The 60,948-nt window shown below is 27.8% G+C and overlaps 1 protein-coding gene across 1 annotated transcript; it reads left to right on the top strand.

Moving 5' to 3' along the window:
• Nucleotides 1-2,890: 2,890 nt before the first annotated feature.
• LOC107443374 (uncharacterized) lies at nt 2,891-40,972 on the top strand. The gene is made up of 8 exons (XM_016057226.4): nt 2,891-4,281; nt 23,977-24,078; nt 26,229-26,296; nt 28,256-28,318; nt 29,342-29,472; nt 34,523-34,574; nt 37,406-37,474; nt 39,943-40,972. Exons 1-8 carry the CDS (start codon nt 3,183-3,185, stop codon nt 40,096-40,098), a joined length of 1,740 nt encoding a protein of 579 aa, XP_015912712.1. The 5' UTR covers nt 2,891-3,182; the 3' UTR covers nt 40,099-40,972.
• The last annotated feature ends 19,976 nt before the right edge of the window (nt 40,973-60,948 follow it).

The following is a 60,948-nucleotide window of genomic DNA, read 5'->3' as shown; positions in this document are numbered from 1 at the left end:
TTTCTGCACATAAATATTTTAAATAAAATTCTCTTCGCGCGAATATTTTATTGCATACCATAATTAGGTTTGCAATAAGGTAAAATGAACGAGAGAAGGCCCCACATTTTAAAGGAACCGCAACGCATAGGACTCCTAAACCCAAATTCGAGATGGAAAAAAAATATGTAACAAAATATTGAAGAGTCAATTTTAAACTCCAGATTCAAATTTTATTTATTATTTTAATGAGATTGTTCGAATGAAAAGTTTCTAAAAAAGAACTATTACTTATACTTGTGTCGAGAAACCTTTCGAAGAAAGTTTTCGTATTGTACTTTCGCAGACTTTAAAAAAACAATCCAAAATCATGGTCTTATGCTCGTTTATTTGCTTTCCTTTAAATGAGGCCCTTTGCAAAATATTTTCTTATTATTTATTAATATTTTCGCTGAAAAGGTTAATATTTGCTTTATTTCGTTTCCTTTGAAAAAGGTTTTCGCTTAATATTTCTGCTAATCTAATCATGACAGCAAACAAAAATGCAAAAAATAAGGTTTATAATTTGCTTGTTTTTTAACCTAAATAACAATATTTTTAAAAAAAAGATTTAAAAATCATTTAGTTTTCCTTTAAGGAGGAAAGGTTGGAAATTGCAATATTTTTGCGTCATTGAAAAAAGGTTTTTACCGCAAACCTTTTCGTAACAATGAAAGTAAAGTTAAAACTCAAGGTTGTCGTAAGGTTACATGCTTTCTGGGATTACGCATTAGGTCAAAGAAAGAGTGGACAGCATGAAATTGCAATTAAACAGTGAGTGACGGCGCTTCATTCTTTATAGCAGGAATAATGCATTTCATAAAAATTTAGCGACCCCCAAAAAACTTCTATCGACCCCCACAGGGGTCTCGACCCCTAGTTTGCGCACCACTGCTCTATGCCACCTGTAGCCCATTTCAATCGCCATTAGTAGAAATAGTGCTTGATAATCCTTAAAGCTTTTAAGAATTTTATCTCAAAAGTTTAAAGTTATAAAAGTAGGCAGTACAGTGGAGCATCGTTTATACGACGATCACTTATACGACGTTTACATTTATACGACGTTTTATTGTGGTCCCAAATCATTCCTATTCATTTTAATGTAAAAATACATCGTTTATACGACGCGCAGAATCGGTTATACGTCGATTTTTAGATTTTGTTCTTTATTAATTTTTTTATTTTTTCTTGTGTATTTTAAAAAAGGGCGGAATTTGCCAACATGAATGATACAGAAAAGGGTGTCAACAAGAATGCTTGGATGACGACCGTAATTTTTACTAGATGACTGAAAAAACTAGACAATGTTATGAAGAGGAAAAAACGAAAAATTTTGCTATTCATCGACCAATGTCCAGCGCACCCATCGATACTAATTATTTTGGAAAATGTAAAAGCTCTCTTTTTTCCTGCAAATTGCACAAGTGCGCTTCAGCCATTAGATTTGGCCGTGATTAGAAATTTAAAATTGCATCATAGAAAGCAGTAACTTCAACTCGCTATTCAAAGCATTGTAGAGAATAATAGCAAGAAAATATAATTACAGGTAACATACATTCAAATGGCTCACTGCAATTTTTCTCCTTTGGTTATTTGTTTGTTTTGCTTTGTCTCATTTAGAAATTTATGTAAATCAACATGTTAAACATTAAAATTAACTGAAAACAGAGTTAGTTTCAGTTTTAGAAGTAAAAATCGATTATACGACGTTATCGTTTATACGACGTTTTTCGGTGGTCCCTTCGGCGTCGTATAAACGATGCTCCACTGTATATGGTTTTTAGTAAAGTAAGAGTAATTTAAAATTGCACATAAGTCAGTTTTTTGTACATATTTAAATTTTAATGTTTGTACAGCTTAAACTAATTTGGAAGATGCTGAAAAAAGTTTTTAAAGTTAATAATAATAATTAAAAAAAGATGTTTATAAGAAATCCAAAAACAGACAAATGTATACTTCTTTACAACCTTTTAAAGACTGGTATATTGCAGAACTTTATAGGTATATTTTTTATCAGAAAAAATTAAAAGAAAATCTGAAATACCAAACGCTTTAAATCTTATTTTACATGCATCGACTTATACACGTATCTAAAGATATTGCCGAAGAGAGTAAATTGTCTACCATATCAGTTTATTTGTTAAAATTAATAAAGGAGATAAAAAGCATATTTAGAATTCTCTCTCTCCGGCTCCACCCCCTTTAACAGTTCAATTAAGTTCGATCGAGAAGGATTGTTTATTTATTCTTTTTATTTATTTATTGCTCATTTTTTTAAGAAAAGATATTAATTTATTTCGGAAATTTAAAACTTTTTACAAGGCAAAAAATAATTATAGTTGCAGAATTCTGCATCATTTTTGTTTTATTTTCTATTATTATTATTATTATTATTTTAATTCTCTTTAGATCTTTTCCTTTTTTATTAATTTTACGAATTTTAATTTTTGCCTCTTTGCAAAACGCTATTTATGTGGAAATAACTAAAAAATTATTGGCAATGAATATGCTTTACGAAATAGAATTTTGATTTTCGCTGAGGTAACTTCGTAACATTAATTTCAAGAATTTAAACTTAATTACTTTTAAATTTTTATCAGTTAAAATTGATATTTTGTTATTTAATTTATAATATTTTTTTTAAACTTTTATTTTAGGTCATTCAATTTCTCAGTGTATAAAATTTTTTTTTCTAAGTTTCTAGAAATTCTAAAGTTTAATTTGAATCTTCTGATCAATTTAAAAATAATTTGATGAATAAATGAAATTTCCTAACTTAATGAAATACAAATATAGTTTTGATACATTTGCACTAGATGGCGTCAGTAGGTGATAAAATCTTCTTGAAATACTTTCTTTTCACAATAACTTTTCTACGTACTCAATAGATGGCAATAGTGACTAACTTGAAGAGAACATGTCAATGTTTTGTTTTGATGTTTGAACGAGTGCAATTTGTAAACTGAAATTGAAGAATAAAAATCAAATGGAGAACTTCTATCCGACAGTGATTTAATATAAATATATAAGAAAAAACTCCTGGTAAATAGTTCAATTGTTTGTCCTTAAAAATGTCTTGATGACGTTAATTTTTACTTCTATTCCTTTCCAAAAAATCTTCAATACATTTTGACATTAAGTATCCACGTGCTGTTTATTTAAGTATGGCTGAAAACCCTGACGTTCATCAAAGTATATACTCAAACATTCCTTCTAAATTGGTTAATAATCCTTTATCTCCAAGTGCAGAAGATCCAACTGGGACATACGGTAAAATTCAAGCAAAAAGCAACACTACATCAGTACAGGGGAACAGTTTCGCTTATTGCTGCGGTGAAACAAATAAACATGCTCATGCTGATATTAACTTTCCCTGGAATGGAGGCCAAATACCGTCATCATATAATTTTACAGATTTGAAAGAATCTTTGCCTGTAACTCGTACTGTAGCAGGTGTAACTCCAGTCCCTTTCAACACTGTCTATAAAAACGAAACTCAATATGCTACAATCGTTCCAAGTAAAAGTGAAATTTCTAGTGATGTTATAAGTAATGTTGAAGATTCAAACCCCGTTTATGAAAATATTCAGGATGTACAAGGAACTGAAAGTAGACCAATAAGTGCAAGTGCTAAATCTGATTGCCATTCATATCCTGAGCCAGCTGTGGCTGCCAAAGATTATAATTCTATACTTATGCCCGCTTCGTGCGTTGTAGTTAACAGTCCTATTTATGCAAATCTTCATGAAGTTAAAAACACCCCTATTGTTAATCCGTCAAATCAAAATAATCCTGTCTTAAATAAAATGTCGGAGAATGTCTCGCATCAAATGAGTTCTCCTATGCACTCAAAAGTTGCGTACAACACTTCAGGAAATCATTTTATTGGATTTCACGTGTCCGACAGCACACCAGTTTCGGGGTATTCCGGTAATGGATCCTCCGCACAGCCTGAAGCAGTTTCGGAGAAATTAACTTGCGTTTCAGTTGGTAAAGAAAGAAAAAAAGTTTCATTTTCAAACATAGATGATGAAGAAAGTGAGGAAGAAGATGAGGATTTATCTAATGAACCAGAAAATATAAGAACTGTTACTTTTTACAAAGAGGATCATAAACCTAATACATTAAATTCAAAAACATTTTTACCTTATAATGTTACACCTCCGAGACAAAAGGGACCAACAGAAGCTGAGAAAAAAATTGAAGCGTTGATGAGAGAAATAGAAGATGAAATGGAAAATAATCCAGGAAATGATTTCTTTGGTAAGTTTAAATTAATATTTATAATGTTGAGTTTATATTTTTCCATTTATTTACTGAAAATTTTTGTGTTTGAGTCCGGATAAATTTCATGTGGGCCCCATTCTCACAAGCAGTGTTGCTATCCCATGAACATTTTTCGTGATTAATTCACTCCTCTATATACATTTTTAGGAGTGAAATAGAATATTGAAGAGTCCGGGACATATCTAAGGAGGGTGTGGTTGGGAGATATTTCTCTATCGTGATCTGCACCAGCTACAATCGCCAAGGTGCAAAATGGATTTTAAACTTGCAATTCCTTGGATAAAACTGTAGAGGTTTGGCTGGGGGTAGCTACAAATTATACTCTTTGAACTGGTCCTCTTTTGTGATGTTTTTTTTTTATAGATCTAGCTGGCTGCTGCTTTGAGGTTGTCTAAACTTGATGATTATGCTGCAGATAGCAATACGGAAATCTTACTGGTGACAAGAGTGCCAAACTGTACAAAAAAAAAAATTCTTATATTTCTGGAATTATGTAGGATAGCTGACAAAGGGCAAAATGAAAAATCAATAAATTTTCACAGGAAATTTTTTTACAGCTTTGAAAACTTCCCACTTCTACTCCCGAAAATCTTTGAGACATGAACTGTGAGGAGTCAACTTTAAAACTTTGATCAAATTAGTAAATAACATCATTTTAAACAGTGTGTTTTAGATCTGACATATTCCTCCACTCTAAAATCATTAATTGAATATTTAATCTGAAACTCAAAGATTATTCCATATTTGTTTTTAATTTTTACATTGCATATTAGTTATTTAGACTAAAGTTTCTTAAAAAAAAAAAATAATGCTTATGAAACATAGTGCAATTAATTTCATGCACTTTTTTTCACAAATTTACAGTAAAGTCCCAATTATCTGAGTTAATGTGGACCACAATTGACTTGGATAACCGAAAAACTCGACGAGTTTAAAAGAGGAAAGAACTACTAGGTATAAATGTAATATATTCAACAAATACAAAATTGATAAAAGTACACCACATACAATTCATATTATAATTAAAAAGCTTACTTAAAAACACTTATAAGCTTGCTTTGCGAGAAATAAAGAGTTTTTACTTTAAAAAGTCCTTAATTGTATTTTGTTTTACATTACTTTGGCGCTTTTCTGCAGCAATGGTTCGCCATCTTTATTGGGATAACAGATGGTGTCCTCTGATCTTGTTGTTCTATATATTCAATAGCACTTTCGATAGCTTTTACTGTATGAGATATTTTTATATTTTGATTTTTATCGTCATGGTCTTCATCATCATTGCTAGATTCATTTTTGACGATATTAACGATCATTTCATCAGTAAACTCGTGTTGTCCATCAGCTTGTTTTTCTGAATTTTTGGAAGATAAAATTTAGAATTAATTTTGGAGGTAGTTTTAAAAATTAACTAGAACAAAAAATAAATCCTTGAAGTATTTGATAGTTCCGTTAAAGCGGAAACTGTGATAATCAAGACTCTACTGTGTTTCCAAAATTTGTGTAAAATTAAAATCTTCGTAGTTTGCGTAAAAGGGGACGTTCCATCCCAAAATAATCACCATCTCTACATTCATCACTGAAATATTTAACCTATAGAAATTTATACTTTTCATCCATTTATGATGATTAAGTCAATCTTCTGGTTTTCAAAGAGGCTCTTTTTCCAGAAGCATAAAAAAAAGTAATAGTTGTAACAAAAAACTTACTAAGAGTAGAAGGTAATATACTGGTAAAAATTTTAAGGAATTGAGCTTAAATCTGATGCATGTTGGTCAACTATGCTCATGCTCACAGGGCTTAGAATCTTCCTAGGTACCTGGAGAAAAAAAAGAAGAAAAAAAACCGAATGTGGATTAAGAAAAACTATTCTCACTTTGAAAAACTTGCCTATTTGATAAAAGAAAATCCTACTTATGAGTATTAAAGTGTGGTTTGGAAAATTTCTTGAATAAATTAAGACTTGTTAAAAAAGAACTATAGGCTTAGGCAAATTCAATTTTTTGAATTATCATTAAAATATAATTTTCAGAACTCACAAACTCACAATAATGAGGATGATAAAATAATCTAATGTGTTTTTCTTTTTTTCTTTCTTTTTTTTTTTTTTTTTTAAAAAAACAAGATTGCTACATAAATTAAATATTTTTCAATGAAATTATAATTGAAGAATTATGTTTATTATTTAGTTATAATTTAGGAAACCGAAACTAAATTTTTGGTGACTTATGAATTTTGTTGAGAGAGCTTTGCAAAATCCAGTGCTATTAACATATTTTTTTAATGAGTTATCATTAAAATTTAATTGTTAGACAACCACAATAATGAGGATAATTAATAGATCTCATATATTTTATAATAAACCAGCTTACTTCATAGATAAGTTATTATTCAATAAAATTATGATTAAAATATGATATTTATTTAAAAGGCCTAAATAAAACTTTCTATGACTGGTAAATTTTACAGATAAAGCTTAGCAAAATCCAGTACTATTCTTACATCTTTTTTTATTATTTATTGCTCATTTTTTTTTATTATAAATTCTTTAAAACTTGTACAAATATTAAAGCTGATTTATTTTTACAAATTACTAATGCATTGTTGGCCATCAGATTTTTCTTTGGTAAAAAAAAAAAATAATAATAGTTTGCAATTCTTTTTTATTAATTAAAATAAAGCATTAAACTGTGTGTAAGGAGTTTTAATTAAGTCCTTAGTTATCCCTGGGCCCCTATTGTCTTGTTTTCCTCATTGTGCATGGCCTTGTTTGTGTGTTTTGGTACTAAAAGAATGATTTAATAAACTTGGCACATATTGTGGATATTTTGTTTTAATTGTAGATATTCCAATTTATAATAGTTTAAAAGTAAAATGTGTTAGGTGAATATTTTATAAACAAAATTTGGTTTTTTTTTCTCTCTCTCTAATGGGCCTAATTAGGCCAAAGTCTTTAAAAATTTTATCGGAGATTGTACTAGCTTGAAAAAGTTCTATTAAATAATATAAATTATTGGATCTAAAAATAACCACTGATCACATGGCGGGTGAACAAAAAAAAGTGGAGACTTAAATAAACAAATAGTCCCTTTTTTTTAATGGTTTAATAATAAAAGTACATCAATGCAGAAAGACTCTGTAAAACAAAATTTTCCATAAAATGTCCAATGTCTCCATTCGAAACTTTGGTCTTTTAAAATCCATCAATTTTTGATGGAAAGATTCAAGTGGAAGAAGAGTTCTTTAACTATTCACATATTAAAAAAATTATATTGTATACATGAAATTGTTTTTAAATAGAGTCAGTATGTTTAATTATATTTTGTAGCATATTATTATTTTTATTGTTAAATTAACTTTTTATAGCCGTAGATTATATCTAATATGAATTTTTTTTTTTTTTTTTAAATATATTCCAAGCAAAAAAAGGTTATCAAAAAGTGACTATTTAAACCTGGACTTTTTTTTTTCTTGTGTTCAGAAAATGAGATTTTTTTTCATTGAGTTGAAATACTCCTTGACTTTTTTTGGAGAGTGAGATTTACTTCAGAGGCTTGAAAAATAATTACATTTTAAATTACAGAGATAGAGTTCAAAAAAGAAAAAATAATAATAATAAAATTAGCATATTTGAAATTTTTTGTGCCAAAAATAAAATATCTCAATTTGATTAATAATTCAATAATTTTTTTTTTTCACTTGGCAGCATCTGAACAAAATAAAAAAAATTACTTCATTTCTTTTTTTTTTTTTTTTGAAAAGGGGGAAATTTGAAATTAAGTTATTGACGCCCCCAGCCTGATAATTTAGTTTTTCATTCACCTTTTTTATTTATTCATGTGTGTGTATATATATATATATATATTTATTCATACTTTTAAAAATCTCACTAGTTTTTTTTTTCGTAGGCATTATTACGATACACGAGTTTCGAATTTTAATTGTCAGTTTTGACGCTCTTTACGTGTGCTGATTTCATTGTATTTCCATGCAGTTCCTAAAATCGAGATTTTTTAACACTAAACGTACCAACACTTTACTATACCATAAACAGTAAACAGGTCTTTCGATCGGTTATGGTATGTTTAGTGTTAAATACGTTTTAACGTCTTCTAAATTTTGAATAAAACTCGTTTTGACGTCCTAAATTTGCACTAACTTCATATCGAATCCAAATTACTTTTGATCCTTTTTTTCCGCAGTTATTGCTATGCATTTCCACGTAGCCTTTAAAATTTCAATATTTTTAGCCCGATATTATTAAGAATCGCTCATTTAGATAACAAATTTAGACATGGTCTATTTGTGCCGATTTTATCGCCGATCCAGGTTATTTTTCAATCGTTATTTAGACAATTATTGCTACTCATTTCTACATGGTTTTGAAAGTGACGCTTGAATTTAGAATCCCGCATTTAAATAATCAATTTTTGACGTGCTTTATTTGTGCCGATTTCATCGTAAATACTAAGTGATTTTTCATAGTTTTTTCGGCAGTTATTACTACACTTTTCCACGGGATTTAAATGACTACCTCATATTTTTAAGCCTCATATTTTAAATATTATCTTATTACGACACGCAAGTTTTATATTTTCCATTATAATAATCACTTTTTGATGTGCTGTATGTCCATTTGTGCCGATTTTATCATAAATATGAGAGAAAAACGGTTTTTGGCAGTTGCTGCATTTTTCCTTGTGATTTTTGAAAATCCTGGTATTTTAACACAATATTTTAATTCACAAATTCGATTTTTTTTTTATTTCCAGAAGTTTTTTCTTTTAAATATATTTAAGATTTGTAAAACCTATAGTAAAACCTATAAACTTTCTTTAAATTAAAGTATTTAACTTGCATTTATTTTACTCACTAGAATATTTTTAAGAAAATTTAATTTAATTCTACTAGCGTTAAACTTTCTTATTGTTAAAATGGATTTTTGTACTATGTAATATGATAAAGATAACCATGACTTTTCCTATTGTTTTTTATTTATTTCCATTTATCTAATTTTTTTTTCTGGTACAGGAATGTTTTTTTACGTAATCAGTTTTGCATTTCTTAATTTCAAACATTTAAAAGTATTTAATTTTTTGAAACGTATAACTAAGTTAACTGATCGAAATAATTTAGTGCCTAGAACAATGATGTTTATATAACAATTACTACCTATAATTGCTGTCAACAGGGCCTGATTATTGCCTAGGGCCCACAATTTCTGGGGGACTGTAAAATTAGTAAGGAGTTCTCAATATTACTGTGTGTTTAAAAAAAAAAAAATAGTGAAATAAAGTTTTTCTCACAAAATGCATTTTTTTACCTAAAATTTTCTTCAAATCTTAGCATACATGCTGAACTTATTGTTCAATCTAAGGAAAGGTGGGCTAGCTTTGTGTTGGCTTAAGTACTAAATAAAATTACAGCTTACAGTAAAAAATAATTCAGCTAATCAGTGGCTTTTATAGCAAAAATCACTGATTTCAATTGTTTGTGGTCACCAAACTATTTTTATTTTGACTTAACACTGTTTTGTTGTTTTATATTTTGCTTTGATGCGTAATATAGATTCATGTGTTTAATAGATGCGTAAACTTTATCTTAGAAAAATAATCTTCAATTGCCTACTTTCAAAATTTCTTAGAATGTTTCTCTTGAATCATGCAGTTAAATAGATTGAATCTTTTTTATTCTTAGGACTTCTCTTAAGTAATTTAGTTAAAAAATATTTTGTAAGTGGCCCGGAAAATTTGGTGGGCCTGAATTAGTCTTGATCGGTTTCTGGCTGTCAACATGTCTGTCTAAATACTTGGGCATGCGGCCCTTCATTGGTCAATCTGCCGTGCACCTTGCCCTTCACTCAAAAAGTTCGTACATCAATATTTTACAGCATTATCAAATTTGAAATCACAGTTATTTCTTTTTTGTCATTTAAACTTAGGTCCATGCTTTGGTATCGAAGTTATTTTTTCTAACTGTTCATCAATCAATTTCAATTTTTAGCCTGTTTAAGATTAAAAATCCTCTTTTACATTCAGTTGTTTACGAGGGTATTGCTTTATCTGAGTTTAAATTTAATGAGAAACAGAAGAAAAAAGAATGAACAACCCAAGTAACTTTTGATCTAATGATCGGATCTTCACTTTCTATGACTCAATCTTAATGGTTCAAGCGGATGACCTCAAATATGCTAATTAATTAGGGCAAACGATATTTTAAGCAACGAAATCAAACATAGAATCGTATTTTCTCTGAAGAAACAAATTTAGAACAATTTAGCAAATAATGATTTCCGACCCCCAAAATATAGCGGGTAGCTGCATCGGGGAAAAATAGTCGACGTAATTTTTACTCCTTTTGTATCTCGAGAACTTTTTCAGCGAATTGAAAATATTTGCGCACAATAATTAAATTATTTAATCCAGAGATATAATTCCATTCAAAAAATAATTTTAAATGTTTTTTTTTTTATTCTATTTAATAATCGAAAAAATTTGAATTGTAAGGCATACAAAATTTTTCATAATTTTAAATAGTGTAATTTTATAACATTTTAACAAAATTGGTCGGATTTGGAGAAATTGAATTTTAAAAAAGTCAGGCATTTAAAATTGGATTCCTTTGGAACTATTTTACCGACTTATTCAAATTTTGTATTTTGCCATATAAAATTACGTTCTTTAAAATGATAAAATTCATACACCTTACAGTTTAAAATTTTTTTCGACAATGATTAAATAAAATTAAAAATTACTGTTATTAAAATTATCTTTGGATTAACGAATTTTATAATAGTGTGCAAAAATATCTCAATCCGCTTAAAAAGTTCTCGAGATATGGCGAAAAACAAAAAAAGAAAAATTAACATTAAAGGATCCAAACTTTCAATCCCTCAACCTATGGGAACCATATTTCCCAGGTTGCGACTACCCCTTATATTTTGAGGTTCAGAAATTGGAATCCATCAAAAAGGTATGTTTCTTCAGAGAAAATACGATTTTGTGTCTGATTTCGTTACTTAAAATATCGTCTGCAATAATTAATTAGCATATTTGAGGTCACCCCTTCGAACCATTAAGATTGGGTTCCAGAACTTGAAGATTCGATCAAAAGTTATTAAGAGTGATCCGTTTTTTATTTTGTACATATTTGTACGTACGGATAGTCTTTTCTTCCCTGCTCAGCCAATAACATCTCTCTAAATCTAATCTTGTATTTCAACTGTGCTTCAGCCTGATTATATGTCACTAAGATCGTGTTAAACGTGATTGCTCTGAAAGAAGGGGTATTGCTTTTTTCTAGTTCAGATTTATTTAAACTGATTGCGTTAAAAAATTAATTCCATCTGTAAACTATATTTCAATTTATGCAATTTATCCAATCCGTTAATTTGTTAAATTATTGAAAATAAAAATAGAAAAAAATCAGCTTAAGAAAAAATTGAAGAAAAAAAAACACTAAATAATCATCCTATTCGTTATATTTAAAATTAATTTTCATTAATTTTAACTCTTCCTTTCCTGAAGCATATGCGATTAGAAAAGAAAAAAAAAAGTAAAAGAAAAAAAAATTGATGCATTCTTTATTCCATATTCATTTTTCAGTTTTGTATGAAAATGAAAGTATTGTGCATTATTTAGTAATCTACTAAATTTCTCCAATGTCAAAAAATAAACTTGCTTCTGGCTTTTGACAGATTTCGACAGTTTTTTAAACCCAATCCTGTTGTAATTTCCTAATTAAACTTAAATTTTCTAGAATGCGACATATTTTGATAGTCGAAAACCTAAATTTTTGTATATTTAAAGAAAACTTTTTATGTCTGATTCCATAATTCAATCAATAATTAGCATTTATTAATTAGTATAATGGTTGTATTTCGTCTAAAAGAAATCTAATTCTTCCAGGATTCTGAAAAAAAACCGTGGAACTAGATGACTATTTCAAATTATACATTAAATTCATTTGCATTATCTTTTAATTAACTTGCAAATTAGCCAAATAAATTTTGTTTCTGAATTTGTGAGGAAAAAGATAATTTATTTATTAGTCGAAAATTATGATACATTTTAATTTTTGCGTCTTTTGCCCTATCGAATTTTTAAGCGAAGCGAAGATATTTTGGTGCACCATTATAAAATGCGTTTGTTTAAAGATATATTTTTTTATTATTTTATTTAGAAATAGTTGAAAAAATTTTGATCTGTGAGCTTATTAAAATTTTTACATCCCTTTAAAGAATGTCATTGTAAATGGCAAAATATAAAATTTGAACAAAATCTATTAAATAGTTCTTAACACGTTGAATGCCACGCTAATTTTACATGGCTTGCCCGTCTGGCCAAAATGATTTTCTCAGTATGTATTGCATTAATTTCTTCAAACCATTTTAGTTACGATAATAATATAAAGAAATTAAAAGCATTAAGAATTTACTCGAATTGTGTGTTTCTAATAATCTTGGCTTCACCGGTCACTGGTGACCCCCGTGGCGCTACGAACAAACTTAGTGCCGGTCACCAGTGACCCCCTTGGCATTCAACGCTTTAAGAAATAAAATTTAAAATGTCTTAATTTTTTAAAATTTGTTATCTTAAATACTAATTGACCGATTTCGTTCAAATTTTGTATTTTGCATTTAAAAAATACATTCTTTAAAATGATTTAAACATTTGTATGCCTTACAATTCTAATTTTTTTTGTCTATAAATAAATAAAATAATTATAAAAATTATTTTTACATAGAATTATCTTTGGAAGTTTTAAATTCGTTTCAAAAAGTTTTCGAGATATGGTGAAGTTTGCAAAAAGTGAAATTAATTTTAAAAAGTTCAAAATTTCGTCCGCTCTCCTGACTAAACTATTCTGGCTCCAGTTTGCAGCCTGACTACATTCATAAACTACATAATTTATATTTAAACGACATTTAATACATGAATTTTATTTTTTAAACGACATTTCATATATTTTTTATAAACGTTAATTTCCATTATAATTCATAAGTCATTAAGTAATTTTCAATAATTTGAAGGCATGGCAAGTATTTATCACAACAGATATAATAAAAGGTATTAAAATGGGGAAAATTGCAAATTATTATTGTTTCATTCGGGGACGATAAAAAGACTTGCAAAGTGGATGGTTATTTAAAAAAAGGTTGGGAATCTATGATAATTACTTAGCAATGTTATATTTAGACCGCATCTTAGTTCTGGGAAATCCATTTACTAAATAAAAAAAGTTATTAAGGTTTTCTGTATTCTCTTCTATTTCCTCTTTAATTTAATGAAACATATTTTTGCTGTATCACATAATAGCTTGTTTGCCTTATTTCAGTTATTGTTGTTTAAAGTACGTTTCTTAAATTATAAAAGAGAAAATTTAAGGAAAAAGTTTTTAAGTTGCAAATGAACCAGTTTTCTTGTTTTTTACTTCGCTCTCGAATTTTTTAGATTTTTCTTTCTTTTAATCTATGAACATTCAAAAGTACATTTTACGCTTTTTGTAAAAATAAAAAGAAATAAAAAAAATCTATATTTCTAAGGGATTTTTTTTGTTTTTTGTTTAGCAATTGATACAGAAACAAATGCAAGCAGTATTTGAAGTTCAATATTTTTGAAGCTGATTTAAAGTTCAATATTTTGAATGATTTGATGGAAAAACAAAACATAAATTAATGAGCTGTAGTGTATCTTTTTTTTTTCAATTAAAAATACGTTTTTAGCGTTTTTATTTTTTTTTTCTCAAACTTTCTATCTTACCCAGAGGATTTTCTTTTAATTTGACGATAATTGCTTAGTACAGAAATGAATGCAAGCAGTTTTACCAGCAACAAATACATAAGTATCGCTTTCTAAGTTTAATACTTTGCAAAAACAAGACATGGAATAAATAAATAATCATACTATTTTCTCATTTTGTTCCTCATTTCTTTTTATTAGTAATTCCCGAAGGTTTTTATTATTTTATTTTTTTTTTACATCCGAAACTTGATACAGAAATGAGTGCTAACAGTTTTACGAACAGCAGCTGTTTGAATATTGGTTTGAATTTCAGTATTTTGAATGCTTTGATGAAAATTTGAAAAAACAAAGCATTTAATTAATGTGTAGTTATCTCTCTCTTTTTTTTTCTTCTTTTTTTTTCACTGAGAAATAAGTTTTAACCGTTTTCTAACTCACATTTACTATATTCCTGGAAGATGTTTTACTTATTTATTTGTTTTTCCTTTCATTATTGTCCACTGTTTGATACAGAAATGAATACTTGCAGATTTATAAGTAACAGCTGCGTTAATATTGGTTTAAAGTCTAACCTTCGTTTTTAGTACAGTATTTTGCCTGTTTTGATAATGAAAAAAAAATCAAATCATTATATTATGAGGAAATTGTAATTAACTTTTTTCATAAGAAAATGTGATTTTCGCATTTTGTACCTAAATTTGACGGCCAGTGTATTATGATGCAGAAACGAGTGCAAATAGATTTACTATTTACAGATACGTAAAACTTTGCTTTTAAGTTTAATATGTTGCATTCTTTAAAAGAAAAATTGAACGGGAAAAAAATAAATATTAAATTAATGAGCAATAATATATATCTTTTTTCGTTAGAAAATGCGATTTTCTATTCTCCCATGGGAGAATTTCTTTTTAATTTGACGACCAGTGCTTGATACAGTAATAATAAATGCAAGTAGTATTACTAGCTACGAATACGTAAAAGTTGCTTTTAACACTAGAAGGGCTGAAACTTAGTATATACTTATATTGCCCAAAAGCAGTCAAAATGACTAGATCGTGAAAGAATGACTAATGTGTAAATAAATTTGTTTAAAATTAATTTTTAATACTTTTTATATTATTTACAGTTATATAACTAGTTATTAGTAAATATAAAAAATTATGTTGTTCAAAAAATAACAAAATTCTAAGAAAGTGTGACATTGTATAACATCATTGTTTTTCTAATTGAAATTAAAAAGCATTCAAAATGACTTCCTTGGGTAATCTAGTGTTAAGTACATTTGCATGCTTTTAAAGAAAAATTGAAAAAACAAAGTATTGAATTGATAAACATACGATTTCCTTGTTTTGTACCTCAATTTTTTTTATAATCCTGGGAGAATTTTCTTCTTTTTAATTTGTCTAAGCTTGGAATGTTGAAAAGACATTCGCCGCTTTTCTTCTTCCTATCCCATTAGACTGCTGTTTTGCCCTAAAAATAGGTTCCCTACGGCATACATGATATTCTTACGGAAGTTCATGGACAATCCTCGTCGTTCTTCTCTTTTATTTTATTATATACAAAATATATAAGAAACGATTATAAATTCTATCAGTTATGCACATTGAATGTTTTCCTTCGTTAGTTCTGGTTTCGATTTGAGTTCTTCCTAGACCGTTCATCTTGCTTCTGCAGCCATGTTTTGGCAACATGCCTTTTTCATCACACGCTAATGTATAGGAACTTATTTCATTTGATGACTGTAATAGCCATTTTTGATAATGAGAATGGAAAGTAAGTTTTCTTTTTTGGAACATATTTATGTATGCTTTTGGAATTTGATATATCTCTTTTGAGAGTTTGATATTATTATTAAATCAATAAGCCGCTTTCGGAACATATTTATGTAAACTAGATTTTTAAAACGTGACTGTTTGATAGTTCGATAAGAATTTGTTTGCTATAAATATTTAATCGTTTCGTCGCGTTTGAAACATATTTATATCCTCTTTAGAACATACTTATATATAATGTAATTGGCATTTAATATGACTATGATTGTTTAATAATTATCGTAATAAGCCGCTTTCAGAAAATATTTATGTAAACTAGATTTTTAAAACGTGACTGTTTGATAGTTCGATAAAAATTTGTTTCCATAAATATTTAATCGTTTCATCGCGTTGGAAACATATTTATCTCCTCTTTGGAACATATTTATGTATAATGTTATGGGCATTTAATAATTATCGTAACAAGCCGCTTTCAGAACATATTTATGTAAACTAGATTTTTAAAACGTGACTGTTTGATAATTTGATTAATATTCAATCGTTTCGTCGCGTTAGAAAAATATTTATCTCCTCTTTAGAACATATTTATATATTAATGTTATTGGCATTTAATAATTATCGTTTGATATTACTATTTAATCAATACGCCACTGTTAGATCATATTTATGTAGGTTAGTGGATATTGAAAATGTGAATGTGTTTGATAATTAGATTAAAAGAAATTACGTTTGTTATGAATTTTTTTAAATCTATTCGTCATGTTTAAAACATGTTTTTCTCGTTTTTAGAACTTATTTATGTGTTCAAAATTTTAAAATATGACTGTGTTTGTTAGATAATTAGCGTTAGATATTGTTATTAAATCAATACTCCGCTTCTAGAACTTATGGCTGTATTTGATGGCTAGATAAAAATTTACTTATGCTATTATTTAATCGATTCGCCGCGTTTAGAATGTATCGCCTCTTACGAATGTATTTCCTTAGAGCGTATTTATGTAAATTATTGGAATTAGAAAATATGACTGAGTTAAATAAAAATTGATATTGTTATTCAATAAATTTTTTTTAAATCTACAACTTAATTTTTTTTTCGTATTTTGATTTGTATAGTGTTTAGATTAGTTACTCTTCATTGCAAAAATTTGAAATACGTCGGGTAAACTAACCAGTGAAGGAACACTTAAGCTTCGCTTGTTTTTTAAAAAATCATATTAATTTCAAAATTCGTAATTTTAGTTAAATGACAGTGTCAACATATTTGTTACTAATTGCAAATTATGTAAAAAAAATTTAGAGAACTTACATAATATTGTTTTAAAGTTTTGGAGGTTCAAATAGCAAGTAGTAAGAAGACCAAGTGAAGGAACAGCTCTTACCAATGAATGAACACCCAGTAAAGGAACACTTAATTTTGGTTGTTTTTAATGCTCTTTATGAATTTATAAGCCATACAAATATTTAAAAACAAGCCTATTCTTGAAATTACAACATATAAATACTTGGAAAATTTTAACTCTTTGTTTGTAATCGTGAATTGAAAATTAAAGTGTCAACTTATTAACACATACTGTTCATTCACTGGGAAATCTATGCCCAGTAAAGGAACATGCCTATTCCCTTACTGGTTAGAAGTTGTTTTTCGTATTTTAAAATATTTTTGATGCGGAACATCATTAAAGGTACAAGAAAATTAAAGTTTATCTTTTATTTTCATTAACTTAGAAAAAAAATCTGTAAAGGAACACTTATTCCTTCACTGGTTTTTCATCGTTTGGTGATCCAGTGAATCAATACCCCCTTATCTCAGTACTTTATTATGCTATGATGCCTTAAATATATAAAACGTAACTTCAATAACTATATTTTGAATTCTCTTTTTCACAGTGATGAAAATAAAACTATTACATGCAATTAATTCCACTTCAAACATATAAATACAAACACTCACCTTATAATATTTCAAAGAAACAAGATGTTGCAGAGATAATAACAAGTTCAAAAATTTTCCCAGAAAAGTCTTATTTGACCAGGTAATCCAAAACATTGCTAGATGACTTCCTATTTATTGTTTGCCAGTAAGCTATTGTTACTAATCAATCTAAAGAATAACTTTCAAATTCTTATTTTTAATCAATATTTACGAAATGTTCCTTTACTGGTTGGTTTACCCTACTTGTTGCTTGTACAATTTTTCTAAAAACGATTAAAATCTTTCATATTTCTTTCCATATTTTTCATAAGACAATACTGTATGCAATAAAGGTAATACAGTCTGGGCTATACGCAGTGAATATTACCGACATTGCATGCATTAACGATTCTTAATTATCCTATATTTATATGGCTCATATTTTCATGAGACCGAGCTACTAATATTAGATAAAATTTGGTATATTGAACAACATTACTAAAAAAATAAAGAAAATCAAAAAATATTTAAAGTTTTTATTTTTTTTTCTGTCTGTATTCCTTAGCTTATAGTGATTGTCTTAGGAAAAATATAATTGCATTTAGTCTTATTGATCGGAGTTTTTAATTACAATGAAAAATTACGAGAAAGATAAGAAATTTGATCTAAGTTACTTTTTAGACAGCTTAATGACATTATCATATTCTTTGAGTCTAGTGAATTTTGTTTCATTTGATTTAAAAATATATATAAGGTGTAAAAAAAGTTTTAAAACCATCAAATATCTTCATAAACATTCATGAGATCGAAAAGTGAAACTAGACACAATCAATATTTTTTCAAAGCTATCCAATGATGCCAAAGTCTATCTTTCATCCCCACCCCGTGAGGGCGGGGTTGAGGTCAATTTTCAATTCTTAAATTATGAACCCTATTTTTTATTGCAGATTCGGATTCTCCAAAGTAAAGTAGGGTTAGTTTTTTTTAGGAGAATCAGAATCTATAATATGCGTTTAGTATCATTGGATAGCTTTGAAAAAAATATTAAATGTGACTATTTTTACTTTTTCGATCCGTTGTATATGACAGTTTCCAATTTTTTTTTTTATATCTCGTTAATCTTATCGTATTTTTTAGTATACTTCTTTTTAAACTACTTTTCTTCAAGAAAAAAATCGTATTTTATGCCATTATTTAAGGCACTAGTTTCAGGAAGTTATGTTGTTGTTATTGTCGTAGGCCATTGAGGCACTGTGATTTCGACTTCTACCGCACCCATATGTAAAACCCTTTAATTGGGTGGACCCATTCCTTCACCCACAGATCGTAATTTTGACCTAAATCAGGGAGGGATCAATCTCCTATCCAGCACCCCCAGAGGTAAAATTTGTTATGAGAACATGGAGGACTTTGTGACCCGTTGGATTTAGTGTGCACCAGTCATGATTTACTTCGCGGTTGGATTCGAACCCCCGTTCTCACGAACATGAGTCCAGTGCCCTACCAATCAGGCTATTCCTGCCCCTCCAGGAGGTTATACTTTAACGTAATCTATATTTAATCTGTTTAATTAATCGTAAATAATCACAAAATATAGGCACTACTGTACCAGATCTCCAAGCATTTATAAAGTTCATGAACTGTAAATTTTCTGAGTTGCTTTTTAAAAAGGCAAGAGCATCGAATTTTTCTTTAAAAAGAAACTTAAGTTAAAATTGGAATTTAGTTTTTTGCTGAAATTAATTATACTGATTTGACTACAAAATTATTCTAATTATTTTATAATCTATTTGTCAATCTATTTTACCTTGTCCATTTTTTGTCATATTATTATTTTATCCTTGCTTCCATTATAACTTTGTTTAGCTTGAGTAAAAGCATAATTTAGTTTGAAATATTAAATTTGTATCAAGTTATAGTTTATGTATTAATATTTTTTTGGTACTGTATGTGTGTGTGAGTCATTTTTAAGAGAATGACCAAAAGTCTATTAAAAAAAAAATATATAGAAGTTCGAAAATTGTTAATATTCTTTTTACTCCTGACATATATTTTCACTCAAAAAGAAACATCTGAATAACTTTTAATCTAACAATTGGATTTTCACGTGTGAACATTTAATCATAATGTTTCCAGTAGTAGACTTCAAATATGCTAATTACTGCCGACGATAATTTTAATTGCAAAAAATTTCATTTTTTTAACAAACATACCTTTTTTCCAACGGATTCGGATTTTTTTCCCAAAAATACGGAAACAATATATATATCAAAATATTGATATAAAATTCGTAATCTGAAATCAGGGTTTACCGTAATGACTGCCTCTAAACTCTATTTTTGGAATCCTTATCAGAAATGAAAACAAAATAGTATACTCATGGGGGTTGAATATTAGATAGGAAAAAAAAACGCTAGCTGAATCTGTCAAATTAAAGTGGAGGAAAGGAATGTAATAAACATCAAAATAGACTTAACTGGAGGTTCAAAGTTGAGAGTTTTTTTCACAATCGTTTTTCAACTTGTCTCTGTTTACTCCCACTTTTAAACCAATCAAGTTGTTTATTGCACTTGTTTCCTGTGCAGTAATTTGACAAAGTAGGATAATGTTTTCTTTTTTCCCTTCAGTTAAATATTAATTTAAGAACCCTCATATGTAAACTTTTTGTTTTCCTTTTTGATAAGAGTTAAAAAATTACATATTAACAGTGTTCTTTAGTGAACATACTGTATATAGTTCCAAAGTTTAATCAGGTAAGCGATTAAAAGTTTAAGTTAAACATTAATTTAAGTAATTGATTACTTTGTGCTATGCCCGGAAACTGTAAAAGTAAATAAAAACAATTTTGTACTCAATTATAAAACCCTTTTATCCGAAAGTTAGATGTAAAAAATGATTTTTTAGAATTATTTATTATTAATTATGTTAATGATTGAAAGAATTTTAAATTATAGGATATACAAATTTTTATATTTAGGACTGTGTTTTTTTATTTTTTTTTTACAAAACCTATAATTTGGCAAAATGGTTCGTAGTTGAGTCCCAGAAGTAAAAATTTGAATATACTTTATTTAATAAAAAATTTTACTAACCAGTTTCACTAAAATTTTAGATCTCCTCATTTAAAATGACATCTCTTAGAATAATGTGAAAACTTGTAGTTTTATTCTAAATAAATTTTTTTTGTTGAAATTTTTAATTTTTCAATAATTTAATCAATAATAATTTTTTTTTTTTTTTTGTTGCTAGTTATGATATTGTGATCTAAAACATTTTTCATTGACATTTCTCTCCTTTTGTCCGATAAGTTTGAATGAGTATTAATCATTAATTAGAGTTAAATACTATTTTGGTAATTACTCATTATATCGCAAAAACTTATAATTTGCGAGGACCTACGAGCTGCAAGAATAAAAAAAAATGCTAATTAATTAGTGATAACGATTTATTAACAAAAGTATACTTCCTTTTAATGAACATGTCTTTTTTTACAATTATGAATTGAAATCCATCAGAATATGATGGTGGTGTCGCTATTTTGCAAAATGCTATTTTAAATGTTGTGGACCTTTTAAATGTTACTTTTATTGACCACTATATGTCTGAAAATAGTGGTGTAAATTGACAAAAGTTTGCAAATCTCATTTACCCTAAAATGTCAAGAAATGTTTAATAATGATTATTTTTTATTATTCAATTTAATAATAGTCAAAATTTAATTAGTAAGTTAAAAAAAAAGCGGGTCTATTTTATCTGAATTAATTCAAAATTTATAAAAAAAAATTTAATAAAACGTATGTTAAATAGAATAAAATTATGTGCATAAAAGTTTTTTATATAAATATATTTATTCATTTTTGGCTTCACAAGACCATTTTTAATTTGTTTAAAAATGGTGATTGTCACAATAATAAAGACAATCTTGCATTTTAAATTAACTTATGAATCGGATAAGAACCATATTTGAAATTGCAAAATAAACATATAGAAAATATTTTTGTGGTAAGACTCTTCTGCCTAAAAACAGTTTTTTCTTAAATTTTCTTTCATTTTGATTAAAATTTTTAAAAAAAATACAATATTTTTATACTATGTATAACATTGATATACAGAGTGTAAAAAAAGTATAGAAACGGTAAAATATCTTGAGAAATATGCTTTAGACCGAAACAATGAAAATGTCACTCAATTTTCCACCCCCGCTTTCTGAGGGTAGGGTGGAGGGGTAACTTTGAAATCTTTAAAATAGACCTCTATTTTTTATTGTAAATTTGGAATTTCTAAAGAAAAGGGTAATCCAATTCGACTTATAGGTCTATGTATTTCTCTTCACCACTGGGAGGTGAATAACAAAAATTTAAATAGGGTACATGCTGTGTAAAATAGACCCATAAATTGTAAAAAAAAAATTTTAAAAAATTAACTAATGTTTTGGTAATTTTTTCATGTATATTTTAAAGAAATCAATCAAAAAATTTATGAAAATTTTTATGTTCTTAATTAGATGGGTTTTAAGATATCGTTTTACGCGGTTTGTATGCTATTTTCATTTTTGTTGGTTACCTCCTATTGGTGAAACAAAATGCATAAATATATGAGTCGAATTTGGCCATATTTTTCTGCGGAATCCAAATCTACTATGAAAAATAAAGATCCATATTTAAGATTTGAAAGTGGCTTCACATCCCACCCCACAGTAGTGGGAGAGCTTATTATCATAATGGTTTTTAGAAAATATTGAATTCATCCATTTTTATTTTTTCACTCAAATGCATATTTATTCAAATATTTCACCATTTCCATGCTTTTTTTTTTTTTTTTACACTCTGTATAATTTTCAGCCATTTTTTTTTTTTAATATTTAACGAACAGTTTTGCAGAATGGTGGCACAGTTAACAAAAAATCGCATAAAAAAACAAGGCTTATTGTTTAACAAGTAAAAAACTATGACTGCAATTTAAAAAAGAAAATAATAATCTAAGCAAGATGTAAGATAAGAACAATTTAATAAAATGTAATTTTTTATATAAATTGTGTGAAAATTAATGCAAGTAGAGTGTTAAATAACTTTTTTTTTAATTTGATTTTTTCCCTTAACTGAATTATGGAGTGAAAAATATCAAGAATTTAATTTTTTAAAGGTTTTAAATCTTTGTTATATTTTTCTGAGAAACATAGTTTATCTATAGTTAAGTTAAAATTTATGTATTGCTGATTTTAATAATGATTTATTTCACTTGTAGTAGCATAGACAACACCCTCGCCTTGGAATTAAATCACTTGATAAACAACAATGAATCAATTTTTATTTCTACAAGTTTATCAATTTAATGAAGTTAGCTGTTTCATATTATTTTTGTAATAAATAATGTATTTATTTTATTATTCATATTGCTAATTACTGACACTTTACATTATTTCTTATTATTTTTAGTACTTCTAAATGTTAAGCTTCAAACAATATTTAGTTAGTTTGCTCATTCAATTAGATTACTAAATTTAACAATTAATTTAAAACATGATTAAATAAGATCAATATTTCTTTCAATGATTATATTTTTTGAAGGGATAATTTGTTACATGCCTCAGTTGCATAATTATATAAACTTATATATGCATAGATTTGTTTATTAGGCACTTCCCTTAAGGCATTTGCCCGTGTCACACATGGATAATCTTGTATCTCATGTTATTTTATTTCTATTGCCCGTCTGAGATGCAGTTTAATAAAAATAGATATGCTAGATGATAATTAAATTTATTTACCATAGATTACACCACTAAGCAGTATTTTTCTTGTTTTACCTGCAGTTCATTTCAATGATTAGTTATTTGATATTTAGTTTAATTTATTAAATATTAATTGACATACTGATTTAATTTGATTTTAATATTTTGAAATTCAAAATAAACCTGTAATCAAATTGTTTAACTTCGTTTGAACCCTAATTTTTTTTTTTATAAGTTTTACACCAACCCCCGCTCTCTAGTCACTCCCCAGAATCAAAATTGCAAAAAAATAATAACTTGCATTATACTTATATATTCATTTTCTGTCAGAAAAAACTTGATAATTTTTTATATCTTTTCCACAAAAATAAAAAAAACTCTTGCTTTTAAAGTGTTAAAATAATTTATTATTTGCATTATCGTATTCTTCTTCATAATATTGTTAGTTTATATATGAATTTAGTTATCATTCTATATGACAATTCATTTACTAAAAATAAATTATTATTATAGGTATTTGTCATACTTGTGGTGAAAAAGTCTCTGGAGCAGGCCAGGCATGCCAAGCTATGGGAAACTTATATCATACAAATTGTTTCATTTGCTGTTCCTGTGGTAAACACATTTTTGCTATGTTTCGTTGTGACTTCTGTGTCATCATTTTATTATTATTGGCTAAGTTAGATTCAATACATCCATTGTATTTGGGAGAGGTCTTGGAATACCTAAAATTTGAGTTTTGATTTTGCTGATAAAAAAAATTTTTTTAAGGGCTTCATAGTTTTCTCATATTAGCATGTCAAACATAATCTAGCTCTCTTTTCTTTGAAAGATTGCATAATCCATAACTTCAATAAATTCTTTATGCAAAAAATTAAATAACTTAATTTGAAGCATTTATAAATTTAAAAAAAATTACTTTTCTAATCATTTTAATGTTGCACAATCATTATATTGCTAAAGTAAACATTTTTGAAGTTTTAATAATATAATATATTGCATACCTGCCAACTCTTCCGGATTTTCCGGAAGATTTTATTTTCATATTTAAAGTGGTAGCAATACTCAGGTTATTCCAATTAACTTTTTTAATTATAATGATAATTATAAATGAATTTGACCACCACTACATATAAATAATTACAATAAATATATAGAAGCATAATAATCATTGCTCAAGCGAATTTAACAGGATCAAAATATAAATATATTTTTGAGTCAGATTGTTTTTCGTTTATTGTTTTACAACCACTCTGAAAATCCATTCTCGGAAAGAGTGAAAGTTGTCAGGTATGATATTGTAGTGAAATAGGTTGTGACTCTAATCCTAAGTCCAAAAAGAAAATTGATGGATTATATATATGATAATTAGGCTCGCAAGTTTTAAATAATAAATTCAATAAAACCTATTATTAAATAAAAACCAAAAATAAAATAAAAAAATAAAGATTTGAAAAAATTATTTCTTATAATCTTATGCCAGTCAATATTTTATGCAACTAACAGAAACTAAACAGAATTTTGATTAAAAAAATATTGTACATCATTAAATTATTCTTGTTTATAATTTACCATTCATTGCTTAAGATTTTCCTTTTATTTATTTATTTATTTATTTATTTTTTGTACTTCGAGAAAAAAATTTTAGTATAAACGTGTAGGCAACAAACATGAAGTAGTAAAATTTGGAATAATCCTTTTAGCATATGGTAAGAAAGTTGTTGGAAATAGTAATTACGATAGTAAATGATTTTGTTTATAAGTTATTTACTGATTAAATATATAATAAATGAAATATTAAGAAAAAAGATTAATCAATTAGGTTTTACATTCTATGGAGAGAAAAAATTAGTTCTTTTTGATTGATTACAATTTGATTTTAAATAAGTTTACCAGTTGTTACATGGACAATTAGTAAAGAACCCAGTATTGTCTAGTCCTCAGTTTCTCCAAGAAGAAAAACTAACCTGGTTTCACAACCAACATAAAAGTTACTGAAATCATTGTCCCTCTTCAACATAGGAGAGGGTTAAGAAGAGGAATGTGCTGCTTTACAACTTGTTTACCCAAGTTTAAAAACAAGGAACATGCAAAAGTAGAATTTTACTTAATATATAGAAATGCTGTTATTTGCAATCGCAACTTCTATAAATTTTAAGCATGAGAAATTTAAGAATAAGGAAATGAAATTAATAAACAAACTACCAATTTATCAATGTATGAAATTACCCAGATAAAATAAGCATATAAAATAACGTTAAATGAGAGTTCAGAAGGGACCAGTAGAAAAGTTAACTATAACCAAGTGTTCACTATATCCCAGATTCATTATAGCAGGATTTGACTGTATTTCAAAAAATTCATGGTTTCTAGAAATAAAAATGATTATTTACGAAAATTGAAAAATTTGCTACTCTAATTTTAATGTGCATTGCAACTACCTAATATTTGTGTCAAACAATCTAGGTAATTAGTCAAATGTAGAGTTAATTTTAAAGTACTCAGAGAGCATCTTGTTAAGTATGCCAAGCATTCCATCAAGGGCCCACAATCTGCTTTCTGTTGGTGGGTAACTATGAAAGCCACATGGCCTTTTTAAGCAATAATTAATTAAAATAATACTTATTAATCAAATTAACTCAATATTTTTATGCGTTTAAGCTTTATTTTTTTTTTCCTGGACTGCTCTCAGTAGTGCAGGTTTCCTAATTTTAGTATCTAAGTCTTTGATACCTAATTTTTTAATGGTATACCCTTTTTTATAGGACGTGCTTTGCGAGGTAAAGCTTTTTATAATGTGCATGGTAAAGTATATTGTGAAGAAGATTACTTGGTAAGTTATTTGAAATAATAATATTTGTAAGTTATTTGCTTTATAATATTTAAAAAAAAAAAAAAACACAGAATAACTTGAAAAATTCCTTGGGTTTTATAAAAATTCATATTTTTATTTGAAATGAGGCTAAATAATTATTTTCCTTGCTTTTAACTTATTTTTCTTGTTTTTACAATATACCACAATTCTAGCACAGTACCCTTTACTAGTCCAGAATTTGTTTTATATAAAACAATTTTTGTTTATATCTGTGAGACAAGCAACTTTTATTAAAAGGAAACTTTATTTAAACTTACCTTTTACTAAGAAAGATAATGTTGAAAAAACGAATTTTTGTCATGCCCAAGCATCATTTTAGCTTTAACAAACATACTGTAGAACTTACTGCACACTTTTGTATTTGATATAACATAAGTCCTTGATCTAGACTCTGGAGCTAAAATTGTTAAATAAAGAGTAAAGTCTTAGAAAATCATATTAAAAAAGATGGCTAAAAATATTTTAATATTTTTTTTTCTGATGGTGAAACATGACTGAATTTAGACAGTACATACTAACTTGTTATTTAATTGTATTTTAAAATTGAAATAATATACTGTGCATTGGGTTAGCTTCAAATATAACAGTAACTTTTTCCTTGTTTAAGAAATTAGTGTTTGAAATATCATGTATAAACATAATTTAAAGAGTAGTCTACCAAAAGGGATTTATTTCATACAGAAAATTTAAAAATTTGGGGAAATTTTTTTTTCTTAAAATTTTTATATCATATTGTAACTTGGTCAACAGGACCTCTACTTAGCAGAAACTAAAACTTAGTTTCACCACCATAATTTTTGAAGTGGTTGCAAATTAATTCAAGTTAAAACAAATTAATTCCAGTTTCAATTTTGTTATAATAAAAAGTTTTAAAATATTTACTTGTTTTTAACAAACACTTAATTGCTAGTTGTATTTTTATAAATCAGATTAGCAGAAAAATAGGCATTTAAAGTGTTATTTATTTATTTATTTATTTTGATAATGTGTTCCAAGCTTTTCCTAACCACAATCAATATCAAATTTTTATCATTGAATGTCAGCAATGAAGTAGGCAGTAGTCAGAATATCATTAATTGTAATTCAAATATTACAACTATAAAAATCTTTAGTTTAAAAATATTAATTCTTGCAATGTTTGAATTTTTCTAGTCTAACATTCAATAGTAATTCTAAAGAAACAATGAAAAACTCTTTTTTAAAAAAAAATTGTAGTTACTGAAATTAATTGAAGAAAGTTTTTTCGATGTTATTTGAAAATTGATATTTAACAACAAAACAATGTGGGAATTGTTTTTTATTATTTAATTTCCTTACAATAAAGTAAAAAAGAATAACAAAAAAATTACTTGGATGATCAAAAATGCCTATCGATTAACAAACTAAAGTGTTTTTGCTGATGAAAATATCTGATTTTTCTTTTTTTCCTGAAATGCCACAAGCATTTTTCTTGAAATTTGAATGTGTAGCCAGGAGAATTTTATCTCTCTTGTAATTTTATTTGAATTTGTAATTAATTTGACCTGGACTTTTCATGGCATACATGCCAGATATATTTGTCAAGTTTTCTTAAAGATTTAATATTCTGACTAATTGTAGATAGCTAATTTTGTTCAAGAGTATTGTTCGCCCGCAAAGTTTACGGGCTGTTGCCATTTGACTTTTTTATTTTATGCATTTTTTGTATTTTATGTTCTTTAATGTTTTTTTACTTGGTTTTTAATAAACATTTACCCGTATGCCCTCAATTGGGGCAGGTCGGAGTAAATATTTTCATCTCTCTTGTAATTAATAGAAAATAGTTTGACTTGGTTGTTGAACTGAAAACCTCACTTAAAATTGAATAATATTTTTTTTTTCCAATCGCGTAAAGATCAAAGTAATTTTTTTTGCTACAATGTTTTTATTTTTCATTAGTATTCTGGCTTCCAACAAACTGCAGAAAAGTGTGCAGTATGTGGACATTTGATTATGGAAATGGTATGTATTTATGTTTTAAATTTTTCTGCATAACTTCTGTTAAAATCATTATTGAATCAAAGATAGTAACTTAAGTATCATTAATCCTATCTTTAGCTTAATGTATGTATCTTTGAGCCTATTTTTTTTTCAATGTGGAGTTTAACATACACTGAAATCAACTGAAACTAATAAGTATAAAATAAGACAATAGTCATTTTATGACTCAAGAACTTTCACGAGTGTCGAAAAATTGTGAATATTTTGGGGATCAAACTTTTTATGGCTGTTTTAATGCCTGCTAATATTATCAATCTAATCGTTTTTGCTAGAGCACATGTATAAATTCTTGCTAGTGTTTAAAAGTAACGTTCCAAAAAAAATGAAACAATCCGTTTCTTATGCCCGGAATCATGTTTAGTTTTCAATCTATATACCTGGTGGCAGTACCCGACTATTTGTAGTGTGTTTAAATATAGTTTATTTTAAACTAGATGTCAGCACTCATCAAGCATAAATGTTTTTGAATATTAAAAAATGGATACATATATTGGACCTACTCTTAGATTTATATAATTTTCTAGAATAAAAAAAAGCGATCATTAAGGGGTTAAAAAAATAATATTTTTTTAAGAGAACTCATAGTTTTTAATCATTAATAATCATAATTTAATCGTTAATTGAAACTTAAATTTTTAACACAGAGAAAAAAATCCTTAAAAGAATTATTGATCATAACATAAAAATAGTAAATTTTTTAAAGTATTTTCTTGCTTTGAAATAAAGACTAACATTCTATTTTATTCAAAATAAAATTATTTTTAATGTACCTGGACCAGTTGTGAGCATTTTAAAAATGAGTGTGACATGTTTTAGAGTTTTCTGTTGATTGTGTTTATCTTTTTTGCATGCTGCTTTGCTTGAAACAATTTATATAATTGTTATAAACTTCTTAAATATTTGTTGCAAACTTTTATTATTATAGAATCAGTAAGGTATTAGTCTGATTAAATAAGTGATTTTTTTTAAAAAATGTTTCTTAAGATACTTCAAGCGATGGGACGATCCTATCATCCTGGATGCTTCAGATGCTGCATTTGCAATGAATGTTTAGATGGTGTTCGATTTACTGTAGACATGGACAACAAGATATATTGCGTTGAAGATTATCATATGTAATTATTTTTACTTTTCATATATGTTAATTGTAATTCTTTTATGTATTTATTTTAATTAGTTTTATAAATTTTTAAAGTGAAATTAAATATTTCAGCCTTAAATACATATTTACTTATAGAATTAGAATTATATTTAGTTTTGTTTTCTGTGCTTTGGAATTTATTCAGGGTTTCTTGGAAAAAATCTTAAACATGAGACATGCTCTTACGGTCCAAAAGGAACAAGATTAACTATGTCCATTTTGTATGTAATCTTGTAATTGTAATTGTTTTGTATGTAATCTTGTAATATGTAATCTATGAAGTAATCTTGTAAATCATGAGCAAAAGGTTAAAAAGTTCGGCAGCTGTTTTTGTATTATTGAACTAACTGTCATCCATGCTGCTACACAGAATGAGTTAAAACACTGATTTAATTTTTTTTTTTTACATTTCATGTCACCATACCAATGATTGTACTTGTTAGTAGAATCAACAGCTTTCTTTTTACGTTTTGGCTTCCTTTTCATGTCATTATATTTTAACCATGTTAATCAATCTTAATTTAGTTTTATCCTGTTCGGCTAGTAATTATGAAACCTTTTACAAACCTGTTAAGTTAGATTTTTTTAAACTTCAGTTGTTAAATTTTACTTTTTAATTGATATTTAAAAATTATAATTCTTTTTTTTTTCTTCCTTGTAGCCATTTTTTGTGTAGGAATTAAGTATTGACCCCATAGAACGTTTTTTTCCCAGGTTACAGAGAATAGGGAAAACCTGGAATCATCAGGAAATTTGAATTTGGCTCTAAAATTAAGGGAAAATTCTTTTTTTAAACAACATTGAAAATTCCTATGATTTAAAAATGACCGGTCTCAAAATCTCCAATAACAGTAATTTATTTAGATTAAAGTTACATTATTCTATATACTACAGTTATTCCTCATAAACATTTCCCATTACAGTTGAATTTTTTCTTTTCTTAGTTAACTGATATTTTGTTTCTCATAATATATATCCCCGAATGCCCTTAATGGGGCGGACCTGTATACTATTTCCCCTTCTCATGAAATCTAATACTATCTGACATACGAAATAAAATAAATCATGTTTTTCTGATGAAAATTGCAATGTTCTGATAAAATATGGTCTGGAATTACGTTTTAATTTTTCTTAGATGCTTTGAAAAATCAGAGAATTTTTGAAATTAAGTGGAACCAAATAATAAATTATAAGCTAAGTATGGAATAGAAGACCATAATTTTTTCTAGTCAAATTAAAAGTACTAAGAATAGGGATACAAGAAATGTTTATACATATTTTAAATTCTAATACATGCACGCAACATATTTAAGCAAAAAGTAATAAAATATTGAGAACAGAATATAAAAAAATGCTTAAAAAACTTACAAGTGGCCATCTCTCTTTAATGTGAAACTAAGTTGGACATTCAATACAGTAAATGAAAAGTAAGGTTAAAATATGGAAAATGGAACATTTCATTGAGTTTACCATGAAAAATGTATAAAGAATGAATTTTACTATGGAAAATGAGTTTAATAAACGATGATTCTAATAAGCAAAATCTAATGTATAGAGTTATCCCTTATTTTTGAGAGAAGTTAATCACTTCTTTGGCAAAGTTTTTACATGTTTCATGGAGCCACTGCATGTACCTTGCACATCTTATACATTTATCATTTTTAGTTGTGATATTGTATTCCTCTTCTTAGCTAAATATACTGATATTCATCAAATTCTGAGTTGTAAATTTAGTTAATTTGTAGGGTTCTTTCAAGTAATTTATAGGGCTCTATTGGATAAGGTGTTAGGTCTGTAGAATCGGAATATAATATGTGTGTTTTATACGGTTCATAAAAAATTTAAAAAAGTGGTTTCAATTTTATAATAAAAAAGCTAAGGATTTATTTTATTTAAAAAAAATAAAATAGGATTAATAAAAAAGCTAGGGATTCAACTTCAATCTTAAAATTTTGAAACCAAACCAAAGAGAAATCATTAACAAAACCAAAGATTTTGTAGCTAGATTTATTTATTTGAAAATATCAAGAGAGTGGTGGTGAATACAAATTTATTAAAATACATCTTATTTTCTTACCTTTCTTTTAACCAAATTTTGAACTTTTTAAGAATCCTAAGATCTCTGATGAAATACAGGGTTCCCACGGTCCTTGAGAGTCCTTGAAAGTCCTTGAATTTTTTTTTGCTAAATTTAGGTCCTTGAAAGTGCTTGAAAAACGTCTTAGGTCCTTGAAAAACTTGATAGGTCCTTGAATTTGTCCAATACTGCCAGCGGCCCTTTTTATAAAAACCCGCGGATCTTTCTCGTTCTTTCTGTTTTGTTCCCGAGCTCTCTCACATGATTTTTAACGCCACCGTTTCTATCCGGGCCTAGCGTCTTGGTGTCTGCCAAGCGCGCGGACCACAGCAGACAATCAATGCGTTCGGGGCGAGACTCCACTTCATCTTCTGTCGCATATGCTTAGATCTTCTTTTTTCTTATCGAAACTGGAATACTCTCGCATTTTGTAACAATATGTACGTTGTAGTTTTCAATAAATTTGCCGTTTTACCATCCGCACTTGTCCTTACGTTTGCGTCATTTCAAAACTTTATTGTAAAGCGTATTCGCAAAGGCACGGCTTCGTATTTGTGTTTTGTAGTTTAGACTAGTTATGCCTGGGAAGTGCTATTTTAATCCCCAATGGATGGATAATCAAGCTTATAAAGAATGGATTTTATCGATGCCCGAAAAGAAGTTCAGAGCCAAGTGCCGATTATGCATGAAGGAGATCGATATCGCAAAAATGGAAGAATCTGCTCTGAAATCACGCATGAAAGAAAGGTAAAACAAAAAAGCAGTCTCATGCCCTGAGTTCTCTTTTTCCAAAGACATCAACATCTAATTCATCTGGTGTAAATACTCCTTCAACATCGTGTGCCCCATGTGAAACAGAAACTTTAGTGCCCGAGGTAACATTGTCTTCTTATCTAGTCAAAAGGAATGTGCTTGATGCTGAAATTCTCTGGAATCTGAAGTGCATCACTAGTAATTATTCATGTAACTCCTGTGAAGGGATTAGTAAATTGTTCTCCAAAATGTTTGCTGATAGCTGTATAGCGAGACAATTTTTTTGTAGTGCCACAAGGTGAGCCTATTTGGGCTCCTTTGGATCGGCACTATACTTCAAAGGGATTCTTATAAATGAGCTGAAGAATGTTGATTGCTACACTGTACTCTTTGATGAGACGTTAAATCAGTCTCTACAATCTAAGCATATGGACATTATGGTAAGGAATTGATAATAAAGTTTGCACTAAGTATCTTACCTCCCAATTTATGGATCATGGAACTGCAGAAAATATTTTGTCCTCTTTTTACAAATGCATGGATGATGGTTAAAAGCTATCTAAAATACTTCAATTATCCATGGATGGACCCTATGTCAATTGGAAATTCTATTAGAAGCTTCAGTGAGAATTAAAAGAGAAATATTCCCACCACGTCATATTCATTGGCAGTTGTGGATTACACATAATGAATAATGCTTTTAAACATGGTGAAAATGGGATATGTTCCTTCTAATTTTTATTTTCAGAGAGAATTGTTGCTGCATAACATTTAGAGAAGGTTGTGTAAATTATGGATGAATAATTTCAGAAACGATGTTTAATAGAGGAGAGGAGGGGGTTATGGAATAGTCATGGAATATGGAATACCTAAGATTTAGCTCTGTCTTTCATGCAGCCTTCACATGGAAATACACAGGATTAAAGGATTTCACCATTAACATCTCATTACCATTAGTTATAGATTGTGCTGAAAATGATTTTGTGAATTAATATGTAAAACCAGTAGGGTTGTTTTTAAAAAAATATAAATTTTAGTCCATAATACATATACTCTCTTCTCTCTATATAGGCAAAGCATTTAGGTATTATATTTGAAATTAATTATTGCCACAACAGGCATTGTGTCTTCTAGTAAAATAGAAGAGAATAATTTTTAAAATTGGTCTTAGATTACGGTCCTTGAAAATTTTGTTGAGGTCCTTGAAAAGTCCTGGAAAGTCCTTGAATTTCAATCTCATCATAGAGTGGGAACCCTGAAATAGAACCATCAAATGTGATGGTCACATTAATAAAATGTGACAATCACAGTCAAAGATGAGACCTTGACCTTACAGTCAAATATGAGATTGCCACCAAATTTATAATGCCATTCCGCCATTATATTCTTTTGCTTTTTAGTCAGGAAAAAATTTATGTACAAATTATATTAAAAGATTGAATAACATATGGGCTGAAAGGCCTAGTTAATTAGAAAAAAATATATTATCTATGTATTAAAAACAAAGTACCTAATTCATAAAAAAATATTTGAACCCTAAATCAAGTAAAAATTAAGTTTTGTTTAATTTTTGCTGTCACAAAGAGTAACGCTACTACTTCCTGTGAAACTGCATCTACTGCAGTATATTAACAAATAGAAATAATTAAACTAGCTATAACTTCTCTATGTCCATCTAACCTAGACTTACCCTAAATATAAATAATGCTTATATTCGGTATTAAATACTTATAATTATTTTATTATATTTGTAAAATTAACATTAAATTTCTTATAATGATTAGAATTTTGTTGCACTTTTAGTATGAAACTGAAATCAAATGACTATTTATATTATAATACATATATATCGTTTAGTTTTCAGTATTTTTATACGGATTTTGTCTGTAGATTGTATGAAGTCTGTATTATTTTTAATTTCACCCTTTCATTTTTAGTTTAGCAAAGCCACCTAACATACTTGTCTGAATAATATTATTTACCGTAATTAAATATCTTGAATTTTCAAGGTGATCTTTAATGACAGTTATCCTTTTAGAACACTTGAAATAAAGGGAGTAAAAAACTATGCAATTGTATTAATTTTATTTGTTAATCAATGTACCAATTTAGTTTCTTAATTTTAATTTGGTAATTTAATAATTGTGCTCTATTAGTTCACACCTTTTTATTGTATTTATTAATTTCTTTCCAGGATATATGCTCCAAAATGTGCCATGTGTGGAAAAGCTATAACTCCTGTTGAAGTATGCTACACTTTTAAAAATATATATACAGTGTTGTAGTTTGAAAAAAAATCTAGGGAACTTACCTTTTTTATTTACTAAATGTCATGATGGGGTTGATAAATTTTTGTTAGACTTAAAAAAAAAAGCAGTTTTAATTAAAAAATACAGCAGATTGACATTAAATTTGCCTTTTATTTAGATTTATTTATAAATGCTTTTACTAGAATTATTATGTAATTACAATGAGTGCACAATTCTTTTATTAGCACTAGAAAAGCCCTATTGCCTTGAATGTCCAAAGATAAAAACAAAAATGTATTTATGCTTACATTCAATTTTATTTTGTGAACTGTTATTTTGTTTATTATTTTAATTAATAATGTATGTTATGATATTGTCTTTATTCAAATAGAGAAAGATTGGGTTTCTCTCTTTCGTATTACTAGATAAAAATTATTTCTTCTTAAATTGGCTTATTTGCTTACCAGATTATAGAGTTTGTTAACCATAGTCATTAAAAAAGTAATCTTATTTAATATTTTAAGTTTTATCAATTTCTTGAAATTATTTAAAAAGCAAAAACTTAAAAACGTTTTGTTTTTATGAAATTCAGATAAGGGCAATTTATATTAATTTAGCTTTTCAGATAAATCAAAATTTTACTCGCCATAAGCATTGGCTAATAAGCAAGTTTAGTCTTAGTTACATGTGATGTTTGTTATTGAAATCTGTTTAACCAAGCTTTCCAAAGTTAATTTTTTTTTTTAAACTGCTCCTACCAGTATGATTTTTACTGAAAACTGGAATTTAAGCATAATTTTCCACTTTCTGATTGTTTTATGAAAGAATTATGGAAAATTAATGATTTGATTGAAGAATCATAGAAAAATAAGTTAAATTTTTAATAGTTAATTTTTTATAAACCAAAAAAAAAACTGGTAGGGTGACCTGGGGTAATTCCTGATCAAAAAACGCAAACATCTATTTTATCAAAAAACTATTCAAAATAGAATTTTAATATTTACTGGAAGTTTGAGGCTATATGAGATGAGTCCAATGCCACCTTCTTTTGTTTGAAAATCTAATTAGAATTTAAAAGATTTTAAATTTTTAGTGATCAGGAATTACCCCTGGTCTTGATCATTTCTGGGGTAATTCCTGATCACTTCTGGGGTAATTACTGATCACCAGTTTTTATTGTAAAGGGGCTGTTTAAAAATAATTATATATAATGGTAATTAACAAATAAGACATCAAGATCAAACAAATAAACCAAAAAGATATGTTTAAGCAGCTAATAAAATGATTTATTTAAAAGCAAGAATTAACACTTTAAAGTTTCAAAAATCTTTGCATTGTGCCATACATTTTAGGCAATCAGCCAACTCATTCTCATGTTCTTCTGAAATATAAGAGAGTTCCCACATGGGTTACTTGTGCTGGATTTTTTAACTTCATTAAGGGAAAGTGTAAAGTTAAGTAAGGTATGTCAACAGCTCTGGCAGCAGCTCTCACACTGAAATTTTCATTTTCAATCATTAAAAGAAATTCACTAATTTTGTTTTCTAGAAGCTTAGTATCCTTTTTAGGCTTATAATTTCTCACCATATTTATACTAGGCTAATTTATAAACTTAAAAATTATTCTAACAATTATACTAGGCTAATTTATAAACTTAAAAATTATTCTAACAATTATACTAGGCTAATTTATAAACTTAAAAATTATTCTAATGATGTACACACATAAAATTAAGATGGAAGCAAGGTAAGACAAATCAGAAACGGTGCAAATCAGAATGCAGTCTTGTATACAGTTAAAAACAAATTTTGTGATGACAGTTAAAATATATTTTATAGTTGTTCCACTTAATAAATATGAACTGTTATTTAAGAAAAGACAATTAGGTATTTATAAGCTATTTTATATACTATTTATACGAAGAAATGACAATGCTCAGGAATTACCCCAGTGATCAATAAATACCCCATCTGTAGGGGGCAACATTTGATATAGTTTCCTATAATCAAGTATAATGTTTACAGCAGATGTGAAACAATTAAACAAAAGCTTACACTACTTTTATATCAAAGAAAAAGAAAGTGACTCAAAATATTTATTATTAAGAGAAGGAGGGGGATCTTTGCAGAAATGTGCACATTTTGAAACCCATCTTTGAAATGGAAAATACAGAAAGCAGTTTAAAAGATACTTATTTTGTTAGATTAAACGAAAAATTATTATTGAATAAATGTAGTTATACTTTAGTAAAGTGTACAAGCATTCTTGTCCATGTCTTAAATTTAAAAAAAAAATTTTTTTTAAAAATAAAACTTAGGTGATCATTATTTACCCCAGAAACAGAGTGATCGTGAATTACCCCGGGTCACCCTATGTTGTTCACTGCTGGAAGAGTGTTTATACATTACTATCACATTTATATCTAATCCTCATTTATATCTCGCATCAGTTATGTTATTTTTAGGTCTGAATATACTTTCATATTCAAAAGTTGAAAGGAATGTAGAGAGGATTTAGTTCTGTAGGTTGATTTACAGGATGTAATTTACAGGATGTAATTATAGGATCTTCGGCAAAACAATCCTATGCTTTCCTACGAAAGAAATATATCTTTTAGGAAAGGAAAATTACTCAAGCACAAAGTGTTTCTGAACTGAATTTGACCATGCCATTTCATTCTTTATTTGTTTGCGAAAATCAATAAATAACCAATTTAGCTATGCAGCACACATAAGACTTTTTTTTTCTAGTTTTAGTATGGCTTATATTTATTGGCATATAAATGTAAAATGACTGTTTCTTTCCTAAAATTTCTTTCTTTTTTTAAGGGCACTGATGAAACTGTACGAGTTGTATCCATGGATAAAGATTTCCATGTTGATTGCTATATTTGTGAGGTAATTTCTTTACTTTTTAATTTTAACTATGTTTTTTTTTATTAAATAAGCAACATGGTTTCCTCTTTAGTCTACCATATTTTATAAAATAAAATAAAAAGCAGAAAGCTTGCACTAGCAGACAATATATTATAAGATACATTGTCGAAACCAGTTTTAACTAACTGAAAAATGACATAATAAGCAATCCCAGAGGTGATTGTACTCCATGTGTACCCCAGAATTCTGGTTATTTCGTATCATTATTCCGGGTCCAAAAACTGGCAACTGGGCATGTAATTTTTCCTTTAATATCGCAAAATTCCGCATATCTCAAAACCATTGGTTTGCAGACTTCGGCAAATCAAAAAGCAAGACATTTATGAACATGTGATTTTTTCGCCATTTTGAATCTTTGGAGCTGCATTGGAATCTACTAATGTCGTGATTTTTACTCATGCTATTTTATTATCAATCGTTGATTTTTGTATTTACCCAATTTAAAACTTACACATTACGATTCGTAATCATGCGAATTAAAAATCGTATATCGTAATTCTTATTCATGTAAATTTTTAAAAACAACATCTCAATTAGTATTAACGCATTTTTTAAATACAGCTCCTCGATTCGAATTCACACATTTTTAAAATCTAATATTACGTTACGTAGTGATGCCGTTGCAATATCAAAAATAGATTTTCGTATTTATACGTGATTTAAAAACTACGCATTGTGATTCGTATTCAGATTATTTAAAAATTATGCATCATGATTCGTATTTTCACTGTTTTAAAATCCTATATTGTGATTCATATTCAAGCAATTTTAAAATCCAATATCACATATTCTCTAAAAAAAAGTTTTTTCTTGAAGTAGTTGTTATTAAGATGTCATTAGTAAGCAATTTAATTATAAATACTATTTCAAAAAATTATGTTAAATGTGAAACATGCTCGATAGATAAATTGAAATCTTGATATCGTTTTTTTGCACATAAAATTTTTTCGGGGTTTTTCACTTAATGCATTCCATACATATACCATGTGGGATAGCTTAAGTAAACTTTTGAGGATCAAACCGCTTCCAGGAATCATTCTAATGCTTAATTCAGTTGCCGATCAATCAGAAGGCAGATTTGATTCAAAAGGAGCTATTCTATGATAATTCAAGATGTAATAAAATAACAATAATGCAAAAATAAATGCATTTTTTCATCATTCTGAAAGTATTAAAAAAATGCATAAGTTTCCAGTGCCGCTCGCTTAAGTCTTGATGTATCGGATGACTACAGTACATTACCTATTAAAAACTGCATGGGTGTGACTGAAAAAACATGCAATTTTTCCAAAGATTCAAAAATACAAAGCTTTAGATGTTATTTATAATTCTAAATGTAGACATATAAGTTTAAATTTTAATAAAAGAAATTACTATGATAAAAATTGTGCCTATTTAACTTTTTAGCAAATTTGTAAATATTGTCCATATTAGCCTCCTCTCTCCCTTACTTATTAAATTACAAGTGTTGTTCAATAATAATAATTGAAAGTTACTTACTGTATAAAAGTTTCTCTGTTTAAATTATCATATATTGAAAATTGATGGATGTTAAAGCTACCAATTTTAAAATGTCACCTAGAATATATTTCCGGTTGTATCACTGAATGTAACAAAAATTTCCTTTGATGGTACTGTTGCGAATTTGTGGAAATGTGTATAATTTGTAAATGTTTTTTTGTTATTAAGTTAAATATCTCAGATGGACAGTCTGATTGGAAATTTTGTAAAAAAGTCGCATAATTATGGCATGATTTAAAGAGAAGATAACGCCTTATTTATTAGGGAAGATTTGGTTGGGCAACATTTTTGCCAACTTGATGATAATTTTGGCGACATAGTAATACTATGCGACAGGGTGATTGTTCTGGAAAGTTCAAGTTTCTTGGAGATGTAACTAATATTCACAGAATTATGCAAGAATAGTCAAGAATTCTGTGGAAAGATCCAGGGCTTTGTCGCAAAACCTATATAAATGTTAGTGTGCCTCGTAGAGAAGAGTTGTAATGCATTACTCTGTTTGCATTATTGTTCTGATTTTCAAGTCTTTAGTGAGTTTATTGAGCCATCTAAGATTGTGAAGCCTGTATTTTGTGTGTTGCACTGATATTTGTGATGTAATTGAGTGCTGGAAATTGCTATATTTTGTGGAAGATTCTACTAATAAATTTGTGTAGTCTTAAGGACTGTTTTATTAATTTCCAATCTAAACACTTATTCTTGCTGCAGTATTGTGGCATAACTACCACTATGATTATTTAACATCTCTTCACTAGTATATAAAACATGTTAACTCAACTCACTCTTGAGGTTCCTTTTGATAGTTGGCATGATCGAAAGCTCTTTCCCCACTGTGTATTAGAATATTTAACTATAAATTTAAACTCTCTACTTTGTTTCTGTTGGATATATTTTTTTCCTCTTTCTAGGATTGTGGCTTACAGTTGACTGATGAACCAGACAAACGATGCTATCCTCTTGAGGGCCATCTTTTATGTCGAGATTGTCATTTAAATAGATTAGAAATTCTAGGTAAACCTGCTACTCTCCCAGTGCAGAGATCCTTACAAATTAGTGATTTATAATAAATATCAATATTTGTAGATGTATTACATTTTAAAATGGAATAATAACTTCTTGCTAAGCTTTAGCAAACATTTTGTGAAATTATGTGTTTAATTCTAATGAAGCTTTTATAACTGTTTGTTGTAAAATGTTTTGATTGTACCATTGCTTGCTTGGAATTCTTATAATTTCAATGCAAAATATATTTTATGCATAAAATAAGTTTTTAGTTAACACATGTCTAATAATTTTTATAATGAAATAAAAAATTGCATGTATTTAATTCACACTTAATTATGTTATTTTAATAAAACTGTGTCATTATTTTGTAACATCTTTGAAACTTCATATTGAAATGGTTTTATGATATTTTTAATGCATCCATTTATAGTGAATATATAATGTTTTTTCTAAACTAGCTTTCTAATCAAATTGTTTCCACTTGCAAGTAAATTTAGTTCTACATTTGTTTACTTATGAAGAACTATTTGACTATATACTGAAATATAAATTTAGCAAATTAATAGTTTAATTAATGGTATAATTTGCTTTTTTTTTAAGTTTATATACGTATTCTGTGTGCTTATAAATCACTAATAGCCGGTAATTTTTAAAGTAAAAGCCATATATTTACAAGATTAACATCTGTCAAAAAGAGCCAGTTATTAAAGTTAATGTACTTGTTTTAATTTAAAGGTATTAAAATCTAAAAAATATTGCAATCAATGCACTAATATTAAAAAAATTTCAATTTATATGGAATATGCTAATAAGTTTAGATTGAAAAGTCTATAACAACCTCGTGAAAGTTTCTTAATTTTTTTTGAAAAAGTATCCATTAATATATCAATAGTTTTTGAACTATAACAGTTTTTTGAAATATTAAGGATAAAATTGTTATTTTTATTAAACGCACATTAAATCTTACTACTTTTTAAAAAAAATGTATTGAGTTCTACAGGATTTTAGACTAGATCTTGAAATTTAATAAAATTGTTATTTGATATCCTTTCCATTAACTTTTTTTTGTTGCTAAAAATTCGTTTTTTCATGTCATAATTATAGTGTTTTTTTCAATTGCTATATTTCCTACCACAATCTTTACACTTTTCTGACTTTCCATTGGTCATCATTTGCTCCATAGCTGTAAATCTTTTTTAAAACCACAATCATGATCACCTTAGGATTTTGTTTCATGTTTTTTTTCTTTTTTTTTTTCTCAAATATAATTGCTGTAATGCTTAAGAAAAATATCATTTAACTTAACTTACTTTCTTGCGATATTAAACTTGGCTTAAAAAAAATTCAACAGTGTGTCTTGCCTGAGAATATTTTTGTCACTAAGATGAATTAACCCACTGAGGGTTCTCCATGTAAAAAGTTTTATTTTAACCTGAAGTCTTCTCTGCATAGCTAAACTGGTTTTTCAATCTTATGAAATAGGGAAATAGTGTGTTAGGTAGGAACATTCTCCTAATTTCAACCATTTGCTAAACTACCAGTGGATTAAATAGCTGAAAGTTATGAAAAATAATTGCAATACCTCAAAACTAAAACAAATGTATTTAAAAGTTTTTTGTTGTTAAAAACTTGACTATATTAATTTGTAACAATAAGCTATTCTAATTTTTTATTTCTAAAAGATAGGGAAATTTTATAACTGTTTTTTGCAAACACTCCTGGGTAAGTGCTCCTAAATAAAGACATGTTTCTTTCATGAAAATACTTCTTTTTTAATTCTTTCAGTTATTACTTTAAAGCATTTCATAACTGAGCAACTAAAATTTTAGTTGAATATATTGAACTGCTTATTAAATGGTTTTAGTTTAAAATATACTTGTTTATTAATAATAGGTTTAATTTCTTTATGTAATAATCAATATTTTAATTCCTTCCTTTATATGAATAAAGTTAATTTTCATTAATTGTAGAAAGTAATTGTTTTGTCACTTTCAATTCTAGCTTAACTTTTAAGAATTATTAATGTGTTTGTACTTTTTAAACTCTTTCATTTTCATAAAATTTTCTGAAATTTGACTATTTTTGTAATTTCTACATCTGGTCCTACAATGCATAAAAGATGGTAGCACATCTTAGCACTTCCATTTTCTCTGCATCCATATTTGAATGATATTTCTTACTCTCTCCTTTTATTTTCTTATAGAAAAGCATTGACACAACCCTAAACATCTCAATTTTAGTTTTATTTATGAACTACAACTCAAAAAATCTTGTTTGTCTGACCAATGTTTCTAATAAGAATGCAATTGTAACAACTAGATGGTTAAAGTGTGCTATCCTTATTTGTTCAGATTTTGTATGAAAGTTAACAGTGTAATTTTTGCACTTGATTAGAACAGGGGTTTTGCATATAACTTGCTTCATTGTCAATTACTTAAGGTGCAGTTATCTTCCCAAAATACAGTAAATTCCATAGCTATTATGAAAAAATTAACTTTGTCCTATTAGTACTTTTGGTACATCTCTAAAATACTGAATGTTCCAGATGAAAACTTACTGTTTTAAATATTAAGTCTATATTAAATCTCACAATAATTTATGTTTTTAAATCTGACTAACTTAAAGAGAAAAAAAAACATTTTAACTCAGAGTATCTTTAGAATAAGTTTTAATAATTTTCAATCATTAATTACGACAACCTTTTCTAACTATTATTTTTGACTAATTTGATTTTCTTCATCTGTTATTTTGAACTATATTTCTCTTACTTTAATGTGGGTAGTTCTTTTATATGTTTTATTTTTATTATTTTTTTCATATAATATTTTGATAATTGAATTGTCAAGTTGCAAAACTCAAAAAGTGTCATTCAGACTTTTTTCCCTTCAATCAGGATGATACTGATAAGCATCATCCTGATCCAGTTCTGCAACAAATAATTCGTTGAATATGTGGAAAATTATTGATTTTTAATTTCATTTTATTTTCATATTTTGTAAATGTAGAAAATTTCTGTAGTATCTTAAAATAATATGCTGATAAATGTATTGTAAGATGCTTACAATGTGTTAAAAATTAGTTTTATCTTTGTATTCCTGAAATATTACAATACTGATAGATAATTGTATAGTTGCTTTATAATATTAACTCATTCTTTTACTATTTTAACATTATTTCGAATAGCCAATCGAAATCATTTAATTGTTTTGCAATTAAAATCTTTTTTTGTATCCCAAGATTCTCTTCAGGAATTCTTTTACATTAAAAAAAAATTATTATTTTTAAATCACGTGTGTACTATGCATAATTTTTATGTGTCAACTTCAAACAAACTTTTGGAATTGCAAAGATTCACATTAGAGGAATTGTAAAATTGCACATCTTTTGATGCATAACATTATTTGAAAATATCTATATTATAAAAGTTTTAGGTCATATAAATTACTTAAAAGATACAATTCTTTGCTTACTTTACTTTATTACTTACTCTTTACTCGAACAATTAGTGTTATCCACATGAGGTGAATCTAGAGTCATATCTAAAGTGTGCTTGAAAGTTGCATTTTGTTTAAAAACATTTATTTTTTCTTTTCAGCCATTTAGCAATTGGTCATTGTGTGTGAATTTGGATTTTTCCCTGTTATGTAACTTTTTCTCATTGAATAACATAAGGAAAACCAGTTTAGCTGTTTTTCCTTAGGTTATTCAATCATTCGCAAAATCTGTTGGTTAAAATTTGAAAATTAAAACAAATTTTTTTACATCATTCAATGAGAAAAAGTTACACTTTTAAGAAAACTTCTTTACAAATTTGCTAATGGAGCTGGAAAGTTAAATTATTTATATAAGGAAAAAGCCTGAACAATATCCCGTAATAATTATTTTAAGTCAAAGTTTTATACTTCATTGTAAGTAAAATTTAAATTTCATATTTATTTAACATTATGTATCATTCTAACTGCACGCACTCTTATAAAAGATATGCATGAAGGTATGGCAGCTGAACATTTTGACCTAGTTTCTCATATTGTATATAGTTATGTTTTGTTTTTTTTTTAATTCTGTTAAAGTGTTTGTTCATGACAATGATATTTACCAAGAACATTAACAGACATGTTATGGCAGAAAACTCATTTGTGTAATAACTAATAAGATTACTAATTATGCTGGTCTATTAAAAATCCCAGAACCTTCATTTAATAATATTAATAAAAAAAATTATAGTAAATAATAGCTTTTATTAATAAAAGTAAAGGACTCTACTATAGAACATTCCAAAAGTTGGCTTACATCTACTGGAGTTGTATGTATACTAGATGTTAAATATTAAAATCCACTTTTAACTGTTTAATTCTATGGACAATTTTTTACAATGTTCTTAAGGAAAAACTTTCTGATCTAGAAATTTTAAAATATCAGAAACAAAGATGAATGAAGCACGCTTATTTTAATAACTATTTGGTACAATTGAGAACCAATCCATTACTTTTCTTTAAGCAAATAGAATTGTTCCATGCAATGTATAATTTTGTAATCCTAACCTATTTTGAGATGAGTAATGGAACTATAACTCTTTATCTTAACTCTACATTGAAACTATAGCAAAAAATGACTAATTTTGAAGTTTCTGTTTCAAATTTTTACATCTTTTGCTATAATCATGTTTTATTCTTCTATGATCTTTGTTTTTGAGATTTGAATATTTAATTATTTAAACACTCAATAAATTGTTTGCTCTCTGATAGAAGGAAATATTATAAATTATACATTTTAGATTCTGGTTTAATAAATTCTGTCTGTATTAAAAACAGTCTATTGATTTTGAATTTGTTATTTGGTTCTCAGTTGTAATATGCTGTGTTCCTAATGTTATCTAGTAGGTGCCAAATTACTTAATTGTTCTAATAATACTTCATTATAAATTTTGTTTTATAAATATATTAGTTTAGATAGAAATGGCTCTCTTGCAAATAAGTTATGGTAACCATTTGAAATGTTTATATATAAAAGATACATTCACTTATTTTGTTCAATTATTTATTTTTATTTGATAATTTTAGAATTGAGAAATTAAAAAGTATAATTTTCTACATACCTACTTAGCATGAATATGAATGGTCAGAAAAGTTCTAGCTATTGCTTCTCTATGTTGGATATTTTGTTTAATTTCTAAAGTTTACAAAGGAAATTTTAGAAAATGTTTTAGATTGTTTAACTAGGTAAAGCAAAGGGAAAAATTAAATTTCTTTAGATGGTTGTAGAATAAATATATTGCTAAACATCTGAATTTATTTTTTACTTTAAAAAATGAGCATCATTCATCAAATCTACATTTAATGCATAAATACCGAACTAAATGAATGCAAACTAATATAAAAATTTTGTTCACATTCTACAAAGAAGAATTTTATTCAAAATATCTTATTTTTGGTCAGATATTTAAAACAATGTTATGTATGTAATTTTTTTTTTCCCAAATAAACTTCAAGTTTCATTGTAAATTTTTAACATTTTTCTTCGTTCAATAAATATAATGATTGTCTGAGCCAATGTACAATAAAATACTTTATGAATAAAAAGTATGATGTTAAGTGTTAAAATTGATTTATACAAGTTTATTTTAAAAGGAAAATTTTCCATTGTTTAGTAAGATTTTAAGAAAAGTCTGTAGCTTAGTAACACAATGGATTCTATTATCATTTTTTTAGTTTTAAGTTCTTGTTTTGTTGAGTCTAGTGATTGCTTGACCGATTTTTAATCCAGGTTTACTGTATTTAGTGAAGTTTGGTTTAAGATCAAAAATCCTTTTTGTTAGGTCAAGTTAGTTTGCAAAAATTATTCTATTTCATTCAAAGTTTGTGTTTTTAAATTTGATAAATTGTTTGAACTCATAAGTATTACGATACCATAGCTTTTAAAGTCAGTATAATATAGACAACAGCAAAAATCACTCATTTTTAGTATTTAATTAATATATTATTTACTCCAAATTTGCTAAACTGGAGAATTTTAGTTGTGTATTTAGCTATCCTCATCAACTTATTTTAATAATTATCTATAATTTGTTTATATTAGTGACATTTTGTTTTAGTTTTTAATGTGGTTCCAGTGTTTTATCCTAATAATATTCTTTTGAAAGAAATGTTTTAATTATATATTTTTGTTGCATAAGCTTAAATATTTAGAAAGTTTAAATGTTTGCTAATAGTTCTGATTTTATGTAATCTTCTAATTACTTTATATATACATTGTTTCAGTTACAAAACTTATTTTGTTTTTAGGATTTAAATATTTACATAATGACGTAGGAATTTTTATATTTTTATAGGTTTAATATTTTGTTCTTTTTAATTAATTAGTTATTGTTTGGTTGAAATAAGCTGTGCAAAGTAATGTTAAAAATGTTTATTATTTGTTGTCATTGAAGGTGCCATTTTTGTATATATTTTGTTTACATTATGTTACTTTATTATGTGCTGGTCACATGAATTTTAGCACTGTTTCATTATTAATAGTTTATACATTTTTTAAAGTTTTGAAAAACAGATAGAAATGATTTTTCATTTAGTAAGTATGTTTAAGCTACTGTACTTAACGACTTAAAATAGTGATTTAGTTTCAAAATTTTTACAATTTCTGTTTATACTCTATTTAACATGGATACTTGGTTTTTATTGAATTTGTACTTGATGAAAAATAAAAGCAATTAATTGCGACTTGTGTTTATTTGTGGTTTTTGTTAGATTTGTTTATCTGAAAACATTTTCTTATGTACGCTCTTTTATAGTCCATTTATCGTAAGAAGACCATTGACTAACCAAGCAATGTTCACTTTAATAGAGAGGCATTATTGTGCTGAAGAGTGTAAAGCTTTTTTCTTAGTTAACATAAACATCCTTATATATGTTTTCACATAATCCATGTTTTAACTAATTTATTTGTCTCCTTACTGTAGACTGACAATAAATAATTAATGGTTATCAAAATATTAGGTAAACAACTAAGTGAATGAAGTACGCGGTATGGAGAGAAAGGCTATATGTAAATAAAATTTGAAATTTATCAAGAGGAAAGGACTTAAGTTAATACAAAATGATAAAATTTTAACTTAATTTACATTTGGAAAACTAGTATAAAAATTGTTTACTTTCTTTTACACTTGGAATAAATAAAAAAGAAAGAACTTTTTTCATATTTTAGGTTAAAGAGTGTTTATAAGATATGGAGTAAAACTTTTTAAATTAAGGATTGTACTCTCAAATGGAGTTGCTATAACTGTATTTACGGTCATCATAACATCGATAGTAACCTATTCCTATGCTTTATGATCTGAAGTTTGTAAAAAGAGAGGTTGTTTCTTCTCATCTGCAGTGTAGGAAAAAATATTGCTCTGTGTTCTTTGAATTGATAAAATATTTTGGGAACTGAGAAAAATTCTACTTTAACAATTGAAATGTTCTTTTTTTTTATTGTAGTGCACTTCAATTTCAAAAATGGAGTTGATGATCGCTTGATTTAAATATTTTTCAATACAGCCTCTTAGTGTTAACATAATATATTTCAATATAGTTACCTCTTCCTTTTATTACGGCATTTCCGTGTGATTAAAATCTCCAGGATTCCATTTAGTTTGTGGTACTGCTACTGCTTCCACGTTAAGACGTTTGGATATAGTGCATCATACGGCTTTACGTATATGTAGTGGCGCATTCCGCACCTCTCCAGTAAAGAGTTTATATGTCATTAGTCACCAATCATCTCTCGATTTTCGTCGCATGCAATTGTCTTTAGCGTATTACTATCATGTGAAATCCTGCAAATCTCACCCTCTAAAACACGATGTCCTTCCATCAAGCTTGGAGCGATTGTATGACGCTAAACCTTCATATGTCCGTCCATTTCATGCTCGCGTGCGTTCTCTCATACAAACATTTAACATTTGTGAGGTGCCAACACAATCAATAGATCATCTTCTCATACCACCATGGATCATCTCACCATATCAGTTTTATTCCCTTTTTAAGTTGTACAGTAAATCTAATGTTGCATCCATCATTTATCAACAAATATTCAATTCTCATCGCCACTAATATTTTGAGTATATGCCTGTATATACTGACGGATCAAAATCGACGGGATACGTAGGCTGTGGTGTCATCATCGCTGATGATACTTATAGCTACAAGATCCCAGATATTTGTTCCGTCTTCACTGCGGAAGCTGTTGCCATCCTTTTGGCATTGCGGCTGATTTCTTCACGCTCCGAACGAAAGTATTTTATATACTCCGATAGTAAGAGCGTTTTGAACCAGTTAGAAAATTTTCGCAGTGATACTCACCCAATCTTATGCTTCATTAATCATTTATTAATCGCTCTTCACAAGAAGGGATTTAATATTTCATTTTGCTGGATACCGAGTCACGTCGGTATCCCAGGGAATGAGTTGGCTGATTCTGCAGCACGATCTGCAACTACTGAATTAACAATGTCTGTACCATTCTCAGACATTAAACTACATGTTCGACAGCTCATCTCGTCCCTTTGGCAACAGCATTGGGACCTTCAAACTCAAAATAAACTTCATAACATCAAACCATATATAGACCCCTTACCTGTATTACGTTTACGTAATGCAGATGTAAAGCTTAATCGTCTCAGAATCGGCCACACTCGACTCACGCATCTTCATCTGTTGTTTGGAGAATCTCCTCCCAAATGCGGCTCTTGCAATACTTTACTTACGGTTCATCACATTTTAACCATTTGTCCTTGTTTTAACCAACATCGTCTTACCTTTTTTAATAGCACGATTTTATGTATGAAGGATTTGTTAGATGATATTCATCATCCTAACATTTTCGCATTTCTGCGAGCTATTGGTATTTTATATTGTATATAACTGTTTTATCTGATTTTATTCACTCTTATTTCCTACCTATGAACCGTTTTACCTTTTCTGTGTATTTTATAGAATTACGCTTTTATTGATTTTATGAACTTTTAAAAATACGTGTCTTGAGATAAACAATTTTATTCGTTTCATTTATTTCATGACAATGAAACTATTGTGTGCAATTTACCATTAGATCTAACTCAACAAATTGTTTGGCGCAGCATATCCTCCTTTGGATCTTGTGCCATAAAACTTCTACATTCAATCAATCAATCAATCCATTTAGTTTGTCATTCTAATATATATATATATATATATATATATGCATGCAAACAAATGGGCACTAGCTGAAATTTTCTCAGGGAGTTGCATTCAAAGAAAAATATTCATTGAAATATTTAAAAAATCGTATATAAATATTTTTTTGAATTTCTGAAAAAATATTTTTACTTTAGTGCGTTAAATGTTTCAGAATTTTCAATAATTTTATTAACTCCCCTAAACCAAGACTTAGTACAAAAATTTAAATTTTTAACGACATTAAAATTTTAAAACAAATAAAATTAATATAAATCTTTTTTTTTTTTTTTTAGTCCTTTAAGTTAAATATGCTATAAATGAAAGAAAAATATAATTTTTTAAAATCTCTACGGAAAATTTAAAAGCAAACAAAATTAATATAAATCTTTTTTTTTATTTGAGTCCTTTAAATTAAATATGCCATAAATATTAAAGAAAAAACTGTGAGTTAAAGTATTCTAGTTTTTAAAGATTTATTTTTTCTATATCTTATTAAAAAGTGAATTTGAATTTAAAATTAACTTTTGCACTCAGTTTAGAAATCAGAATTCAATAAAACACTTAACAAATACTTTTGCAATTTTTTTAAATATAAAATAATACTTGAAAGCGAAATTAATTTCTATTTGTTTGGATTTCCACGGAACTCTCGTGATTTTCGTGAAGGGTGTTCGTATAATAAAATATCGGTTTTTTAGAATTGTTGAAATTATTGTAGATTTGTATACACATCAGTAATAGGAAAATTTCGATAAATTTTATTATTTTGATATTTAAAGAGAGAAAATTTGGATCCTGAAAACATTTAGTCCAGAAACAGAACTTTCAAATCTAAATAAATATTTGCCCATTGAAAAAATTCGCGAACATCTCTTGTAATCGCCGACAGATAGCGCTTTTTTGTTCGTTACATCAGAAAGATTTTCTTGTCCTTGATTGTTGTCGTCAACCTGTCTGGCAAAAATATATTGCGCCATCTTTAGGAAATATTATTTAACAGCTATTCTCATTTAATCTGCTTCAATTCACTGTCGATGTTATTGTTAAAATTGATTATTTAAAAGAAGTCAACATAAGGAAACTATCATTTTAAAATTATAATTGTCAGAGACTGATTTCTGTAAAACTGTCAAAAACTTTTAAAATACGATCAAGAAATTTTATTTAAACAATTTGAGTTATCCAAAAGAAGTTTGAAACTGAAAATAAATAATACGTAGTTTAAAAATATATTTCGAATTGCTTTTTTTAAAGTCTTACAAAGTATTTATTTTATTATTGTATGCTAAATATTTATTATTAATATGTTTGTAATTATATAAAAATCTTTTTTTAAAAAAAATCACACTTTAATAATCTTTAGGAAACGTTATTTAACTGATGATTAACAATTTAACAAATCTTAATCTGCTTCAATTCACTGTTGATGTCCATAGTTGTAGCTTTGGGGGAGGAGACGAGTGCTCTCCCTCCCTATTTATTTCCCAAAATTTCAGAATTTCTTAAAGTTATGTCTTTTTTAAACCGCAGGTATCTATTTTCGTAATTAAAAAATATAAAGGTTTAAAAAACTCATAGTTTAATAATAGTTATACAAAATTTTTATGATTGTCATTTTTATATAAGAGGAAACCTTTTAATCACTTCTCTTGAATTTGTTGCAATTCGAACTCGTGATTTCAATGGGAAAAAAAAAATACACGCATTATCTTTTCAGATTATAATTGCAGTTAGTAGATACTTAATATAGTTTATGCACTATATTTTTTTTATTAAAATGATTATTTATCAGTACTTTATTACCGTGCGGTCAAAAGATTTTCAGTATTGGAGGCTCCATCAGGCCCGTCGCTAAGCGATTCGAGAGAGTTGAAGTTTATTTTGCCGACTGTCATATATGTGTATATATATATATACACACACAATTTTTATTTGGTTAGAGCTTGATAATCAAAGATAAAACAAATGAAAGAGTTCAAATGAGGTACTATGGATAACTGAATGGTGCCAGTAATTATTCAAAATATTAAAAAGAAAATATAGTTTTTACATTTCTATTAATTTTTATTATTAAACTAGCTGAATGCCCGTTCTTCGCACGGAGAGAATAAAAATTAAGTAAAGTATCAATAAATCACAGTATAGAAACACTACGAAATCATGCTCATAACTGAAAAGCACATATAAACACAATTAAAGAGTTTAATGGAAGAACCAGGTAAGTGACATTTTTAAGGGAATTAGTGAATCACTGGTTTTGCCTTTCTTTAAATCTTAACATAACTAATGGCATGCATTTTTAGTATGCTAGTATGATTTTTTTAATTTCAAATTTGACAATAAGGTTTTATTTTCTAGGTAGTTAGGTATAAAATTGGGAACAATAAAGCGAGGAATTATTAGTCCCGTCTATAATTGGTAATAAATTAGTTCGGATACAACTTTTTTTTTCATTCTGAAAATGTTACTTACCTGCTTCTTTCACTAAGTTTTCCAATTAATATAGCTAAAATAATTTTATTTAATATCTGTTGCCCTTTATGTTATTGAAGTAAGTGAAACTTGTTTTTTGTAGTTCATCCCATTAAAATGAAGATAAAATGTATTTAGCATCACTTGGCATGATGCTATTGCTCGCAGCTAAACCATAATATACAAAACTTACCATTATCAAATAATTTTCTCCGGTATATATACTTTTCGAGGGGTCGCTCTAAAGTATCGGTATTAGACGGCTTAGTATTGGTTCTGTTTAAATCATCACGAAATATATCATTATAATATTTTATATCTATATTAGCATATTTAGTACTTATTACACAACCCTTCGACTTTTAAGTTTTGTGAAAAACAGCCAACTAAAGCCGAAATTTTTCAACAAAAATTTTTTTTAATTCTTATTAGAACTTGATAGGGATTTGAGAGAATGGCCATTTCTCTATCTAACCGTTAATTTACTATTAAAATATTTAGAAGTGGAAGAACAAAGTTCTTTTGTTCTCATTCATTAAAATATTAATAAACTATTTTTGCTACCACAAGAAAAAACCCATTGTAGAATTCTTATCAAAACTACACCAATTAGTATAATACCAGTAGTACATATTATCGTCGGGGATACATATGAATTCATCATCTATGAATGGTGATTTTCTACGGCTTTCCTAAGCAAATTTTTTATTAACCTCTTCTCCTTTAACTTTGCTTTTTAGCTTATTTCTTTTATTTCAATATGCATATATTATTTAAATTAATTAAGCATCATTGGCATTAATAATAATGTGGCGATTTTTTACGAAGATAGTCTTTAATCAATTTCAGCTTGCTGAAAATTCTTTCATTTGTCGCAACTGTCACTGGTGCAGTTAACGCTAATAGATTTAACAATTAAGAAAATGTTAACTTTTATCAGAAAGATAATGTAAAAAACATTAAATACATAAGAAATACATCAACATAGCGACAAAATAGCTAAAAATAATTATTTATCAAAAAAAAAAAAAAAAACTTAAAACTTTTATATTTTTAAACACAACTCATTTTCAATAAAATAAGCATTAGTACATTTTTGTTCATAAAGGATTGCAGTTTGAAATTATCATAAAAGCAAAGGATACGAACAAATATAGAATTTGATATTTGAAATTTCAATTAAAAAAGATCTATAAAAAATAATTTCAACTGAAAAAATCTATAAAAAAAAATTACTGTTTCACACACAAAATAAAAAAGCTTAGTGAATAACTATTTAAAAAAGAGGAAAGAATTCCAATTTTTGGAATTCAAATGTGATTTATCTATTTCTATCTCAAGCTCCTACTAATGAATATAAAAGCATAAAATTTTTTAATTGCTCTTTTTTCTTTCTTTTAATCATTTTACTGTGCAAAAGAGTTTAAAAAAAATAATTTCATCTGCTTCATAAAAATCAATTTTTACCCATATATATTAAAAAAGAAAAAAAAAACGAAAACAATTTTTTTTTTTTTATCTTTTGAAGCAGCTTAATACCTAAATTTTTAAGCAATAATTGAGGAAATAATTTGATTGGAAAATAACAACACATTTAGTGTAATTTAATTAAACTTAATATTTAAACACTGCAAATAATAAATATTCATAAAAAATTTATACTTGCATTCAAAACTTAAGCGGCGGTTGATTGAATGATTGTTGATTTGTGAGCTGATTTTCAATCTTATTCAAAAATAATATTAATTTATAAAATACGCTTTGAGTAACTAAGTATTGGTATTGGACAGTTAAAGACAGGTCAGTGAAGTAATTGGTATCACAGCTGCATGTGCATTGAGCCCCTTCCTTCCCCTTCTTAACGACATGGACAATGCTATTGTCATTATTCTTAGAAAGAGTGAGGGAAACGTGAGAAAATTTAGCTTAAGGATAAAATTTAGCTTAACACCCTCGATTTTTCAAGTTGACAGAAATCTCCCGGGATTTTGTCTGCTGCTTCACAAGATCGGAGCCGCTTTCACCATCTTTTTATTTGTGCCTATGCCTTTTTATAGTGTCGGTAACGGCTTGATCAAACAGACTTGCCACTTTTCTGTGAATACTCGGAATCGAGAATTCCTCTATTTTCACAGTATTTTTATTAAAATAATTAATGAATCCAAAATTACAACATTTAATACTTTGAACTCGGCTACCATCCACGAATTGTGTGAAATGATTGAAGTGTCGATTCGATTGAGTGTAACTCAATTTGATGTTTCAGAATTCTCTTAGGATTCTTGAGGAAAAAAATATTAAAAGCAAAATATAATATTTTATTTTCAAAGCAAAGACTTTTATAAAGGTGAATTGAGGATCACATATATGCTTACTATTTTCCTTAGAGAATATCAATTTTTGTTGTGATGATTAATTGTTCTAAAGATATGAATTGAGCCCTGAACAATTTATTTTAGGTTAAAAACATCAAACTCAAATAATAATTCAATCATCAAAAAAACTCAAATAATAATCCAATCATCATAGAATTTTAAAAATTATGAACTGAAGGGTAATTAACAAATTAAATGTTTTTTAAAAATTTTTTTTAATTAGTTTGGAGTTAGTACAAAAAAGTTTTAGTAGAAAAATAGCTTTTATCAATTGAAAATATAAATTATTTAATAATTTGTGTTATTTAAACATATTTTAACAATTTAAATAAGATATTTTGAATAATAAAGTATCCTATTTAATAGGTAATCTGATTTGTAATTTTTTCCCAATATTTTGAAAATAAAAGAAAAAAAAATAGGTTGCATCACCGGCACGATCATTTCATTTAAAATTTATTAATTCTTTAAAAAAAAACTCATGTAAGTTCATCATTTCCTCTAAAAAATTACTTAAACCTCTAATTAAGAGTTAATATAATTCAGAGAATTAATATCTGAATTTTATGATACATGAATACTAAATTTTATGATTAGCTAACTAAAAATTAAGTTCACTAAAAATTTTTAAATTTAAGAATGCTTTGTGGAAATAATAATACAAGAGAAATGGTTTTCGAGATTTTGGCTTGTATTATCGGCCATCTTACTTCGAATTATCATAAATGGTTGCTCTTGGAGGAGGAAAAAAAAAACTAAATTTGAAAACACAATTCACAGCTAGATTTGCCGAGTCAGGTCTGGGACAAAATCCGAAATGGACGGAGATAACATTGAAATCCGTTTAAATCTCATCACCGATGAAATATCCGACAATGAAAGAATTACAGCAAAGTTGGGATTTTGGCTTGTATTATCGGTTATCTTGCTTCGAATTATCATAAATGGTAATATATATATATATATATCATAAATCAATAAGAAAATTTAGTGTATCTTAACGTCAAAAATGGTGTAGTTAAACACCATACACAACTCTTGGATCTAAATGTTGCACTAAACCAAGAGTGTTCTTTAACACTAATTAGTACAGCAGCCACCATTTTTTTTATTCAATAGACACTGAAATTTGTAATTACAGTAAGATATGATACACATAAGAGTCGGTAAAGTTGTTTTCACTATACAATATGAAAAAAAAATAATAATAATTAATTTACTATGCGTACATATAATATTTCTTAAAATAAATTTGTTAATCAAACAAGTACACAGTTTACAGAGAATATCAATATGAATACGAAAATTTTTTAACAAATCTGAAGCGACTGGAAATTAAATATTTAGCAGCAATTGCAGATTTATGTTAATCTTTTTATGAGAACACAATTACCTTTATTATACAACTAAAAACTTAAGTGATTTTTTTATAACAGTAAATTTCTTTTATGTGAAATGTTCAGCATCGTGCGAAACGAAATCAAACTTTCACCTTGGGACAATATAACTTTCACCTCGACTGTAAACAGAAAGTACCAATCTAACGGTTTACAAACGTACGCCAAAATTGGCGAAAAAATTCATGAATGAAGTAAATGTATCTGAACTTTGTGTAAACTTTCCCAATAATTTGTGTTTAGATCTAACTATACCCTTTAAAAGTGTGTATGAACACTCGTTTCGGTATTAACTTAAAATTCAGCTAATTTTTGGGAATTTTTAAACACCAAATTAGGATAGGTATTACACCACAGTTCTTAGAGTACATATAACAACATAAATCACCTAAATAGGTATAAGTACAAAATTTACTTTTTACGCATAATTAATGTGTTAATTACGAATCAATCATCTTTTGCCGGATTTTTATCCTGGTTTGGTACGTGTAGCAAAACTAAACAAGCTTCATTTTATTAATTTCGAAAATTATTTTGAATTTATTTGTTAGTCGTTTTGAATTTATTTCGTTTAAGTTCTTTTTCCTTCATAAAATGTGCGTAGAAACTGTTGAGTTTTAGAACATATTTTCCTCAGGATCTAAAGATGCTTCTTTGATGTTTATTGGAATTCGATCCAGTATTTATGCAAATGATAATTTGGCAAAAATGCTTTAAAATCTTTTATTTCCTCTGTCTGCATGGAAAGATGAAATCATAAAAAATAAATTATTATCTTGCACAGACAAAAGCAGTTGCTGAGTTTAATTGCTTATTATTTCCCAAAAAATTCTATATTTAGGCAGCTACTAGCAATTATCAATATTTGTTTAATGAAAGTGTGTTTGCTAGAGATACACTTTAATTGAATACAAATAGAGCCACGCTTAAAATTGTACTAAAGGTTATTTATAGGCTTAACAAAAGACTGTTTTCAGAAATAGAAATGTTATTTTGGGAAGTTTTGACAGAATCCTTATAAACAGTCGATGTTTATTAGTTTACCTTCTTAAAAAGAAAGGCGTTAAGAAGAGAATTTTATTCCAGAAAATTCAAGTTACAATTTGTAATAACTATATATATATATACTATACTATATATATATATATATATATATATATATATATATATATATATATATATATATATATATATATATATATATATATATATATATATATATATATATATATATATATATATATATATATATATATTGACGAAAGAGATTTAAAAAAATATAGGTATAAATTATATGAAAATAAATAATAAGAAGATATTTTAATCTGCTGTTTTTAAATCTTTTTACTTTAACCATAACGTGTGATGTCACACTTTTTGTTACCCTCCTTCTCCCTTGTAACAATATGTCGGAACCTTCGTAAGCCCCTTCCTCTCCTTTTAGCGTGACATCATTTGTGAACTGCCCTTATTTTTCTAACATGTATCATTTAGAAAACAGTAGTTCTAAACGGGAAAAAGAATAAATTTTCACTTTTCAATTTAAAATAGGTTTTTGAGAGACAATTTAATTTTTTTATCCTTTAATCAAGGCTCTAAAATCTAATAATTTGCGCATGCACTTCCGGTGATGTTAATCTAAAGAATGCACACCCGAATAAAACTTTTACACGCCTGAACGTATTTTTTTATTCATATTAATAAAAACATTAGAATGTACTATTATGAATCTGTCCAAAAAACGACATTAATCTACCGAATGCATGCCCGAATAAAACTTTTACATGCCTGAATATCTTTTTTAAATTGCAGATTTATGAAAACATTTGAATACACCTATTATTAATCTGTATAAAAAACGACATTAATCTACAGAATGCATGAACGAATGAAACTTTTACATGCCTGAACATATTTTTTGATTGCATATTAGCAAAAACATTTCAATACATCTATCATTAATCTGTGCAACAAAAAAAAAAAAAAAAAAAAACGACATGAGAAATTTTATATCTACATTAATACTTTTATTTTTTTTATTTTAAGTATGATTCAGAAGTGTTATTAACAATGAAGAAATATCAAAATTATTAAGTTCTATATGTAAATGCATGCCCTTCAACATAATGCATTCGAAAGATGCTAGAAACTTGTTATTTATTTTATTCCTAACTATATTATACATTAACTATTCTATTTGTTAACTATATGTTATATATTTTCTTTTGCACAACGATCGGGGTATTAAAAAAATACATGACTAAAGAATCGAAAAATATTACATTATTTTTAAAGTTAATGTTTTTAGGACTTATTTTTCTCCCTTTTTGCTGCATCCGGCATCTTGGCAATTTTCAGCAAAATTTCAGAAGTCTTTGATTTAGATTGAATATTTTGCATACCCTCGTAAGGGTAAGAAAAGCATCGGAATTTGCCCTCATAATATTACAATTTTCGGGTACTGATTATTATGATGATAATGATACTTAAGATATTAAGAAGAAATCCATTTTTATAATTTAAAAAAAAATAAAAATAATAAGATATATAAGAAGCTAAGAATAAACAAACAATATTGATATCAATAAAGAACGCAAATTCTTCAAAGACTGGAATCTTCGAAAAATTGTTCTTTCTAAGAAAAAATTTAAACGAGGATCAAAGTTCGAGTGATTGCTTACAAACACATCGACAACAAAGAAGCTTCTAGAAAAGATCGATATTTAATAAATAAAAAAAAGTGGAATAATTTTTCGGGCTATGCTTTTATTATCTTTAATCTATTATGAACAATTTTTTGTTCTATTTCAATTTATCATATATTTCTTTCTCTGAACTCTTTTATCTCTTCTAAAATTAGAATATGATTGTGATTATAGATATTTTGATACTATTTTTGTTTTAACTTGATGAGGGCTTTTTTTTTTTTTTTTTTTTTTTTTTTTTTTTCTTTTTCTTTTAACGTGACAATTTTATAATAGTCACGTTATTGGATGAGGACGTTTAAATGAGTTAAGAGAAAGATCAAGAAAAATTTTATATTTGGCCTTTTTTTTTTTACTTCAAATACTTCTTAGCAGTTTTCTTTTTATTTGAAACTGGAAAATTACTTGGTGGGATTTTTTTTTAATAACTGAAGTGATAATTTTTATGTTTGACAGGCGTCTTTTTTTAAAAAAAATCTTTTTGTGAGTGATATTCTTAGTCAAATTTCTAACTTTTAAGTCGAGTCTTTAAAAGTACAAAATTACAAGTAAAAAAGCATGTAAGCATGTTTAAAACCAGTGATTCATTCAAATAGAAACTGAGCTCAGAAAGTTTTCGTGGGGAGGGGAGAGTATTACTTAGAAAATATTTTTGAGGAGACATTTTTTTTTCCAATCCTTTAATTTCATTTCTTGTGTATACAACTTCGTAATCGTAAAAAGTGGAGGGAAAAAAACAAAAACCACTTTTAAAAAGAAAAGCACACGTTAGTCTAGCGGGAGCGCATTAAAAAATATTAATTTCTAAAAATTATTTGTGGAAAGTGTGCTGTTAAAATAACATGGTAAGCTCTGTTAAATACTCGCTTTTTTTCCCTTTTAAATCAAAGGTTTATGATAATTTTGATTTGTTCGCAATTCGAGTACTATAGCTCTAACATAAAAATAGAACCACTTTTAAATATTTTTAAAAGTGTTGAAATGTCCTTCTTCACAAGTAAGTTGAAATGTCCTTCTTCACAAGTAAGTTGAAATGTCCTTCTTCACGTGTCCCGCAGTGGAATGATCGTTAAGACTCGGTTCCTAGCAGATCACTGAAGTCAAGCTTCACTGGCTACGGTCAGTGTGCCGGTGGGTGACCACTTGAATCAGTTTGCGTAGCGACCGAGGGAGTGCGGTATTGGTCCTCGTTAAACTATTCTACCATAAAATGCTCGACTTCGAGGTCGTCGGGCTACCGAAGGGGGGGGGGGTGCCATCTTCTCTGCAGAGGATCAAAATTGTGATGGCATGTCCTCGGATCATCCTCAGGGGTGTTTCCCAGACCGTCGCCAATAGCCCATCGTGCAGCTCTAGTGTGACGTAAATTAACTACAACAATCACAAGTAAGACTTGTTCAATAGTTTTTTTTAGAGGTTTTAATCACGATTCAGTACAGGGTCCTAGAAAAAATATGCTTTTGAAGTACACTGGTTATCATAAATTAAGGAAAAATCACAAAAATAGCGATAACTCTTTCAAAAGTAAGCCAAACCGTGCAAAATTTGCATATGTTGTCCACTAAGAGTAGCTGAGTAAAATTGCAATATGCAAATTAGTGGCGCTGCACTCGGCTTACGTCATCTGCCTGGAGCATAAAAGTCCAAGTTTGAGAGAAAGCACACAAATTTTACTGTGATTGCGACATTGAAAATCTGAGATAGCCAATTCGTAATAATGACCTCTAGGCATCATTTGCCTGAAGAACTACGATGGAGAGCCATCGGGAGACTAGAGGCAGGGCAGAGTCAATCAGAAGTGGCCAGATGGCTGAATGTGAGTCCATCTGTGGTTCATAGACTTTGGAGGCAATTTCAAACCACAGATTCGGCATCTAGGAGGTTCAGTCAAGGACGGCCAACTGTTACGACCAGTGCCGATGACCGATATTTGACATTAAGTGCACGCAGGAATAGAACCGCTACTCCGACACATCTTAGATCCTCTCTTGCTGCAGCCACCGGAAGGTTGGTGTCAACGTCAACTGTGCGCAGAAGGCTCCACGAAGGTGGTCTGTATGCGAGACGACCAGCCATTTGCGTGCCGCTCACATCACGCCATAGGAGAGACCGTTTGCAGTGGGCCCGACAACATGTCCACTGGACGTCAGATCAATGGAGGCCTGTTCTCTTTACGGATGAGTCCAGGTTTAGTCTAGAAAGTGACAGTAGACGTTATTTGATATGGAGAGAACCTGGGACCCGTTATCATCCATCAAACATCCGTGAAAGAGATGCATACGGAAGAGGCAGTGTCTGTGTTTGGGGAGGCATATCCTTAGGAGGGCGCACATACCTCCATGTCTTTCCAAGGGGAACCGTGAATGCTCAGGTTTATCGAGACAACATCCTTGATGCTTATGTGCGCCCATATGCCGGGGCAATTGGTGATTGCTTCCTGTTACAGGACGATAATGCAAGACCACACAGAGCTCGCATTGTTGATGATTATCTTCAACAGGAAACAATTACTCGCATGGAGTGGCCAGCTCGATCCCCGGACTTGAATCCTATCGAGCACGTTTGGGATGCTCTAGGGAGGCGTGTATCTGCCATCAATCCGCCCCCTCAGACCCTTGCCACGCTTGCAACTGCTTTACAAGAGCAATGGCTCTCACTTCCTATTGAACTGATAGACCGCATAATTGAAAGCATCACACATCGCTGTTTGTGCTGTATTGCTTCTAGAGGCAATCATATTCCATATTAAAGGTACTTTTTCTATTG

Source organism: Parasteatoda tepidariorum, chromosome 12, assembly GCF_982258835.1.
Source record: "Parasteatoda tepidariorum strain Cologne lab strain chromosome 12, Ptep-v5.0, whole genome shotgun sequence".
NCBI lineage: Eukaryota > Metazoa > Arthropoda > Arachnida > Araneae > Theridiidae > Parasteatoda > Parasteatoda tepidariorum.
This window is presented reverse-complemented; position numbering and strand designations above follow the sequence as displayed.

Bases quoted from the DNA above. Each gene is read 5' to 3' on its own strand.
- LOC107443374 (XM_016057226.4), top strand. From the start codon at position 3,183: ATGGCTGAAAACCCTGACGTTCATCAAAGTATATACTCAAACATTCCT. The intron at 4,282-23,976 runs GTAAGTTTAAAT...TTATTATTATAG, and splicing joins TCCAGGAAATGATTTCTTTG to GTATTTGTCATACTTGTGGT. The intron at 37,475-39,942 runs GTAATTTCTTTA...TCCTCTTTCTAG, and splicing joins TTGATTGCTATATTTGTGAG to GATTGTGGCTTACAGTTGAC.